The sequence below is a fragment of the Lissotriton helveticus genome, chromosome 11 (genome assembly GCF_964261635.1).
Source record: "Lissotriton helveticus chromosome 11, aLisHel1.1, whole genome shotgun sequence".
Classification (NCBI taxonomy): domain Eukaryota; kingdom Metazoa; phylum Chordata; class Amphibia; order Caudata; family Salamandridae; genus Lissotriton; species Lissotriton helveticus.
Window position 1 is genome coordinate 1,029,238,867 of NC_136072.1, and position 72,089 is coordinate 1,029,310,955.

A 72,089-nucleotide genomic window follows, 5' to 3' on the forward strand; every position below is an offset into this window, starting at 1 on the left:
TTGGGTGATAGCTGCTTATTGGGATTTTTTTTCTTGATTGCCCAAAAAGAGCAGTTTGTTTCTAAGCCCACCCACCTCTGCGTTCAGTGCAGCTCCAGGACTTTGTCACCACAGGATTCAGTGTTCTGTAATGCCGTACAAGGTAACACTGGAGAGTTTTATGAGCTTTTGAACAGATGATTACAATTTCTGTATTTCACCCTCTAGAAGGTAGTCTTTCACTTTTGGGAACAGTGATGACTTATACTTTCTCTTATGTGTCTTTCATTCCGGTCTGCTGAAGGGCTCTGATGGGAATACTGATCCCCATGGTAGAGGGATTTGGTTGTTGCCTAACTCTGAAAGTTCCTTTGAACCTCAGGGGTTGCCTTACCACTGGAAAAAAAAATGTACTTTTTTGCGATCCATGTATTGTTGTAGCAACACATAATTTGCATAGTGATATTTCATGCCAAGATCATGCAGAAGCAAGAATCTTAATTCCACCTGCTGTAACAGGCACCTATTCAACACATGCAGCAATCTAGTACAAACCACACAAAGCCCTGGACTGGACCAACCACTTCCCATCCCCTTGCTCAGCGCCCAACCAACAAACCAAGATCAACACAAAAGAGAAGACAAGACCAAACCTTTGGATCCTTCAAAAACTGCTCCATATACACCTTTTTTTTTTTTTTTTTTTAACATTTTTATTAGGTTGCATTACAGTACATCACTGGGTGTAACACCGCGCGCAGTTTTGTCACATCGGTATGAATCATATTCCTTGGAACATTACAGACCATATGTTAAGCCATTGTTTACAGCATTTACCACAATGTAGCATTTGTGTACCTTTCAAACATACCCTGTATCATTCCTACTGTCGTTTTGTTTTTAAGAGAAGAAAATAAGAAAGAAAAACATCCCTCGCTGTCCGTATCGAATTTTCATTCCACTCTCACAGGATACATCCAGGTACTCCTCCCAAAGAGTACTGCATCAACATGTAACCTGACGTTAGATTTTTAGAAAAAAAACAAATTTTAACAACTTCCCCGCCGGTTCCCTCCCCCCCCATAGGCTCAGCGAATAAGAAATTGTGCAATCTTATACATAGTCCAGGTCAGCATATTGTCTCTTCACCATATATAGACATTAGTATGATGGCTTCCAGCAACCACCCCTTTTTAGGTTTCGACTGCAAAAAGCTGCGCAAGCAGCTTTTGCGCAGGAGAAATCTTATGAGAACTGTAGTGTGGCTTTGGGTCGGCCCTCGTCATTCATTGGCTGGCTCCATAAATGGAGCCTAGCCATTGGACGAGGGGCCTGTCCATCAATGCCGGACCAGACACGGGGGCGTTCCCGAGATTCTTTGCCTTTTGCCGACGTCACGCGACGCCGGGAACGCCCCCGAGTCTCCTCCGGCCGGGCCGTGCTTGCTGCTGTCCTGCCTTGTGTCCCTCCTCCCGCCGTCCCCACGTTTCCCGCCTCCCTCCCGACGTCCGTGTCCTTTCCCGCCCCCCTCGTCCTCTCCCGCCCACAAGAAGTATGGCGGCCAGGCTCAGCCATCGGGACTCCATGGGAGGGGGAGAAGCCGCGCCTCCTCCCGGGCTCCTCCAGCAGCATTGGCGGCGGCTCGGGGTGCGTGCTTGAGTTGCTGCCAGCCGAGAGCGGAGGAGGGAAGCCCGACTCGCCCAGCATGAGCCACGAGCCCTGTGGGAGGCACTAGGACCCAGGGCCGCATGAAGGACAACAGGTAACCATTATTTTTCAGGACATTCCCCCGAGCCGCAGACGGCAACACACTGGGCCTTCGTGCTGTGACTCCCCCTCCTGGGACTTCCGAGGCAGAGAGATGCAGGTAAGTGTGAATCGATTCTTTTTATGTTTGGTGCATGCGTGTATATTTGAATTTTTGGGAAGGAGTGTTGTGAATGATGTGTGTGTGTGCACGTGTGTAAATGTATGGGTGTGAATGAGTGTATGTGTGCGTGTGTGTCCCGTCCACCCTCCTCTCTCCTAAAACCCTCCCTGGGGGGAGGGGGGACTCTGGTGTCAGCCCTTGAGGGGTCCAGACTGAAACAGCCAATCAGAGAGCGGGGGAGGGGGAGTGCTATCCCCCCCAGAGAGAGCAGCCCGCCCCCCGCAGATCCTCTCCAGACATGCCTGCCCCGGCCGGGTGGGGTCAGGAGGGTACAAGTCCGCCCCGTCCCAGGGGCAGCGCTGAAGCCTCGTGTGATCCTGGGCACATACCCCCCCCCCCCCCGCCTGGGGGTGTCAGTGCGGGGCTCGTGTGAGGCCCCGACCCCCCGGGGCGAGGCCACGCACAGAAAGATTCCCACAAACCCATTCCTTCCTCTCGCAGCCGGTGCCCCCTCCAGCAGTGCCAGGCGGCGCTGGGCACCACCGCTGCTGCCTCGACCCCTGGCAGGGCAAGCGGTGCCAGGCCCGCTTTGATTGGTTGGTAATCCGCCGGAAAGTCGCTTCCTTGAGAGCAGTGAGAAGTTATCAACGAGCCTCAAACTTGCCAAGTGATATGAAACCCACCGACAGGAAGCGCCGACACGGGAGCGCCTTGAAGTGTCATTGATTCACTGCTGCTCTCGCGGAGAAACGCAGATTTAAACCCCCTCAGAGCGTGGGTTTGGTGCAGGAGGTCCACGAAGGTCTCGCATGCCAGGGTTGAGCTTCAACCATGGCACATGTGTGTTTGGGCTCCACGCGGGGCACACTGGCCACAACCCGAGTGGAATAAACCGTGAGGCGGGGGCGTGATTTTGTAAAGAATAGCATTAGATATCCCCACGCATCCGGAGAGCGATGCTCGCTCCTTTGGCCGCAAAACTCTGGAACTCACTCCCTTTTCCCGTGAGAGTCACATCGAATGATCGGGAACCCAGATGCTTTCACCCGCAGACCAATAAGTGGCCACATAAACCACCCCTCTACACAGCCCACCAACCCGGCAGCCTCCACCAGCCCCCGGGTCTCCTTGCCATGCTGCCACCCCGAGCATCGCTGCGCCCCCGTCCCCCTCTAAGCTCGCAGGTGTCTCTGCCACCCCCAGGTGCCCCAATGCCCACGCCCCGAGGGCCCGAAGCGGCGGGGCACTCTGGGGCCCGGGCACAGGGTGCACTCACTGTCCTCACCGAGTCCCAGCCTTCACTCCGGCTGAAAGCCCCCCGAGCTGGCAGCGGGTCGTGCAGGCCGCGCCATGAACGTCCACCTGAGAAGCCCCCTTCCTTTGTAATTAGACTCCTTGCGGCCTTTTCTTCGGCTGCCGAACCGTGGGCCCCTTGACCTCGGACCCATACTCCGACTCCAGCATTGATGCTCTTTACGGGGGCACCCATATCGCACGCCAGGACCATACACCTTTTCTGCTAATTCGATGACATTCATAAATCTGCCCAGGATCACAAGATGTTGATCAGGCTAACAACACCCCAACCTTGTATGCGGACGTTTGGCCGGACAAACAGCACACCTGCCGTGTCTGTGTTGTCCTTATGCCTCTTGTGCGGCACGCGCTGATGCCCTTGCAACTTTGAGAGAGCGTCTCTGGCACTTAACAGTAGGAAACGGGAAGTATGGTACAGGACGTGGCGTTGTGGCCCGAGCTATCGCCGCGAGAGCCAGGATCGAATTAGAGGGGGAGGGGGAGGGGGAGGGGTGACCTTGTGTTATGTAACTTATGCTCTCCGATACCTGCGGGTCGAGCTCGCGCTATGTGCCTTCTCTGCTGCATGCCATCGCTGAACACTCGTTGCCCTCTCTGCCATTTCTGTTCACAAACTGCCCCCGTTCATACACTGCCTCTCTTCTGGGCCCCATCTGAAGACTTAATGCTGTCTCCACTCGCAACCACTTCTGCTCACACACTGCCCTCACAGCTCCCTGTCCCTTCTCCTCACACACTACCCCTTCTCCTGTGCTCCTTTTTGTCTCTGATCAATCACTGCCCTCGCAGCTTCTTGACCCTTTAGTTCACACACTGCCCTGCCCCTCGCTTCCTTAGCTCCAGGCTATATTTCAAAAACATTAAAACCAGCATGGCATTTAGATGTGGGAAAAGTATTTTCCATTCATAAATATCACACCATTATTAAGCTAGGGTGACAGATTTTCCAATGTTGTGAATATTAGTTATAGCCTAGGTTTGGATAATTTTAGCATGATCTACCTACCCCCCACAAATAGACGAATACTTGCAAACATGTAGGCTTGTATATTTTTAGATTTCTTCAGCATGTGGGCTTGCACACAGTGCATTAACACTGGGTTGCTCTAGTGAGAGATACAGGTGACTTTCTTGGGTGAATGGAAGACGCTTGTCTCTAACAGAGGCGTAGGTGAAGCGCTTTTCCCTGGGGAACCATATTCTTTCTATGGAAAAAGAACAATTGTTACATTTACAATTTCACATGATATTCTCTTGTTTTCCACCTCCTGGAAAGTCTGCACGAGTGAGTTGTGCAGGTTTGAGCTTTAAAGAAATCTATGATGGATTTCATGGAGCGATTTACGGAATTTGTGGTGGGAGAAATAATCCACTAATTTGCCATATGGGTGAAAGCTGACCATTTTTCAAATCACTGACATGCAAAGCAAAATTACGGTTTAAAAAATGCATAAATTGACTGCAAGTAAACCTTGAGAAGCAGGCAGAATTCAGGTGTTTTGGGCAGCTCATGTATTTTATTGTGGGTCTTCCTGGCAGCAGGATCATGGACTCACGCAAACAGCACATCTTTTACAAACTGCCCACAGAATAGGCACTTGTTTTCAGTCTCAGACCTTAATTTGTACCTATGGCAGGCATACAAATATCAGCACGGTGTGATCCGGAAAAAATGTCTGGCCTTAACCACTTTTCCTATTCTTTGTATAGTGTCAATAAATATTGCTGTGCTCCTGCCCTTGCTGTTCATGCTTTGCCTGTTACTGAAGCTCGTTGAAACATTTTCAGTATACTAAAGTCAAATGCCTGATGGGAATGAAATAATGTACTCCAGTGAAACTGATGGACAAGGTTTTAATTTAGTATTACATGTGGCTCAAGCAGTAACCAAATCTGCCGAGCTAGGCCCTGAATTCTGTCTTCAAGCCACTTCTGTCTCTGCCTCTGAAAGCTGCAGCATGGAGATGCATCCCTGACCTCTGCCTTACTTCCTGCCAAGCGAGCGGTGCCCGGCTCAGCCTGGTCTGCCTGCCAAAAACAGTATTTTACCTTCAAGTTATCAGCGTAGCCAGCTCAGCTCCTCAAACACATTCCAGTCTAGTGATTTAGGTAAACATATCCCCGACTACAGAGCAAAGAGCAAGTCTTCCTGTCTCCGTGCAAGTAATTTACGGTTCCCGTTACCAGAGTAGGCCCATGGCCCCGCACGTAGACACGCAGACACCTATGCACGCACTGACATTCAGTATAGAATAGCCTCTGCCCAAGAGACCTTTTACTCTAGAATAAACATCCTCTAAATACTAGATATCAGATATGTTATAAGGACAGGTCGATCTGACATGCCAGACTTCTGTCTCCTCTACTAGTGCTAAAAGTCAGACCCTTAGCTTCCTCCAGATGCACGTCAATCACACGTCATATTAGCTGCGCGCGCATTCAGGTCACAGGTTTCAGCTGACTCTGCAAGAATTCTTTATGCATCCACCCACTTATGACACTTTTCTGTGACGTTTCTAGTATACGCCTTCGAGCACACCCCTGTTCACGCCTTTTTGCTACGCACATGTGTTCTTACCATATACATTTCACTTGTCACGCCTACTGTATTCACTGCTACTGTGTCATTTTACTATATATGTCATGTACTGTTAATAAATCGTTGACATCTTTCCTGCCATCATTGCATACCCGAACCCTTGTATTGATGGAATAGATTTCCATGACTCGAGTCATCCTTTATGATTAAAGCCCGTATGACTCTGATGCCACGGACTCTGCCTCTCATTTGATTGAGCTATTTCTTTACTTGACCGAAATTATCTGGCAAACTCGTATACGGTAAAATATTTACCACAGTGTGTGTGGCCCTGGGTATGTGTGGCTCTGTGTGTGTGTGTGTGTGTGTGTGTGTGGCTGGCTCTGGGTGGGTGTGTGTGTGGTAGTAATTGCTGTCTGCTGAGCTCGTCAGTAGGGTACAATAGGTCTCACATTTGCGACAGATTAAGCTAATGGCAATGTAAATGACAATGCCACTAATTTATCTGTTTTCAAAACCAACACATAAACACATAAATACAAAATTTGTCATTTACAATGCCAATAGCTCTAACTTTTCCAAAGGCGAAACCATTGCATTGTAAATGCTTGTTCTCTTTTTTTATGTGTATTCCACAGAGCTCCAGCTGCCCCTTGTTTCCGCCATTCCAAGCTCCAGAAGATCACCCTCTAGGGACAATACTCTAGTATGTCTACCACACCAAGCTCCTCCAACAACAAATTCCATTCCATAGATGTAGGCATCTTACGCAGTCCACGCTGCTCCTCTTTTCAATTCCACACCTTCAACCCTGTCCCACCTCATCAGCTCATCATACCAATCTTTCAACACCGGTGGTCTAGCAGCTTTCCATTTCATTGTGATATTACATTTGGCCAGAATGAGCGCCAGGTTGTTAAATTTGGTGATCGGACTTCCTTTCTTCCCTTTGGGGCCCAGCCCCAGCAAACAGTATTCCAGACTGTCATTACCCCTCACCAGAGCTATATTTGCTAGGATCCCACAGACTGCCGCCCAGTAGTGTCATAGTTGTGGACAGTTCCACAGCATGTGTGTCAAATCCGCTGTTTGCAGGTGACAACGCGGGCACACATCCGATACATCTGGGAACATGGTTTTCAACTGGCACGGTGTCAGATAGGCCCGATGTAGGAGCATGAGTTGTATGAACTTGAATTTCGGGTTTCTCTATACCTTCCTGGGGTTTTCTAACACACTCCATTCCTTGTCCCTGAGCGCCCGGCCTATATCCGCTTATTTGCCTCGAAGAGTCTTCAGAGACACCGCTGCCACTGTACAGATGCCCTTGTATAACCATCTTGTAAGGTGTCGACCATTACCCATCAGTTGTTGCATTGTGATCAATGTGTGCGTGGCTGGTTCTATACACCCAGGTGCCCATTTAGTGCGGATGTAATGAGATAAACTTGCGTGTTGAAGGAACAGTGTGTCAGGTGCTCCGTGCTCCCGTACAAACGCATCATGTGGCATCAGGGAACTCTCCCTAAAGAAATCACCCACTGTTATACCCACGTCTTCCCATGCTCTTATTCTCCTCTTAGTAATCCTGCCCATTTGAGTGGGGATCCCCAGCAGAGGTATAGTGGGGGCGTATGGGGTCGCCGTCTTGGTTTATCTAAGGGAATGCCTCCAGTATAGTAACGCAATTTTTAAAAGGTGTGGTACCATCGGTGGGATTTTGCTATTAGGCAACATAAGTGTGTGTATTTCACCCCTTTGCCAATCTAAGTGTGTCATGTCTATTTCCTGCAAGTTTCACCCCACCAGCCAATATGCTAGCCATTGCAATTGACTCACATAACAGTAGGCTTTCAGGTACCCCCTTGTTTAGTATCTAAGTACCGTTTTGTAAGTCATATGCTCCGCCTGCCCTTACCCCAGATCAGTTCAATCATCATAGAGGAGAGCAATTTAAGTCTTAGATGGTACTATTATGGGTAAATTGGTGAAAAAATACAACAGTCTAGGGAGCACCACCATTTCAGCTATTGCCACTTTGCCTGCCACTGATATGGGCAAGGTGACCCAGAATTTTATTTGGGATCGGAGTGAGGTGATAGCACGATTCAGATTACCCTCTAGGAGGTCCGTTGTGTCCCTATATGTTTTGATTCCTAGGTATTTAAAAGTGCTAGATGCTGGTCTCCTCTGGACTCGAGGAAGGGCCTGGGGGGTTGTTCGGATGACAACTCCGCTGGGGAGGAACCAACGTTAAAAGACCTTATGGCGGCTATCACAGGGGTTCGGACGTCGCTGGGCCAGAAAATGGAGATTCTGGACACTGAACTGGACACCGTCTCGATTGAAATGGGGCTGATCAGGGCAGACCTCCCGAAAGCCAATGAGAATGTTAAATCATTGGAAGTGAAGACGACGAGTCTGACTGATGACGTCAACCGGCTGCAGCAGGAGGTGCGTGACCTAAAATCCTATAGGGAGTCCACGGATCGCCGGCTGGATGAATATGAAGGGCGGGCTCGGCGCAATAACGTCCGCATCCTGGGGGTTCCGGAGAAGGCGGAGGGGGAGGCAACTGACTTGTTTGTCGAGAACCTCATTCTGAATCGTCTCAAGCCTAAGGGCCTTAGTAAGCTGTTTACGGTGGAGCGCGCCCATAGGGTTTCAGGGGGCAAGTCGCGTGTCGGTGCAAATCCTAGACCGTTCATCGCTCGGGTCCTTAACTTTCAGGACCGAGATGCTATCCTGCAGGCGGCCCCTGCTGCCGACCCTCTGGAATTCGAAAATGCGTCACTTTAGTTTTTTCCGGACTTTACTCAGGCGGTGCAGAAACAGAGGCAGAGGTTCTTGTTGATCAAAAAGAGACTGAGAGACAGAGGCATGAGGTATGCCATGATGTTCCCAGCCCGCCTTCGAGTGGAACTTGATGGAAAGGCCTAAAATCCTATAGGGAGTCCACGGATCGCCGGCTGGATGAATATGAAGGGCGGGCTCGGCGCAATAACGTCCGCATCCTGGGGGTTCCGGAGAAGGCGGAGGGGGAGGCAACTGACTTGTTTGTCGAGAACCTCATTCTGAATCGTCTCAAGCCTAAGGGCCTTAGTAAGCTGTTTACGGTGGAGCGCGCCCATAGGGTTTCAGGGGGCAAGTCGCGTGTCGGTGCAAATCCTAGACCGTTCATCGCTCGGGTCCTTAACTTTCAGGACCGAGATGCTATCCTGCAGGCGGCCCCTGCTGCCGACCCTCTGGAATTCGAAAATGCGTCACTTTAGTTTTTTCCGGACTTTACTCAGGCGGTGCAGAAACAGAGGCAGAGGTTCTTGTTGATCAAAAAGAGACTGAGAGACAGAGGCATGAGGTATGCCATGATGTTCCCAGCCCGCCTTCGAGTGGAACTTGATGGAAAGGCCTGGTTCTTTGATAATCCTGATGTGGCTGGTGACTCGTTGGATAGTGTTCAGAGGCCGGTCCGGGAGTCCCGTGATCAGGGGGAAGCAGACGAACAATGACTTGATTTAATGTGAACATACAGGGGGTTGTAATAAGTTGTTCCGGGGGCCATTAGGTGGGGGCCGGAGATGGGGTTTCCTGTGGGTTTGAGTTCGTATTGTGGTTGTGACGCTTTATGATGCAGGATTATCCACATAGAGTTGGGGGGGGGGAGCGGCGGGCAGGCTCATTGGTCCTCCTCTGTTTTCTACCTTTAGATTTTGTAGGTTAGCTTGGGGTGACAGGCACACTGCTAGTTGGGGATGAGCGCAAGCTACAGGGAGGGGGGTTGGAGGGGGCTGTTTGGGGTTTGTTTTTGTATTATTGTATGTTGTTTTGTTTGGGGGTTTTTTTCCCACTGGGTGCCATCATGCTATTCTGTTCTTTTTCTGATTGGTGATGTCCTCTGTTAAATGGGTAGGTGGGATCTCCGCATTGGGTTGGAATGTGAATGGGCTGGGGGATAAGATTAAGAGGGGCGTGGTTTGTCAGCTGATTCGGAGGCACTCCCCGGATGTGGTGTTACTGCAGGAAACTCACCTCATGGGAAAGCGGTGCATGGCTCTCCACAGGGGGGGGGCTATAAATTGGTTGTGAAAAAAAAGGCAAAAAAAGTGCTAGATGCGATCTGGAACGACCAGTCCCCAAAACCCAGCGCACCAGTACGTGTTGCGTCCGTAAAATAATAGACATAGGATTTGTTTTCATTGATAGACAGCCGAGACAATGTTTGAAATGCGGCAAAAACCGAAGGCATAGGCTCACAATCATTATCCAAGTCCCTAAAATATAGTATTAAATCGTATGCGGATACAATATGCGTGGTGGGACCCAACACTATTCCCTTATGACCCGCAGTAGAGAGCACTTTCAGTAGTAGGGGTTCTAATGCCAGGATAAACAGCAGAGGAGACAGTGGGCATCCCTGTCTCGTACCCCTTGCAACCACATATTGCCTCGAGATGTGTCTACCCGTTCTCGCCTGGGCCGTAGGATTTTTATACAACTTTACCCATTTTATGTATTCTTCAGGTATACCATATTTAGACAGAGCATAGAACATGTATTCCCATTGCAGGGAATCAAAGGCCTGGCGTAGGTCCAGTGAAAAAGAACCGACTGCATCACCCAGCTGAAGAGTATGGGCCATTATCTGATGCAGCCGCCTGATATTAAGGGCCGTGTTCCTGCCTGGGACAAACCCACATTGGTCGTTGTCCCATTCAAGAAAACTCCACGACCATGCACTCCACACAATTCGTAACACCATCAGACCCCTGCCCTCTTCATGTATTTATTAAAGGCCTGGATCCTATCAGCTCTGCTCTCACCTTGATCCTGTACGACTGGATCAACCCAGCCACCTTATCAGGCGCCTGGAAACTCACCAGATCATGGACAGAAGAGGCATGATCCCCTTATCCTTCTGGACCTATCCGCCACCTTTATACAGTCTCCCACCCAATTCTTATTCAACGCCTACACGATGCATTCATTATCGGACTAGCGGTCTGCATGATCTGCTCTGTCCTCACAGGCCACACCCTGTCACCTTAGCTGCTGCCAAACTAATCTGTGCAGTACCAAAAGGATCCTTGCTGAGTCCCACGTTGTTCAGCTGCTACAAGCCCCCTCTTGCTAGCCCACAACACTCCCCCAAATCACACACCTCACCCTGCACCTCAAAACCTCGACTGATTCCTCATCCACAAATATACAAAGCCATGCACATCAGCCCCACCTACCTTAGCAATCACAATAACTTCCACATACCTACGTGGCACGCACAGATGGACTCCAACCTGCACACATCTCTGCACATGCAGCACCAGGTGAGGTGGCTGTGTCTTCTCCTACCTTGCTCCCACAGCCTGGAACAACCTACTCCTGCATATCAGAGCCACCTCCTAAGTTCTTGAATTTCACAAGAAACTGAAGACCCTGCTCTTCCCCTATTCTCTGCACTTGCGAGGCCAACGTCGCCATTGCTTTTCAGTGCCAGGATACCTGCCCAGATGAATTGTGTGCTCTACAAATACCCATAACATGCATTCTCTATGGCTGCCACTGGGATGAATGAGAGAGAGAGAATCTTCCAAGTGCAACGCAGTTTTATTTGGTGAGTTGAAACAAATGGGCTAAATATTGTGGTCAAAATGTAACTGCCAGTATATTACCTGAACAAAACGAGAAGTCAGCTAAACCTTCTCTTCATGATGAAAATGAGAAGCTTTTTATCTCGATTCGTCAACATATTGCATCTTGCCCATAGAACTGCATAAAATGTATTAAACAAGTTGCATATGCTTCTGTAACGTATTCAGATAATACGTATCTGCTGGAGCCAAAGGATCATAGGAGGACAACATATTGGATGGATTCCTTGCGTACCAAAAAAGGATGCAACCCTGGTAGCATTATGAGTTGCATTAGTATTTAAAAAGTCAGTTGGTTCACAGGTCGCCAGACTGTTTTGAGTTGCATTACATTAGCAAAGAGATATTGCTCCATCCTTTGATAAGATCCCTGTGCCTTACACAGAGCTATATATTGAGAAACTCTACAAGAAATGACAGTGGTAGGAGGCAATCCAGGAAGATGACGGGTATCAGAAGACATTGGGCAATTTCTTTAGCTGCTGGTAACTTGGGCACAGGAAAAAAAATAGCCCAATAGCCCTTCTTTAAAAGTGCCTATTGTAATCATTTTCTGAGGATATCCTTTAAGAGCGAGTGATTTGTTATATAATTTGTAGAAATCATACGCCAAGGGTCAAGAGCCACTAGTACCAGCTAGAAATATCCCAAAGTCTTATAATGTAATGGTTTATGTTGGGGCAAAAGTAGGTGGCAAGAACTTATTTCTTGAACATCAGATTTAAGAGTGGTCTTCCTTTCTGTGGGATGATGGAATCAATTGAATGCTGCTCATGGGAATATATTGTAGTGCTTTGAGTGCCAATGTTAACGACTTAAAGAAATATAGGATTTCAAGATTGTCTGATTTACCTATCCTGTCCATGTAACTCTGTAAAGCCATGCACCAATAGCAGGACCTAATGATGTTTACAACTAAGCGTTCTCTATTGTCTCCACACTTATTTTTACTTCCATTGGTTTTTCTTCCCAATAAGATACTGTACCTTCCTATTCTCCTGTTAAAATTCTGGAATTTGTGTACTTGTGCCGTGGTATCTATTCGCTGCGATAATTTCTGTTTTTGTTTTTTTACATGGTATTTATATTGTTTACTAAGCATTCTCTTCAGTGATACTGTAGTATTATGGGATCATTAGGACCTGGACTAACGATATACAGGAGGGACATCTTGGACCTCTTCCGCTTGCACTTTTAAGTTATGAGATGGCTATGTGATTAGTATAATTGGAATTGTATTTTACATAACTGTTTAGTGATGTCCAAATGTTCCACTGTCACCAATTTAGAACCTCCGCTTCTGGAAGAACCATTTATTTTTGCCATGCTTGTCTCGTTCCTCAAATTTCACTTTGGTTTCACGTCTGGCTTTTCGTTTTAGAGCAGGGTCTCTGAATACATCCTTTTTGATAATGGTTTTGTCAAGGGGAATATCAACAGAGTATCTGGTTGGCATCAAGTGGTTGTAGTTGCAAACCTTTACGAAGGCCTTAATTTTAGATCGCTTAGCAATCTTCTTCTTGCCCATCGTGGCTGTTACTTTACGTGGGTAACGATCAATGCCTGCCAGCAGGGCATGACTAAGTTCTGTCTTTTTTTTTATTTTTACATATTTTATTAATTTTCCCAACTGTAACATCATACATAATCAGGATGCATGCATATAATCAGTAGTCTCCATGCCCTTGCAGACCGCCAAGTACATGTGTGTCAGTTCGGTGTCACAAACAATGTATCAAGTATTTTTACATCAATCACAGTCATGCTAGCCAACGTAAGTAGTCTAAGTTGTGCTTTTAAAGTCTCAAGTGGGCTACCAAACATCCTTATATATTTGTATTGAGTGACTTGAGAGGGGAAGAAAATAACAGTAGAGCTTACCCCAAAAAAGACTCTTCTGCCCCTCCCCCCACCCCCCTTCCTACTTTCCCTGAACTCTGCTGTCCCTAATGCTTCCCCACGTTTAAATGTTGTGTCCCTATTATTTAGTCGGCCCTCTCTCGGCTTCCGCGTGTGCATATGCTATGCCTCTGTGGTTTGCCCACGCAGGCTCACAGGCGCGGGTACATTACTGTCACTGTGAGGGGGCGGGGATGGGATAAGGAAGGGGGGAGGAAAGTGCTGCAAATTACAGCGTGGGGGGGAGCACACCTAGTGTCCTTGTGCTACTGGGACCGGCGCTGGCGCACTGGATTTGAAGGCTTCCAAGATAGTATCCCTTCCATAGATATTACTTTTTTGCGCAACCCACGAGCTTCCTCTCATCGAATGGATGCACTTTCGACGCTGCCCCATCTCACCACCTCCCCATGCCAGCCATGCAACAACGGGGGTTTGGTCGACTTCCACCGCATGGTGATGGCGCGTTTAGCCAGGAGCAAGGTTAGGTACGTGAAACAAAGCTGTACCTTCAACGCCTTATTGTGCCGGGTCAGGCCCAACAGTCAATTGCCTGCTGTGCACGGCACAGGGGTGCCTGTTGCTGCAGCTGTAAGTCTCACCACTTCTATCCAATACCCCACTATCTCCGGGCACTGCCACAGCATGTGGAGCAAATCCGCCTCGTCCGCCTTGCACCTAGGGCAGTGGTGTTGTGTGGGAATATACTTTGCAGGCGGTTTGGCGTGAGGTATGCTCTGTGTATGACCATGTGTTGAATGACTGTAAGGTCTGTCTGATATGCCATCATCAATGTTCTTCACAATGACAGCTTTAAGTCCAGAGTATCGACCTGCCAGGACCTTCCCAGGTTTCATAAATGTACCCATTTTTGGTCTAGCTCGATGGCCGCCCTAAAAAGAAAATTTGAATTGTTACTAATTATAATTTCAGGAGTTGGCTACCAAAAAGATTGCAAAACTAAATTAAACATAGTTTTAACTCTGAGCAGGCTCATTCTTAATACAGCCAACTGTATCTTTTCTAATTGGCACAAAGATCAGTTGTTGGCTGAAAAACAATTTATTTCATTGAGCTAAAGGACTGTTTGGCTAAATCTCTTCTAATTCCTGTGGATCTATTTGTTCTTGAGACATCCTAGTTATGTCTAAAAAATAAAGAAAACTTAAACCATACGTTACAAAGAAAATTAGAGGCTGGACATAGGTGGTGACTGGGGAGAACTGCGAGATATATCATCCACTGAAACATTTTTCGGTCCAGAAATAGAAGTCATGGTGAAATCCTACTGTACAACGAAAAGTAGGCATCAGTTATTTTTAGCCATTTTATTAGCTCCCCATGTACTTGCACTTAAGTTATCACATAAAATGTTGCTCTTTACTAACACTTATCAGTTTGCGAAGTAATAATTGCCTGGTATGGTGCGGATAGGAGGGATTCAGTTAATTAACTGTAGCATAGAAGAGAATATAGAAGGAGCAAAACATAAACAATCCGGTCATGCACTACCTTTCTAGGGTAAGCATGAGTAGCATTACATCTTTTAGGACAGCCGTCCAGATTAGCCTTCTATCCTTCTCAGTAGTTGCTGCAAAGCTTTGCGAATTTCAGCACATTGCTATTCCCCTGCCCCTCCTCCCGAAGCATTATATCTCGTCTTCCCCATCTCTTTTGGGCCTGTCCTACACATTTTATTCATTTTTTGTGGTGGTCTAGAGTCGATAGATCTTTCCAGTTCCACTAAGTTTGAATCCCAGCTCTCTGGTTGGTTAGGTCTGTGTCTGCCCAGGCGTCGGTCTGAACTGTGCACACTCTGCGTCCATTCACTTGTGTACTTCTCTCTGCCATACCCTCTTCTGAAGCGGTTTTTGGCTTTGGCGACAGCTATGCATTGTTTTGGTAGGGGGGGATGCCCAAATAATAAAATTGGTGGTCATATTTCAGCTTTTTGGGTCTGGGCGGAAGGTCCAGTAGAGAGACAACCGGAACACAGTCATTTGGCTTGTCAGTCAACTTGGTGACAGTCTCTTCAACTTCCCCTCAGCAATATTGTATTATTGGCAGACCCAAACTAGATGGTGGACTCTGGTTGCACATCCGCCTGCTATTGCACGATTCCTTCTGTTCAGTTTCCTTGGAGTTCGATATGTGCAAAGAAACAAGTTAAATTGAATACATTTAAACCTCGGATTGCGGGAAAACCTTGCTATACAGCACTGGAATAGCTAATCTGTCCAATGACGAAAGCTAAATTGAATACATGTGAACCTTGATATACTGGAAACATTCACTATATACTCTTACCTGAGCCCAAATGGTGTCCGACCGCTTGGTCCCCACATCCTTGTCCCAATTAATGCTGACCTTTTCCATGTTTACGCTTGCTGTAGGGTTGCCATATTATCCTATAACTACAGTCAAGATTGAATGTACGATCCTAAATGTACAGCGCTCTGATACCCTCTTGGGTCAAGTTCGGGCTAGATAAAACTTTATAAATAAATAAATACCTGTTTGTAAGTTGTCGGTAGTTTGATTCCAAGTATTAGCAGCCATGTTCACTACTTTCCCAAATGCCAAAAACTGCTACATGACGTAATCTCATGTGATTTTTTTTATATTCTGTCCTCTCTGTATCTAGATAATAAATGCTGCTGAAATTACACACCTTAGCAATACATATCCTCAAACACTAATTGTAGTTGAAAAGCTGCGTTATTTCAACATACAGATGTCTTCGTAATGGAAATAAGGTTTTATTTTTCCTCTCAACAAACTGATGTGGTAAAGACAGTTTGATTGCAGCCTCAATTTTGTCCTTGAAAATTCCAAAGGTGATGTGAGATGTGATGTGACAGTGTGGAGGCACGAACGTTATAATGTAGGTGAATTTCAGATTTTTCATGTTTTACTTGATAATTGTGACCACCTTCCACCAAATTTTGTTCAAGGGTTTTTCTTCCAACATGGTTACCGATCTCTGTGGTTCTAGTTAATGTGAACTTTTTCCTGTAAGCTTGTGGATGTTTTAAAGATATACCTTACAAAATCACAGGAAGGAAGGAGCAAGCAGCACTGGGGGAAACCCTCAATGGAAGCACTTTGGAGTATTCGTGACTACCGGGGTTCCTGAGCCCTTCCTCCATGGGGCCCAGATGACCCACATTTAGGGTACCTAGGAATTGTGAGGGATGACAAAGGCCTGCCCTGATTTACAGTTACACTGACAGAAGTGTATGCCACGAAATTATCCCGTGTCCCGTCCTGACGACTACTACAGACTCTTTTGAACCAAGCGGCAAAAACATGATGACGGTTTGAGTGGTAATGGGGTATTGGTTCCCCTAGTCTCCACACTGGTTTGTAACACCAAGTGGTATCTCACTTAATTTAACCCCTACCGCGCTACCGCGTTTTCCCGCTGTGCGCTGAAAATAAAAAAAATGGCTTGTTTATGACAAAGCCAGCTCGTCATCCGCGTAGCGCAGGTAACGCCCATGACGAGCTGGCTTTGTCATCAGCACTGAAGGGGTTAAAAGGTAGTTTGCATCACATTGGTTTTTAGTGGTCATATCACAGGTTCAAGAGTTAGGTAGAAGTGCTTCCTTTACTATAAAGCGTAGGCCCACTCTTCATCAAAATGGGTATTTGAAGAGCAAGGGTAGTGCTATGATGAAGCAGAACACCTGATGGTGTATGAGGACATACCGTCACATTTTTGTGTGTCCAGAGACCGGCTTGGGGTGGACAAACACTTGAAAAAAAAAGAACAATTAAACAAATTCTATAGTGGCTTTACTTGTGTTTAACATTTGTAATTGGAGGCCAGCTCACCCTAGAGACACCATTGCCTTTGGTTCCCTACTGTGGAGAATTTCCAAGGTTTTTGTGGTTTGATACCTTACAAACTACCATTATTTCCCAGAATCCCTACCCGCTATACATTTAGAAACACATTGTTATTTGTCTCTGCACCTAGTGGCCATGGCTCGGAACCCTTGAGGCACAGTGGTCGGGATGCAGATTAGGGCTTGGGTGCAGGGTGTGACGTGTTTTTGACCTGGTTCCTTCACCTTGGTGCACACTGCCTCAGCTGGGCTATGACAAATAGGTACTGGGTGCAGAGCATCTCCGAAGACTGTGCCATTATCCATTTCCTTAGATTTCCTTTCACAAAAAACAGCGGTTTCAAAGAAAATAATTCACTTGTATGGGGTGTTTCACATAAAACTTCAGGAATTTTCTTTTTTACTTCTTGATTACAAGCAACGACAATCCTACAAATGAGTTCTGCTGTAGTAGAGCCTCCTTAGTTTAACATGTTTAAATATTCCCTGTTGGAAGATTAGCCATCTCCAGGATATAATTAAAAAATGATTTGTTCCTCCATTTTCTACCATAGTGAATGGCGATAAGCTCTGCCCTTAGAGGCCTTCTTCAGGTTCTTCTTCTGCCCGTCAAGAGAGGGTATCTCTTCACATCAGTTTTCATAAATGGCCTTTCCAGATCTATTTAGATTGAACTTGGTTACTGTCTAGTCCCTGAAGGAGTTTTCTGGTGATTTTTTCTGTTTTGAAACATTGCTATGCTTTGATTTTATTCTCTGAAGGAGTTCACTAAAATGTTTCCTTTTTTGGTCAGAGCCTCATTCTGGTTTGCTAAAGACATCTTTGGGACATTCAGAAAGCTGACCTAGGAATGCATTCCACCCGTTGCTTACCACTGGTTTTGTGACTTCTAACTTATATTTTCTGGCTTTCTATGTGCTGGCTTTATTTGCTTTAGGCTGTCCAGCTTGAGTTAATCCCTCTCCGTGCCCAAACCTTGTACGCTGCATTCTTCCACAAACTCTTTCTATAATCAGACCATTAAATCTTGTTCTTACCTTGCCACATTTGCTATGCGTACTAAGAAGAGATCAAATGTCAAGCTCTCGCTTCCAAGAAGCTTGTTGTTTACATTTGTTTCTATGACTTCAAAGTGAGAGAATTTTTTGTGACAATCCTGCTGAGTATCCATGTAAGAGGAGAAGGTATAGGATGTTTTTTTCTAGCATACAACACAGAGAAAATTTACTGTGTTGATGATGCCGAAAATATAAGAATTATTTCAAATTGAGCACTTTTTTTGTCATTCTGAATTGTGGTGGAAACAAAAATGTTGTACAATCAAAACTCATCCGTAAACTAGGTGATGACATTTTCACACGTTATCGTTTGTGTGCAGTAAACCGTATTTCGGTGCAAATGTAATGGTCATTACAGTGGGAAATGTGTTGTCTGTAACGGTAGTTAGTGTGCTACCACACCATGCATGTTCACCACTACGCTGCTCTACTCTATTCCCTTCCACTCTATGCCACGCCACTCCACTGGCCGACATGTCACTCCCCTCCACTCTAGGACACTTTTTGACATGCCACGTCACTCACTCTACGACACTCCACACTACACCCCTCCACTCTACCCTAAAATCCACCCCAATCTGCCCTACTCCATTGCCCCCCACCTCAACTTACCCACCCATCCCTAGTATGCCCCACCACAATCTACGCCACTTCAATCTAGCCCACTATAACCCAACCTACCCCACTCATTCTACCTGTCAACTCTACTACTATCCATTCTACCCCACTCAATCTAACCTAATCAACCCCACCCCACTCTTCCCCAATAAACCGCCCTCCACTCAAATCTACGCTACCCCACTCCAATCTATCCCACTCCATCCCAGTCTACCACACTCCACTTAAATCTACCCAACTATGCTCAAATCTACCCCAATCCACTCCAATCTACTCCACTCTACCCTAGTCCAATTTGTCCCACTCTATTCCAATCTTCCACACTCTACTGCAATGTAGCCAACCCCTCTCCACTCTAACCTACCCCAATAACCACAATCTACCCCACTCCAGTCTGCCACAATCTACCCCCTCCAATGTACCATAATCTAACCCACTCCAATCTAATCTACCCCACTCCACCATACTCCACTCCAGCCAAATGTACCCCATTCCACTTAGTCCTATTTTCCACGCTCCACTCAAATCTACCCCATTCAAATTTAACCACCTCCACTCCACCCCACTAAAAGCCTAACTCACTCCAATCTACCCCACCGCTATCTACTCTACTAGTCTACCCCACCCCAATATACCCCACTTTAATCTACCCCTAACACCTCCACTCTACCCCAATTTACCCCTAGTCACTTCAATCTACCCCACTCACATCTACCCCACTCCAATCTGCACCCACTCTAATACACCCAATCTACCCCACCCTAATCTACCCTACTTTTCTCCAAACTACCCCACTTCACTCTTCCCCAATCTGTCTCACTCCACTCCAGACTCGACTTGACTCCACCCTACCCCAATGTACCACACTCCATTCTACCCACTCCACCCCAATCTACCACACTCCATTCCACCCCAATCTACTACACTCCATTCCACTCTACCCCACACTACCCAGATCTACCACTCCATCCCAATATAACCCACTCCAGTTTACCCTACCCCATTCTACCCCACTCAAATCTACTTCACTCTTCCTCACCCTTACCAATCTACTCCACCCCAATCTACCTCACCCCAATCTACCACACACCACTCTACCACACACCACTCTACCACACACCACTCTATCCCACTCCATTGTAATCTATTCCACTCCTATATATCTCACTCAATCTACCTACCATAATCCACCTAATCTATCCCACTGCAATCTACCACAATCCACTTCACTCTTTCCCATTCTACTCCAGTCCGAGCTAACCCAAACCCATCTACCCCGCTCCACCTCACTCCAATCTACCCCACTCCTCTAATCTACCCCAACTCAATCTACCCCGCCCCAATATACCTAACTCCCCCAATCTACCCCACTCTTCTCTACCCCACTCCAAACTACCACAATCTACTGCCCCTACATTCTACCCTAATACAATCCACCTAATCTACCCCACTCCAATCTACCCCACACTTCCCCAATCTACCCGCACATCACTACTGTCTATTCCAATATGTCCCACTCCACTCTACCCCAATCTACCCTACTCCCCTCCAATCTACTCCACTCCACTCTATCCCAATGTACCCCACTCAAATCTATCCCTTCCCAGTCTATCCCATACCTTCCCAGTCTATCCCATACCTTCCCAGTCTATCCCACACCTTCCCAGTCTACCCTGCACCTCTCCCATCTACCCCGCACCACTCTACTTCAATCTACCCCAATCTGTGCCCACTCCATTCTACCCTACTATAATTCGCCCAATCTACCCCACTCCACTCTTAACGACTCCCCCCACTCCAATCCAGTGCTTAGTTTGGAGAGATAAATATGTGCAAGGGCTCTCGTCAAGAGGCCACAGCAGCTTGCACCTCACATTTCCCCTGCTGCCAATGATACGAACACCACCACCACCACTACTACCCATCACACTCCTACAAGTTTGACAATTCGGACTATTCCAGGCCCTCAAAACTATAAAATTGGCTTTGGCAGCAGGTAATAGTCATTTTTAGGTCTCGCCTGTCGATGCGCATGCGCATCGAGCTTGCGAGCCTATTGCGGCTTAAACAACTTTTAACTGAGAAGCAAGGAATCGTGGCGATTCCTTGCAGTGCCCGTGACTTTTAAGCTCAATGCGCATGTGCATTGAGCTTAAAAGCGCGTGCACAGCCGCAATCGCCGTCAGCCGCATTCCTCCGACACCTTTTGAAGTGAAGCTTAGCTTCACTTCAAAGGCCCGGCTTCTTAACACCCACATGCCGCTCTCCCCGCTCCGCCCCCTCCCCTGCCCGCCTTGTTACCCTTTGTCTCTTTTCTCACTCTTGGCCCTCTCTTGAACTCTCTCCCCACTTACAAACACCCCCTCAGTGTATTATGACACCCCCATCACTCACTTATTGCCCATGGCCTTTTCTCACTCATCACTCTGCTGGGCTGTCCCGGGGCCATCACCCTCTGACACAGACGCTCCTCAAGGGCCGGATTTCATATTTTTGATCACCACTCGCTTCTCCCACTTACTGTAAAACATAACGAAAAGCAGACCTGGGCCCACGCCTCCCCCCTCTCGGCTGAGTCTTGGCAGCGTGACATCACTGCCCCCCTCTTCCCCAGTGGGGCCTGCCTGACTCCAGCAGCGCCCCCCCGCCACGGCCGTGAGCCTGCCCCCTGAACACATTCCATCCTGACCCCAGCTGCGCCCAGAAATACCGCCCAATCATATGCGCTTTCATCTGAACCCTCACCCCCTGATCACATTCCTTCCTTTCCCGGCCATATCTCCTCCCCATGGGAATGACCCCTGCGCTCCTCGTGGCCACATTCCCGCCTCGAACCCCGGCTTCCTCCCCAGTTCAGACCGTGCGTCTTTTAAGCGCTGAGTGGAATATTTTATGAAATAGGAACGCTGTAGCCTGAACGTACCTAAGTTCCCCAGCTCCATAATAAAGCGTGTCCCTGTTACCAACCCGAGGGTGGCTGGTAGACCTGCATATTGTATGAAGCCCTTATTCCGACTTTACCTCTGCGTTTCATCCTGGGAGCCCGAGCTGTCAGAGTCCGCCTCGTTTTGACACTAAAACTGACGTCATTCATTCTGTTAAAAATGTATTCAGCTAAAGTTAACGCTCATTTGAAAGAAATCACAGAATGTGTGCCTGGCCCGTCCCTTAGGGTTTTCTTCTGTGTGTCTTTAGTAGTGATATGAAATAGCTTTTCATGGCATGTCATGTATAACGTCACTTGTTACGTAAACTGCGTCGTTAGCCCTTTGGAAACCCAGCCAGAAGAGTCTGGGGGCTTAGCACTAAGAGCCAAAGGCCATGCCGTCAAAAGATGTAAATCAGGCAACAAAAGTCATACAAAAATAAGATTAATACTTTAAAGTGAAAAATGTATTCTTCAATCTTTCTCAGTGTCTCCGTTAAGTGCCTACGACTGTATCACCGAATTAAAGGACATTTATTAAAAAGAATATTTTTTAAAACATTAAAGCACTGGCGTTGCCAATAGGTCTCGCAGTAGGAAAGTTAGAGCTATTGGTTTTGTAAATGACAAAGCCCTTTATGTTTTTAAAATGAAAACAAAAATAAAAGGCATTGTTATTTGCAATTGTAATAGCTCCAACTTTCCTACTGCGAGACCTATTGGCAACGCCAGTGCTTGTTAATATATAGTTAACTGTTGTGGTACCTCTGAATTAGCCAGACAGCGCCACCTTGTGGCAGACTGTCACAAGCGCTGGTGCTGACAATTAAGTGCCAGTGCTGAGCACCGGAAACCACGGCTCAGATTAAGCACTGCTCCAATATACCCCAGTCCACACTTTCCCAATCCACTCCAATCTACCGCAGTATGTCCCACTCCACCCCTATGTACCCTACTCCTTTCTACTCCCCTCCAATCTACCCCACTCCATCCCAATCTGCCCCACTTAAATCTACCACGCTAATCTACCCAGCTTCCCAACTTCAGTCTACCCCAACCTATCCCACCTCTCTAACCTTTAACCATGTTGAACAGCAGCCACACTTGTGTACAAAAAAACATAGCCAAAGTCAATAGCTCTCGCATAGGTAAGACCTTTTGGCTTTGCCGATGCTTGTTTATCTAATTCAATCGTCACATTTATATGCGTAGCACTACCAAAATATTAGGTCTTTTTTTTGCCAGTCTAAATAGGTCTCTTAAGAGGTATGATTTAAGTCCTGCTATAAGAGAGGACCAGGCGGAAAGTTACCTTACTTGCTCTGACACGTTCAGAACATGAATCCTACCACTTGAAAAGCCTTCTTTGTCCTAGATTTGAACTGAAAACGGGGAACAAGAAGCAGCCTTTTGCCCTGATAGTGCAAACCAGTAACCAGGGTATTTTGCATAATATGTGACCACCTTTTACAGACAGAATACAAGCCGGATGGCTGCATTCTGGGCCGTTTATAGCCAATAAATTGATATGTGGGAAAGCCTGCATACAGACAGTTGTAACAGTCGGGTGTCTTGTTGAATGATGCTTATGACGAATGCTTTCGGGGTTCCCGGTAGCACAGAGATTACGGGCTTCGGTTTGTTCTGCTAATACAAACAAATTCCACATCTTTCCCTATATATTTTTATTTCCTCGTATTGTAATCCAGAGTGAAGCTGAGATTTTTTTTTTAGCAAGTCCGAGGTATTATTAAGAAAAAAATGGTAGATTTAAGATTAGTGCGGTTTTGGCTCCAAACAGGAATAATGCTGGTTTTGAGCTATTCAGCTACGTACAGCTGTGTCCAGTTTTCAATTTCTAGCAGCTTTTGCAACTCAAAAGACTCGACTTTTACTAAGAAAATCTGTCTGCTTGTGTTTTAACTGCATAGGACTGGACTCACATTTACTTGTTCTCGAAAAGGTCAAGCATATATTAAAATAAGACAGGCATTTAACACAGCAATCAGGAGAGTGGGCAAGGACGTAAAAGAGCCCAATTTGAGCCAACAAATACATAAAAGGGCCTAGTTTGGGTCTGTGAGATCAATATAGTTTGAAAGGGAATCTAACTATTTGAGGGTGTAATGTACGCATGGGCAACTGTGGCAGCATACTCAACATGATTTGAGGGTCCTTGGTGTCAAATGCTGGCGATCCAGCTGTGCCAAGCCACCCCCTCATCTGTGAACTCCACCTCAGAAGCATATTAACTCACTTTATGTGGGATGCCCCAGCCTAACTGTAAAAACATTTCAGGAGTCTAGCCAAGATGTCTTTGTAGCTGCTGTGCTTCTAATCTCGCCATAATTTGGCAAACATTGGGAGATTGTCGATTGGTCTGCAATGTGGTGGTATGGTAAAAATTCTAGGCTGCTCTTTTTTCCCAAGAGTGATAATACCATTCCATAACTAGGCTAGTACGTGGCCCTTTGAAAACGAATAATTAACAATAAGGCCTAATGATAGAGGATACATTCTCTCATCACCCATCGAGGATCCACTGAAACATCCATAGATGTAAGACCTTTAATGTAAATAAATAAATAAATAAATAGTTGGCGGCAGGAGGGTGAAATCCTTAAGAGATCCGAAGGAAAAACAGAAGCAGCAACTGCTCGTTTGTTAGAAGAAATTAAGCCTAGCTTGCTGTGAGATTGTTAATTTTAGCACTAAGCACAGGCTAGAGGCCTCCAATGTAATCAAAGAAAAAAAATGACGAGGGTATAGTACTGAGTAGGCAAAGTGACGCAACAAGCTTGAATAATCCAGCCATTTGTTTGGACAGTAGCGTTACAGATCGCGTCATGCCAGCAAGTTTTAGGGAGCCAGAATTGCTTTTTATACACGTTGATTTCATGTGTATTTTTACACATTTCTCTGGGCACTTGTTCTCCCATTTTAACTTATTTTCTTCAATTTCTAGTTTTTTATTTGCTTCTGTGTTGAAAAACGACCAATGTCTCAATTTCTGTCTACTGTTTGTTTCTCCCTAGATTGTCTAAAGAGGAGAGCGCATACAAAATCTTCTTTTGTGAAAGACCCACTTCACACAACATCCAACTTTGCTTACCCTCGTTGACCTTATGTAGAAGAACATAAACCTACAACAGAGCATTTTTTCAGCACAGCACTGCTGACCTTCCTGTCCCTCGTGGCCAGCCTTGGCTGGCATCTTGGCTGCCCCATTATTTAGATCCTCCATTGAGATAGAGCATCGTTTTTCAGATCGTTGATGTATCTGCTGCAGAGGACTCGAGCTATGGGTGGATGACCTAGTCATTGAAACTAGAAAGGTCACTCAAGTCCCTTGGTTTAGTACTTTCTGATGGATACTTGTAACCAAAAACTCTTCACATTAGAATATCCACCAGGCACAAGGCCAGGTCCAGAGAATTTTCTAGCCGCTCACACGTGCTGCTAAATGCGACTCTACATTACCACCCTACGGACCAGAGTCGCATATAAGAGTCTCCCCTTCAGTAGATTTTCTATCCTTTCATGGCTCACATTTAAGCATGGATCTAGAACTCTGCTTCCATTTATTTTTTTTATACAACGTCCAAACTTTTCCCACAGTGTTCTATAGAATGATGACTCCTCCCCCCCCCCCCCAAAAAAAAAACAGACTCCAAGCCATACTGCAACTCCAGGAAGCAGATATCTGTCAGAGACCCACACAAGGTATGCATACAGTGCCTGGGCTCTAGATAAGACGAGTCGTGGCTCTCGGGTAGATCCCGCTGGAAGTTGCAGGCTTGGCCTCGCCCACAGGCCCGTTCCTAGGATTACTGGACTTCCGCTTAAAGTTCAAATTGATGCATAAAAAAGTGAAGCAGGGCTCAACCCCTGTCTGCCACTCTGACTTCAAGGAGAAAGTGCAAGGGCATCACCATCGAGGTTACCGGTCACTTGGTTGGGTCTTCAGTTGGTTTTGACACGCCCTGAGTTGTCCATGGCCTCTAAAGCAGATGGAGCCCTTCAAAGAGACTATGCTGCAGATTTTCTGTGCACTTTTGACTCCCTCATCCCTCTTGGTTCATGCAACACTAATGCCAGTACCAACCCCGCCAGTGTTGAGTGATGGTCCAGTTCCAAAACCCATATCGGATCTCACACACACATCAGCTCGAGTTCAACCAATGTCGTAGATTACAAAAGTGCAACATGTTGTTTTGTAACCGGATTCCAACCCTTTGCATCTACCCCATTGAAGCTATCAGTAGAAGCTCCATTATCTTTTTGACTAGGATTCTGATATTGTGCTAGAGCAAGGTACACCACAAGATATTAATTATGTTGATGATGGTAGGGAGGATGGCTTACTCTTTCCCAATTTCACAAATGTTGCCTTTATAGCGAGTTACCAAACACCAGTGGGCTTGAAACCTCTCCTGATATAGAGCTTGACTGTCTACCAATGGAAGAAAGTGCCTCATTTGCAATGGTGGTTCAGGGAGCAGCCAAGGCACTAGATTTACAACTGCCCACCATTGAGACCAAAACATATGTTTTGATGGAAATTCTACAGTCTGGGCTGGCAACTTCTGAGCCCTTGCTCCCTTTTAATGATGTCCTGACAGATACTCTGCTGGCTACTTTGTGAACACCACATTCTTGCCTGCCTCTGCGCAGGTGACAGGTCGTTATAGACCAGCGCCTGGAAGTCCAGACTTTTTCACCCTATTCCAGAAAGTCTTGCTGTAAAGACCTCAACCAGTAAGGTGAAGTCTAATTCATTCCTAACCAATCCTTTGGATAAGGAATCCAAAAGGATTGATGCCTTAGGCAAACATTTGTTTTGTTCTGTCAGTTTGGCACTGCAATCCGAAAACATACATGTGTCTGCTGAACAGAACAGACTGACTTTTGTGACATGGCCAGTGATATCTTGATGTCAGTCTCGCAGAATCTAGGGGCTTCTTTTCTTCAGACCATATATATGGCTGGCTGGATGTTGCCAAATATGTTGTATTTGCCAGATTGAATACCACAAACTGCAATTTCAAGGCAGTCATTACCAATGTTGCCCTTCAGAGACATGCCTGGATGCGGTCCAATGGATTCTCTGGCAATGTATAAGCTTTGCTATTAGACCTACCCATTGATAGGTCTCAACTCTTCGGAAAGAAAACATTCTACTTTGCCTCGCTTTAAGACAGTACAGCTATAGTGCCATTTTTGAGGCTGTTAACCCCTTCCAAACAATTTCTGCACCAGTGTTGGAAAAGCATAGGTGATTCTGGAGGGTTAACATATAAGCAGAGAAAGCCGTGCCTGCCAGATATGGCAGCACACAGCCCAGATGTTTTCAAGACTGTTGACAAATAACTAGCAGGCAAAATTAAGGGTAGAATGGGCACCCATCCTCCATTTCATGTTTTCCTGCTACAACGGCCACCAAATAGCTTCCGTTAGCCCTCAGCAGTGCATGCCCAACCAGTTGGCGGGGCGGAATTATCCTACACTTTCTTTCGGGGTGGGCGATCCATTGCATCCAACAGGTGAGTTTTGCAAATTGTTCAAACAGGCCAGGGCTTGCCTTTTTCTGGTTCCTTAGCCCGAACAGTGAACTCTACTCCGTTCATGGAGTTCTCCACACTCCATGCTCGCTCGTGCTTCCCAACGTAGAGTGCGAGCGAGGAAAATCCACCTCACGTCGAGATTCTTCCTCGCTCACTCTCCCCACTGTCAAGTTGGCGAGTGAGAAACATTTCTTAACTCTGGTATCTGATAGACGTCTAGCCACAGATTCCTTAACTTAGAATATCCCCAGGCGTCAGACTGGTCCGGAAAATGTTGCACAACAGCACCACTGCACGCCGGGGAGCAGTGCTGTACGGCTCCGCCCTGATGTCGTCCATGGACGTGACGTCAGCTGAGCCATATATGCCCCGCCCGCCACCTTTTCCGGGTCACAATGAGGATCCGGGAAACCAGCAGGTCGTGGCCTAAATTTGGGCCTTCTCGACACCGTTGGTGTCGTACTGGAACAGTGTGCAATGCCCTCCGGGTTCAGAGCCTGTGAGGCCTGTGCACGTCATATGTCTGGCACTGACCCGCACCTTATTTGCATGTGGTGCCTTGGTGTGCACCACGATTCCAAGCAATGCGTCAATTGTCAACAGATGAAGCCGAAGTCCCTTCGGGAACGCCTTATGAAGCTGTTGGCCGTGCGACTGTCCAGGCCAGTTTCTTCTCGTCGCCGCTCTCCCTCTCCAGAGGGGACTCGCTCCAGAAGCCGCTCCCACGACCGGCGCCCTAAAAAAGGTAAGCAGGGCCACAAGCGTCCACTGAGGTCCACCTCTCGTAGGCGTGTCACTGGTACTCAATCCTCTCGTACCTGGTCAGCTACGGGCACCCGGAGGTTACCTCCTCCTTATCCTCCTTTCCCAGGAGTTGGAGCGACGCGCCCCCAAATGGAGTCCTACACCCAGGCTATTCAGGCCTACTTCGAGTCCCCCGCTCTCCCTGGCGTCCCTTCGGGCCCCACAGAAGCAGAGGGTACTCAGGCTGGGCCCTAGTCGGCGGATCCATCCCCGGCCAGGTTTCTGTGCACCGACTCCGACGACGTTGAGCCATGGCCCAGACTGTCCTGGTCGCTCCAGCACACTCCGCCAGTCAGCGCAAAGTCCTGCGGAAACGGCGTCGGTGATGCTAGCGATGCCAGCGATGCCGGGTTCGATGCCTGTCAGTCCGCGCACAGCCCTGTGCGGCTTCCTGCACGGGCGACGGCGTCGGCGATGCTGGTGATGCTGGCGGCGTTTTCGACGCCAGGCTCTCACCGCCAGTCGACGCATAGCCCTGTGTGGCTTCCTGCATGGACTGCGAGGGCGACGATGCCGAGCTTGGATTCAGGCTCCAAGTCGGACCCAACGCTGGGCTCATCATCCAAGGCCACGCCCAGCTCACTTCCTCCGACGCCGGTTGGCGTCGAGGGTGCATCCATCGTGGAGGTCATCGACGTTGCGTCGACTCTGACACGGCTCCCACGGACGCCACTGTCGACACATCCATTGCCACCGGTGCCCATCCTTTCATCAACGCCAGTGCCTATGCCTGGGGTTGCTCCGGATTCCTCGTTTCTGTCCCCTCAGCGTGGTCGAGCGACACAAGTATCCCCTACAGCCTTTTCGGATGCTGTTGTTTCCTCTGGTCTGGAGCCACTGGTGCAGGTTCCTAGTGTGGCATGGCCTTTGGGTCGTTCCCCAGCCCCGCTATTTATGGCGACTGGGAGAATTAGCCTCCAACCGTCTCCTACAGACAGCCTCTTGTCCCCTTCTAGAGTGATTACCGAGTTGGGGGTCGTCTACGTGCGGACCATCACCAGGGCAGCTGCTATCCTTGGCTTTCAGCCTCCGGTGGTACCCCTCAGTTCCGATCCCTTAACGAATCTGCTTCATCTCGAGCCCATTACAGTGGAACCCTTGCTACCCCTTGGGGATGCTTTATCGGAAGTCCTGCGTGGCACAAGGACACGGCCCTCTTCCGGAGCCCCTGTTGATCGGACCATTGCAGGTAGGCCCCATCCTGCCCCAGGGGATCCACTCTGTTCCTCCATCCTGCTGCTCAGGGCCTGGTAATTCAGGCGGCTTTGGGTTTACAAAACTCCTTCTCTTTGCCTTTGTTTCCTCCCACCGGGGAATCCCGGTGGCTGGATGCAGGTGGCAGACAGCTTTTTGCTTCTTCTAGCGCGGCCATCCGTGCTTTAAACACTACATGCATGTTTGCACATGTGTCCTCCACACTCTGGGGCTCCGTGGCTACCTTGCTTCCTTCTCTTCCGGAGGAATTGCGATCGCAGTTACTCCGTCTTGTACCTTCACGGTAAGGAAATGGCTCATTTTACTATACGCTCCTCCCTGGATGCCATGTACCCTGTGGGCCGTGCTCTTGCAAGGTCGGCGGCTTTGCGCCGTCATGCCTGGATGCTTGACAGCCGCTTCCCTGATAACGCCTTAACTGCTTCGAACGTTCCGCACCAGTGCGGAACGTTCCAATAAACGGGCGGGGCCGCGTTGGCCAACCGACGTGCGCAGCACCAACGAGGTAGTGCTTGCGACGGCCGTTGGCCGACACCCGCAGCGAACTGGATAATATCCGGGAGAGCTTCCAGGACATGCCATTTGACCCAATAGACCTTTTTGGGTCCCCTGCTGACTGCGGTCTCCCGGTTTCTGTCAGGGCTACCGTAATTATGCCACGCCACTGGCTGGCTGACTTTTTCTTCTTGGTTGCGGTCTTCCTTTATGGCAAGTTTTTTTTATCAGAGGCAGGTTGGTGCCTCTATATTGTCGGTATAGCCGTACGGCTGGGTTATTTTTGTCTTCAAGTCCTCTGACTGTCTGTTTTGCCAAGAGGACCCCCCATCCTTGCCAGGGGTTAACCCTTGCCCTATGTGGGGTATTGGCTGGTAGCAGATTTCTGCCTTTGCCTTTGTACGCTCAGGTGGAGTTTTCATTGTAGGTATCCCTCTGAGGCTTAGGTGCCTCCTTTTACTGCGTTCCGCAGGGTCGCATCACCCTATTGTCTGTAATGCTTAGACCCCGGGTCTAGGTCTGTTTTCTTTTGTTGCCAGCCCCACCTGGGTTGTTATCCCCAGTAGGGAGTTGCCGTGGACCTCTCTGTTGTGGGTTGTTATGGCACTTGGCTTGTTCCCCAGCAGTTTTCTCCACATCCCGCTGCTTTTGCGCAGGGTTTTCTACGTTCCATTGGCATTCTTAAATGTGGCGGACTCATGGAGCCGGTTCTCCTTGTACTCCGCTCTTCCTGGCGTCTAGGACCCGTGAGTTGGTCCTAAGTACTCCCTTGTTAGGCTCGTCTTTTCTTCTACATTGTCCTGTGAGAGGACTGCTCTCCCTTCCAGACTGACGACAGACGCTGCTTAGAGCCTGGTCTAGTTCCACTTTCTGTATAAGCTGCAGGTACTTTTCAGCGAACCAGAGTGCCTGGGTGTGGACGGGTTTCAGCATCTTCTTGAGGCTATGTGCCAAGTCATTCCTCATGGCTTGTGCGACCCGTTGCTTCTTGCTTTTGAGCGCATCTCGGCTGTTGCTGTCTTGCTTCCTGGTGTTACTGCTGGCCGCGAATGAGCGTCTTTCAGGCTGTGTATGGGCAGTCTTTCAATGTTCTCCACATCTCTGTCTGGTAAGGGTCTCCGCAGTGCTCTTCCTCTTTGGTACACGTGGGGGTGCTACACATTCTCTCCACCATACCACTTATCCGGTCCTTTGGGTTGGTTTTGGCGACTGCCGCATCCTGTGGTTCCTTCACGCCTAAGGTTCAGTTCTACTCCCTGTGAGGTGATGCACTTTCTTTTCATGTCAGTTTCTTACTAGGTGTGTTTTTCTGCCATGTCGTCCTGTGCTGAGCAGGGTTCAGTGCCCTTCTGCCTTCGTATCTTTACGGGAGCAGGTTTCACAATGTTTTACGTGGTTTGAGTGATTTAGCTGGGCTAGCCCTGGCTTCTTGTCCACACCTTGAATCCTGTGGATCCTTCATGCCTCTTTCGAGGTTCTGCATTTTTTTCACTCAGGTGCAAGCGTTCTGGCTTGGTATTTTTCTTCTTCATCCCCTTTGCATGTGGGAGTTTTTGTGTTATTCTGGATGGGCTGTGGTGCCCTAGCCTTCCCTTGATTCCTGCTCTCTTCAGGGCACAGGGGTATGGTGGATGGCTGCACTGTCATTTTGTCCCCAATGTGTGTCGTCCTTGGTAGACGACACTCCTTTAGCCATGTTATTGACTACTAGGTTCTTCTGGACCTTGGTGGGGTTTAGTCACAGTCCTGCCTCTTCTATGGGTATGGCTTTGGTATCTATTCTAAGTTAAGGAATCTGTGGCTAGACTTCTCTATCAGATGAACAAGTTACTTACCTTCCGTAACAATGTATCTGGACATAGTCTAGCCACAGAATCCTTCAGGCCCGCCGGTTCTCCCCGTCCTGCGACAACCTTTTCAGGTTGGGCTTCTTGCCTTCGCCTCCCTTTGGGTGGCTTTATTCCTCTGCAGAGGGACGTTTCCTCTTCATTCCAACTAACGAGGCTATATTCTGTTTCGTGGCTTTGTTCTGCCCATTCTTGTGATTGGACGGTATGCTCATATGACATGTGTCCTTTACAATCCTTACCCTGGGTTGTCCGATGTGAGTCTCCTTCTCCCTTCTGTCTTCTTCAACCGCTTGAGGTCTCTTGCCTTCCCTGTACTCTAGTGGTTGCAGTCTATGACAAGGCTGCCTTCGGCAGATCCATTATTTGGATTTGATGCCTTCTTTTAGGTGACGCTTTATAGTAGTTTGTCCTTGCTCCTGGATTTTGGACCGGTTGTCCTTCACTGTCATTTCTTAAGGGTGCAGCCTTGCTGCCGGCTGCTGTGATGGTTCACCGAGGAGCTAGGGCTCAATGGGTGGGTCTTGTGCCTCTGGTGGTGCAGGCTCACGCAGGCCAAGGGTTCTATTCTCCCTATGTTCTGCATCTTCTTCTGCCTCCGGGGGAGGTTGGGACTTTACACTTGCGGGGGTTCCTCCCAGAGTGGTACTCTGTACTTTCCCTCCCTCAGTTTACAGTGCTTGGCACTGTCCTTCTATGGCAGAGTTCTTCAATCTGTGGGGCGCCCCCCCCCTGGGGGGGCACGACACCGTCTCAGGGGGGGGCGCGCACTCCACACTAAAATCTCACCTTTGTCCTCTACTGATTCGAACAAACGGCAGAGTGGAGCTGCAGGAGCCCTAAGAAGGGGTGAAAGCCATCAAAGCCTCATTAACAAGAAAAAGGTCTTTTAAAGACCTGTGAAATACTCGGGTGGGCTGTGTGCGGGAAGCTGTCTCTGCACAGAAGACAGACACAACCTGGATAGTTTTCGTTCGGTTTGATTGGGTTTTGAACAAAGACACATTTTGAACTTGCTAATATACTCTGTAACAAGGCTTTCTCATTGATGGAGGCACAGCGCCTTAATGCTGACCTAGTGCACGCTGCACTGCAAGCGAACACCCTAGACTCGGCGCAGACCCCAACTGCATTATCATTAGAAACGTCACAGTAGGACTGTTAATGGTGATGTGTCCATATAGCGCTTGCTGTCACAATCGCGCAGCTCCTCGGTGCTGATGTAAATATTAAAGGTTTATGGCACTCAAATGCACATGTTTCGTACAACAACCCGTAAAGATGAAATGCTGAGTAGGGCCTGCTGGGATTCAGCAAGTGAATCCGCCCTCTGAGCAGTTGTGCTAGCCAGCATAAACAAAGAAAGCAAATATAAACAGCTCCATAAACTTACATTTCCTGACTGTCTAGTGCTTCCGTTTATGAGTAGAGCCACAAAGTGGGCCCTGTAAATGCTGCACCAGTCAGCTCCGCGGATTTGACGGTGGGGTGACCCCGTGGTGGTCAGTATGAGAGGGAGATTCAAGCAGGCGATGGCTGGCTCTCTCCCTGGGGGACTGAGCTGGCCCTGCAGGGAGCTGGACACAGAAGCAGCTTCTCCAGGATAGAGAACAGGGAGCTTCCTAGGGGTGCAGAATCGGGAAACAATAGCCCTGCCCAGGTAAGTGGCAGTGCGGTTCAGGTTAGGTGGTGAATGTTTGTTTTTGTTTATTGTGTCTGTCTTTTGCCTGTATATGTGCATGTAGACATTTACGGAAGAGGTCAGCCACCAGGCTCCTACTCTGTCCACTTTTCTGTTTCCAGCCGCACTATAGGCTGCAATGGGTCAGCTGCTCAGTCTCTGTTGTTGCACCATATAAGGAGGCGTAACTAAATATATTAAGCAGTCATACCCAGCCTAGGGGCCAACTCTGTTGTCAATCATGACTTATTAACCGAAAAACAGTCATATTTATAAAGTGAGAGTGTGCGAGGCAAGCGAAGAGTGACAGGTAGATTCCCAGAAAGGAAACCAGAGCCCACCCCTCTTCTTAGCACCTAAACATGTATAATGTTGGGCTCAGAAGAACACACATCTAGATTTAGACCGTCTTGCAGTAAAATATGCACTTCTCTTACACTTACCCTCAGGGCGTCAATGTGATCTTTATTTTGTGTCCACACTAGGCTACAGGAAGCATCACTTTGTGATAACAGGCCTTTTTTAAAAACAGGAGAAGAGAATACCATTCGAATGCACATACCTGAAGACTCCTGGGTAGCCCATTATAGCAAAATCTTTAATCCAAATGAGCTACCCCTGACTGCTACCACGGGAGAAGGAAATTTAAATATGGTGTCAGCGAAATTACTTAGTGACTCATTAACGCTTTCAGAGGTAAAGACAGCCCTGGCTAAGGGGGCTGCTTTAAAGGCCCCAGGTCCTGATGCGGTACCCTTGGATCTATTTAAACATAATCTGGAGGTTTGGTCCCCACTACTCCTGAATGTTTTCAAGGCAATAACGCTGGGGCCCATTCCGATTTCTTGGAAAGAGGCAGTGGTGGTACCCATTTTTAAGAAGGGTGATAAGTCTGACCCATGTTGTTACAGGCCAATATCACTAATAGATGCCTCTTGTAAGTTAATGGGTAGGGTGATATTGGCTCGCTTGGAAACATGGGCGGAGTCAGTGGGGGTTATTGTGGACTCCCAATATGGATTTAGAAGAGGGAAAGGAACCACTGAGCAGTGCCTAAATTTAGCATTAATTATGGGCAAGTACATGGGTGCCAGGAATAGTTCCATTCACCTGGCATTCATGGACTTGTCCAGTGCATTTGACACTGTATGCAGGGGTAAGCTATGGCGGATGATGGAGTCTATGGGGTTTGAGGAGCCTTTGGTTACCTTACTTCGAAGGCTCCATGCCGCCACAGTAGTGAGAATTAGATATGGCCCGGGTGGGGAGAAGACTAGACCCATATTATCTACTGAAGGTGTCCGTCAGGGATGTATTTTAGCTCCTTTCTTATTTCTGGTTTATACTAATGGATTAGAAATTTTTTTGTTAGAATCTGGTGCTGACTTTCCACAGATCAATGGTAAAAGAATTCCAATGTTGTCATATGCAGACGATACTGTTCTTATGACCCTTACATCCAATAGCATGCAGATTTGCTTGAATGCTTTTGATCTATTTATGGGAAATTTAGATCTTAGGGTCAATTTCACTAAATCATTTACCATGACTTGCGGTCCGAAAAGCGTACAAATCCGCAGGTATATGGTGAAGGATTCAATTATAGTGAATGTTGATAACTTTAATTACTTGGGTAACCTTTTTAATAAAAAGTTGAACTGGGAACCTTTGATGTTAGCTCGGGCCCAAAAAGTTACTCAATCAATTGAAGCTCTTTTTCGTTTTGCCAGCAAATTAGGACAACGGCGAATAGCAGAAATAATATCCTTGTATAAAGCTAAGTGTGTTTCTGTTATTACTTATGGTGCTGGAGTTTGGGGGGTCACAAAATTGTGAAAAGTTGCAGATTATGGAGAACAAATTTATAAAACGTCTCCTATCTGTTCCATTGGGTACGTCGAACAGTTTTTGTCATGGGGTGGTTGGTATGGAGTGTGTGAGTGATACCATACATTTAGCTCCATTACTTCTTTGGTCTAAAGTTTGGCAATCTGAGGAATTGAAACTAACAAAAAATATCCTAAAAGATTGCCTCAAACTCGACCTTTATAAAAAGATTCCATGGCTTCGATATGTTAGGGATACCCTTTATAAGATTGGGTTAGGTGATATGTTCGAAAACCCTGACATGATCAGTAAGGATGCAAAGCTAACTATTAAAAGTGCTTATGGTTCTAATTTGGGTACCTTAAGGAACAGTGAACATACACTGTGTGTCAGGGGCAAATTGTTGCGACCTTTCTATCTTTCATATATCACCAATACGCAATGGCGTTTTTACTTGACAAGGTTCCGCATTAGCACTTTACACTTCCTTTTTGCATTTCCAAAGCAAGGGGGGTGGTGCGAGAAACTACCATTTTGCCCCTGTAATGATAAGGTTTCGCAAAATACTCTGCACCTTATTCTTTTTTGTGCTCTGTATAAGGTCCCAAGAAACACTTTTATTAGACCATTACTATTATCCTTCGGTTCACGTTATTATAAAGAAGGTTATGAATATCTACTATCTCTGTCAACCCCTAACATCTGTAATGCCGTACTTAATTTCATTAGATCAGCTCTTGTTATTAGAAATCGATACTAAAACATGCTGTGGGTTGAAAATCCCATAAAATGTATCTATGTTGGTCTAATGATAAATTTGTTTCAGTTTTTTATGCTAAGATTCTAATATTGAAAACCAGAAATATGTAAAATGTATTGTGGCTTTTTTAATAATTTGTGTCTTTTTTTATCTTGATGTATACTTGTATGATTCCCTTCTGGAACCGAAATAAAGTTATTTGAATTGAATTGATAACAAGCATTGGCAGTGTCGCTAGGTCTGACTTATAACTGAAAGTGCCTGTTCACTCACTTATGAGTTTTGGCACTCAATAATTCAACATTCATGCACCCTGTCATGCATACTAATCTGATTCATCCTTGCACTGACTCATTCTTGCATTTGTCCACTTACCCACAATAATTGAGACAAAGCATATGGAAGATAAACATCAAACTAAAAGTAGAAAAAAACATGTTCGCTATATTGGAGTTAAAAAAATCAATGTTATGACATGCACAATGTAATGTAATGTAAAAATTATTTGTAAAGCGCAACTAACACCTAGCGGTTTCTTGGCGCTCGAGCATGGGAAGACCGACATTCCGCAGGGCGAAGAGCGTTAATTGTAAGCATTACAAAACAAATGGGTTTTAAGAAGGGACCTGAAACGGGTATAGGGAGTGGCAAGTCTTATACCTAAAGGGAGTGTATTCCAGAGGAAAGGGGCAAGGAATGAGAATCTCAATCCTCCCTGTTTCTTACGTTTGAAAACCGGGACCTTGAGTAAGGCCAGATGGGAGGAACGGAGATTGCGGGAGGGGACATATGGGTGCAGTAGTGAAGAAATAAAAAACGGGCCCATACCGGCCAGGGACTTAAAAATAATACAACTTAATTTGAATTTACAGCGCTCAGAGACAGGGAGCCAGTGAAGGGATTTTAACAAAGGACGGACGTGTTGGTGCTTAGGCTGATGGTAGATATGACGTGCGGCCTGATTCTGGACGAGTTGCAGCCTCTTCAGTTGGTAGGCCGGAATACCAACATAGAGGGAGTTGGCGTAGTCTATCCTAGAGATGACTAAAGCCAGCAGGACCAAGGTAAGGGCCTCCGTGGTCAGGAAGCGGGCAATCTTACCAATTTTCCTTAGCTGAAAAAAACAGGAGGAGACTACCGCATTGATCTGGGGCTTCATCGTAAGATCATTACTGATGATAACCCCCAGGCTTTTTGCTGAGTCGACTGGGCTGGGGGGGAGACCCAACCTCGCGGGCCAAAAGATGGATTTCCATGGGTTGGCAGCCCCCCCGACAAGAACCACCTCTGTCTTGTCGGGGTTAAGTTTGAGGTGGGTTGCCCCCATCCAGTCACTGATGTGACAGAGAGTAGACTGAAAATTGTCGATGGACTGGTCCGAGGAGTTGATATCGAAGACCAGCTGGATGTCATCTGCGTAATTGAACGCGGTGACATTGCTACCTCGCAGGGATCGAATAAGGGGGGTGAGGTATAAATTAAAAAGGAGAGGGGATAAGGAGGAACCCTGCGGGACACCACATGTCAGCCCGACCCTGTCAGCAGAAAACTGAGAGAGCCGGACCGCCTGGTGGCGGTTGCTCAGAAAGGAACTGACCCAGTCAAGGGCGGTACTCCGGATGCCAGCCTCCCTGACACGGCCAACCAGAATATCATGGTCGACCGTGTCAAAGGCGGCCGACAAATCCAGGAGCACCAGAACCTGACTGATGTTAGAGTCCGCCCCTCTCCGCTGTTCCTCCATAACTGAAAGTATAACAGACTCCGTAGAGTGAGCGGGTCTAAAACCGGCCTGTTGGGAGTCAAGGAATTGTGAGTGTTCAATGAATGAGCTCAAGGTGTTAGTAACATGAGACTCAAGAACTTTGCTGAGGTAGGGCAACAGGGGAAATAGGACGAAAATTACTCATGACCTTGGGGTCTGCCGTAGCTTTTTTAAGAATGTGCACAACCTCGGCAACTTTAAATGAGCTAGGGACCAGGCCAGAAGAAAAAGAGTTATTCAGTAGCGCCGGGGGGGGGGGATAGGACACGCTGTGAAAGCCTCACGGAGGATCAGGGGAGGGCAACAACCAGTGGGGGATCCAGAGGCAACCTAATTTAAAAGAGCTAGGAACACCATCTCCGAGATTGGAGGAACCTGAGTCAGCCGCTGAGGGTTGGGAAAGGGCAGGGAGGAATCAGGCCTAGGGGAGTGGGACGGGGCCAAGGATGAGATGCTATTTTTAATATTAGCAATTTCATCCACAAAAAACTGATTAAGGGAGTCATGAAGTGCGCGGGAAGGGAGAGGTTTGATAGTAACCCTGTCTGGGTGTGACAGCTCCTCCACAATGGAGAAGATATCTTTGGTTTTGGTGGCGGAGTCGACAATTTTTTTAGAAAAATAGGAGGTCTTTGCTTGTAAGACCACTGATTTATACTCTTTAAGCAGGGTTGTAAACCGCAACTTCGTGTCGGGAGCATAGCCGCGTCGCCAACGGCGCTCAGCCTGCCTAAGTCCGAGCTTTAGGGCTTTAAGATCCTCAGTGAACCACCTTTGGGCGTCATGAAGGCGCTTAAGTTTGATCTGTCTAAGGGGGGCAACAATGTCACTGGCTGATTCAAGCCAACATGCTAGGGCAGAAGCTTGGGTGTCAATAGAGCCAAAATTAGGGGGGGTAGAGGTTCTGAGTAGGGTGACAAATTTGCTGAGATCGGCCCTGTTCCAATTCCGGGCCGAGAGGTTACCCTCCAGAGCTCTACTGGGGCAGGAGGTAACCGTGAGAGAAAAGGAGATTATAAAGTGGTCTGACCATAGGCAGAGTGAAATGAGGGAAACAGAGATGTCCAGGTTGGAGGTCCAGACCTGGTCCAGAATATGACCTTTGATGTGAGTCGCTGAATTTATATGTTGGAGGCAATTCATACCAGATAAGAGATCAGAAAATGTAACAGAGCAGGCACTCTCCTTCTCATCGGAGGGCCAGTAGTTAAAATCTCCTAAGACTAACATTTTTGAATTGTTGATAACTAATTGGGAGAGCATGTCACCGAACATCGTAGGGAAATTTAAAAATTGCCACTGAGTAAATATCGTACTGGCCGGCCATCTTCACATGCTAAATTGTGTAGTTTGTCACTGCTGTACTGCTCCAAGATGGCCAACATTATGCTTCTAAACATGGTACACATCTTGGATCAAGAAAGCAATGATACACTCTGGATAACACCATTCCAAGATGGCCACACATTTTAGAAATATAGGATGCACAAGATGCAGCACACTTCAAATTAAGTGAGTGGCAAGCGAACATCGCATTAGGACTTTCTGGGGAGCTGCAGAATGATCTAAAAAGGAAGAAGGAATTATATGTTTGCCAGAAAGGTGCTATAGAGAGATGAGGTGCATTGTTGGTGAGTGGTAGTGAGGGAATTCATGGAGGAGGAAACACTCATTGTTTTGAACATTATTTGCCGGATATGGCTCGGGATATGTGGGTGGCGGTCGATTATGTAGTGTACCAGATTCCAGAAATTTTTGTCAGGTGGTGGGGGGGCCTGACATTTAAAAAAATTCAGCTGGGGGGGCTCAACCTTCAAAAGTTTGAAGACCTCTGTTCTATGGTGATGTTTATTACCTTGTTTTTTTCTTTTTCTGCACACTGACGCGGAAAAGTTTTCTGACAAACGGATGTCGGCGGGGCATATATGGCTTCACTGACATCACGTTCATGGACAACGTCGGGGCGGAGCCATACGGCGCCGCCCCCGGCACGCAGAGGTGCTGCTGCGCAAAATTTTCCAGACCAGTCTGACGCCTGGGGATATTCTCAGTTAAGCAATCTGCGGCTAGACTATGTGTCTACCAGATACATCGTTACCGAAGGTATCGTGTTCGTTCGGATTTCTCAATACGGGTGGTCACGACCCCCCCGCGTTGAGAAACCTTCTGTTCGTGTTGAGAAAGTTGCTGCTGGAGTACAAAATCTACTCAAGTGGCAGAAAAGCGGCAGCGCCCTCTTGTTCAGTGCATAGTGCTGTTTATGTTGATTTTCCAGCGCAGGACAAACACCCGGTGCTAAAAATCAACGCAAACAGGCATGATGAAGCGCACTCCGCCGCCTGCAGAACTGTGCGGCAGAGTTTTTTTGATCACTTTGTGGAGTTTTACTTAGCGGAAATCCTCGAACTTCGACCAAGCTTACTGTTCCCCACCCCATATTCCTCTTACACTAGAATGAATAATGCATCTTTCTACAGGAGGTACATCTGTTGCTTTCAAGGGGTGCCATTGAGAGGGTACTGGGTAACGAGAAAGTTGGGGGTTGTTATTCCTGCTATTTTCCCACATAGAAAAAGGAAGGTGGCATGAAGTTTATCATGGACTTCAGACCCCTGAATGCCTTGCTGTAATTCAAAATGCTCACATTGGCCCATGAATGATGTAATATGTGACATCATCAGCAGTGGATTGCGGGCGCGCGAGTTATAGTTAGTACAACTAACTATAACGGGGGAATTTCAATGGTTTTGTACGAGGGAAATGTCCAATTAACTATAACACCCCTCAAACCTATGGCTTTTTCAGTGCATTTCTATGGTTTATTTAAATACTAAGTCCTAACTATAACATGTCTGAAACCTATGTTTGTTTCAGTGCATTTCAAAGGTTTTTTTAAATGCTAATTCCTAACTATAACATGTCTGAAACCTATGGTTTTTTCAGTGAATTTCAAAGGCTTTATAATGACATTTTTTAAATGTATTTGTTCTTATATTTATTTTTTTTGAAACTGATTTACTACATTTTTTTAAAACTATTTTTAGATATTTTATTTTTTAAATTACATTATACATTACATTACAAAATATACTTGGAATTAATCTTTAGTTTAAATACTTTGCAAATAGGCAATAGACTTTTAAGTACAGTAGTTACAGTTGTAATGCGCCACACAATTTCAGACACAATGCAACATTGAGCTCAATGTGAATTTCTAGTTAAATGCAATTAGTTACTTTTTGGATTGCTTTTCTAACCACAAGACTAGATCCTAGATTCAGTCCTGGGATATCTCCTGTAAACAGTTGAGTAAAAACGTTTTGGTTACAGTAGTGATTTTTAAGGAATATTATTGTATTTTAAAAGTTGACAGAAACTTTTTCACATAGAATCACCAATGTTATCCTATGGGAGGAAATTAACTTATCAGGTAAGTAGTGTTAACGTTACTTTTTCTTACTCAGTGGTGGATCCTGGACCCAGCACGGGTGCATCTCCTGTAAACAGTCGAAAGAATGTGTTTAAGGCATACAGGCAATTTTTAAGGAATATTTTTAGTTTGTGAAAATAGACAGAAACTTTTCTGGTGAAAACCACACAAGGATTCCTATGGAAGGAAATACAAGTTAGTGGTAATTATGGTTAGAATTACTTTTCAGGATCACTACTGGGCTCAAAGAAGCAGCACTGAGGTCACTCCTGATAACAGGTGAGTAAATCGGAATTCGTAGTTCTTCTGATTTTATAGGAATTTTTGTATGTTTCAAAAATCAAAAAAATTTTCTGGTGAAAACCACACAATGGATTCCTGTGGAAGGAAATACAAGTTACTGGTAAGTTTGCTTAAAATTACTTTTCAGGGATCGTGCTGGGCTAAAAGATGCAGCACTGGCTTCTCTCCTGATAACAGGTGAGTAAATCGGAATTCGTAGTTCGGATGATTTTAGAGGGATATTTGTACGTTTGAAAAATCGACACTTTCTGCTGAAAACCACACAATGGATTCCTATGGAAGGAAATATAAGTTACTGGTAAGTACGCTTAGAATTACTTTTCAGGGTCAGTGGAGGGCTAAAAGATGCAGCATTGAATTCTCTCCTGATAACAGGTGAGTAAACCAGGATTCATAGTTCGATTGATTTTAGAGGAATATTTTTACAATGGTGAAGGAAGGGGCCGGGGCCTGCGGTGACATGTGTGCAAACACACCCCGTGGTGCGTTTTAAGTTGGGGGATTAAGTCCCCTTAAATCCTGAGGTCCCCTGGCGGCCAACTAGCCCACCAGGTACCTCTATTATGCGCCAGGGAGCTGCGTTGCAGAGAGGTGTTCTGAGGCCACGCCCCTTTTTACACCTCTCTGCAACGCAGCTCTGTGGCGCTTACAGGAAGTCCCTGATAGGCTAGTTGGCCGCCAGGGGACCTCAGGATTCAAGGGGACTTAATCCCCCAACTTGAAACGCGCCACGGGCGCGTTTGCACAGTGGTGAACGTAGGGGGCAGGGCCTGAGGTGATATGTGTGCAAACACGTCCTGTGGAGCGTTTTAAGTTGGGGAATTAATTCATCTTCAATCCTGAGGTCCCCTGGGGGTCAACTAGCTCACCAGGTACCTCCAGTATGTGCCAGGGAGCTGCGTTGCAGAGTGGTGTTCAGAGGCCACGCCCCTTTTTACAACACTCTGCAACACAGCTCCTTGGCGCTTAGTGGAGGTACCTGGTGGGCTAGTTGGCCCCTAGGGGACATCTGGATTGAAGAGGAATTAATTCCCCAACTTAAAACGCACCACAGGGCGTGTTTGCACACACATCACCTCAGACCCCGTTCCCTACCTTACCCACTGTGCAAACGCGCCCCGTGGCGCGTTTTAAGTTGGGGTATTAAGTCCCCTTGAATCCTGAGGTCCCCTGGCAGCCAACTAGCCCACCAGGTACCTCCAGTAAGCACCACAGAGCTGTGTTACAGAGAGGTATAAAAAGGGGCGCGGCCTCAGAACACCTCTCCGCAACACAGTCCCCTGGAGCATACTGGAGGTTCCTGGTGGGCTAGTTGGCCCCCCGGGACCCCCAGTATTCAAGGGGAGTTTGTTCCCTCTCTGCAAACGCGCCAGGGGGGCGCGTTTGCAGAGTGGTGCAAGGAGAGGACGAGGCCTAGGGACGATCGCGTTTTAATATTCTTTTTTTTTTTTTTTTTTACTTTTTTCGTCCCTGGGGGTCCTTGTGGGACCCTTGAGCAGGCCTAGGGGGTCAGTGTGTGTCTACCCTGCCCCCTTTTCACGTTTTGCTGTTTGTTTTGGGTTTTTTGTGCCTCGTCTATACTGCAATATCCTGGAGGGTCTGTAAGCTAATGCTGTGATTGCAGGACCAGCTGTCACTCGGCAATGCCCAATAAAGGAAAGAATCCTTTGCCCGAGGCATTGGAAATACTTTGCATCCATCTTATTTGTAAACGTGTTAAACCTATAAGGGAGTACACTATAATTTGCATAAGACTAAGAGTGTGTTTGCTATATTAGACTGCATAGGGCAATTGGACGCCTACAAGTATTGAATCAATATATGTAATTCTGTCTTCTTTTATTATTTACCACTACATCATGCACTTGTTTTATTACTTTTGTATTTTTTTTTCTAGAACCAAGGACGATCTCAGCGGACAATAATACCAGTGTACAACACATGCACTGGTTCTTATCTCAATTATTATTTTTGCACACATGTGGCCATAATCTGTAATGAAAACAGTTGTCTTATAATAGCATTTTAGAACCTGTGCAAACAACACTTGTTTGTTTAAAAAAACTTTAGTGATGTCTTTTATACATAATAGGTGCTTGTGCATGTTTAGTCACAAAACTGTCACTAGGTATCATGATTTTTGGTGCCTAGATCCTGCTGTGTAGTGCCCCTACCACATGTGCGTTACCTTAGTGGAGAAGTGTGGCTCACTGGTTAGAGGAGGCAGACCTGGAAGCAGAGGTCAGCCCGGGACCAGGGTTCAATTCCCGGCTCGGCGGGGTCTCGAGTCCTAAAGTGTCTCGAGTCCTAAAGTGTCCATGGACTCGACAATTCTCGCTCCAGTGCCTACTCGATTCACGGGTTCACACTCTGCGACTCTGGGCAATAGCTTGCTTAATCTCCACAACGGCCCCTCGCGGCGGGATGCCTGGCTTTCACCTTGCGGATACCCTGCCGGGGTTATCTCACAGGGGAATACCAGGACGGGTTCCCTAAGCAAGCGCTTAGAAACCGCTCGGTGATTTGCGCTATATAAATTCCTGTACATTTACATTTACATTTATGGTTGTGGGTTTTTCTTCTCATGCAGCCAGGCTTGGGAGGTTACACTTTTTCCTTTCAGTAAGGTAAAAAAAAAAAAAACTTTTGCATTTGTCTTCCCTTGTGATTACATGTATTCAGCAACTTTTAATGTTGACAAATGTATACATTGATGCAAATCCGATGACGTTCCCAATATTTAGCTCAATATCTCTTAGGACTGTAGGGCCATCCTCTACAGAGTGCACAATGCCTATTTCATGTGGTATTAATATTTAAGAAATGCTTTAAGCCTCTCTCAAAGTTTGCATAAAATTCCCATTACCACTCCTTCCCAGTCCTGTTATTCAGATGACGTCTAGTATTGGTTAAGAACGGAGTCCGTCTCTGTTCCGGGAGCCCTATGTCCCAACCACTGAGCTTCGTTCCAAATGCTGCACAAGAGAGCATGTATGCTACACGCGTGTACTTCACTGAACATTGTGCATGAATGGAAGCTTTAGTACAAAGGCACCACAAGGAAGGACCAAAGTCTCCTCACACCCATCTCTCATACTTTAGAAATAACTATTACTAACAATGTGTGGTAACCTACATATGCTTTCCTTGTACATGAAATGTTAATGTAGAATCTTGTATATGTCATATTAGAATGTACATAGTGTCATAGTGTGATGTCAGAATTTCTAGATGTCTTTAGAAGTAAACTTGGACAGTCAGTTCCAGGTTGACCTGCTGGTGGTTGGATGAGATTCTTTCTACAATAAAACTTACAAGAAATTGTTCCTGCTTTTCAATTCATTATTGGACCTGCTTCACTGGCGTAGTCGGCAGAGAAAGAAGTAAAGAATCTCAACAAAGGAAGATTGGTGAGGAGCATAATATTTTCTTTCTTAAAATTGGCATTTGCTACTTGGAGTCTCTAATAATAAGGGAAAGAGATCAACAGATAACCTTTCTTGGATGTGGATAGATCTCTTCGAAAACGCCTAAGGATTGGGAGCCTTTCGCCGCATTTTACTTAAGCTACATATTATAAATGTGTGCTTGGTAATTACTCGATGCGGGCTCATCCTGAATATTTACATTGCCAATAGAATTAATTTTGTGCTCCGATATTCTTACCTTATCTCCTATGTCAGCAGTAACTAACTTTAAACAAGCATCTATTTTGAACTGTGAAAGGTGACTTTTTCTATTTTAAACCTTTTATGTGCTTGTAGTGTTTGTATGCATAACAAAGAAGAAATACATATGTCTGCAAAAACATCGTTTTTATAACATGTCAAAAGATGGAAGAATATTTTCATAACGGAACTCTTGAAAGTCTGTTTGTGCCCTTTCGGAAGTTGTGCATCTTTTAAAAACTCATCGCGAGTAAGCATCTTTCAAAAACTCTCCGCGTGTAAACTTTTACTGGCGTCACGAAGAGAGAATGCTTCATGTGGAGTACTTCTTGGAACGCGATCAGACTGAACAAAGAAGGCTCTGTAGTTTAATGACGCAATACGCTATCACGTCGCAACGGGTAGTTCTTGGATTGCGATCCTCTGTAGTCCTGGAGTGTAGACTGAACATAAACGGCTCCGTAGCTTGATGAAGTATTACGCTACCATGTCGCAATACAACAGTCATTTTGGATGCTTCGGGGATAGTCTTTATCGGACTTCGTGAGTTTTCACCGGATTTGGTTCAATAACATTTCAGCGATTTTTTTTTTTCTTCTTCATTATTTTTGAAGATCGAACTGAACATCGTTTTAGTGAACATCCATTTTAAAAACATTTTTTTTTCTTCCCACATTCGAGACTTAAGGTATTGTGACGTTCAAGTTATAAAAGAAGGTTATGCAACAGCGCCATCTAAAGGATCTTGGTGGGAATTACTCACACGTGTGATGTGAGTTTTGTTTAAGACATCTCATGGTCCATATTATTACATTTCTGCGCTTTTATTATTTTCATCTTTAAAGCATTTAGCATCTAGTAGAACATTTTATTGATGATTTATTTGGTGTAGTACACTTGTATTTTAATTCAATATGTAGTGGTGCAAGATATATACTAATTTATCCAGTGACTAATTTTAGAATAAGGAATAAGGAAAAATGAAAAATGTTACTGCTGCACCCGTCTTAAGTGACCCTGGTGATCCTCCAATTCCATGGAAGAAGTGGAAAGTAGTAATCGAAAGGTATGCGAGGGTTTGTGGTCCCTCGCTCAGTGCTGAAAGGAAATCATCTTTACTGTTACATTGTTTGGGGTCAGAAAGCCAAGATGTCTTCGACCACTTACCTGAATTGTCTGGAGAAGAAGCAAATGGTCTCAATGACTACGAAATGTGCATAAAAAAGTTAGATGAGCATTTCTTACCGAAAGTAAGCACAATTCTGGAGCGATATCAACTTGCAAAGAGAATGCAAGGTGCTGAGGAAACAGTAGAAGAATACATTACATATTTAAGGAAGATTGCATCTTCTTGCAAATTTGGTAACCTCACTGACGAAAGAATTCGTGACCAATTTATGTTTGGGTGTAGTATGGAAAAGGTCCGAAGGAATTGTGGTTACGGGATGAGCCAACTTTAGATGAAGTACTGGGGGTTGCTAAAAGGATAGAACATTCGTTGAAATGTGTTACGGTATTGAAGAAAGATTCTGATAAAATTTGCAAGGTCCACGAGAATAAAATAAAGAGCAGAACTGACCTTCTCTTTAAGGAAAAACAAAAAGGTACAGCGGTGCATAATGAAAGCCTTAAATAAAAATGGGTAAATGTTAAGTGTTTCAGGTGTGGCAAAAACGGTACACTTGGCAAATAGGAAGTGTCCAGCCTTACATCAGACGTATGGTAAATGCAAAAGTAAACCAACACGCAAGGTAAAGGCGGTTGAGGTATTTGACAATAAATGTGAGAGTCTGAAGTTGATGATTGAGTGCGGACAGATTTGTGTACAAATAGTGAATGGGGATAAAAAGAGTAGTAGTCCCTGTGATTACATCTTAGTTGAAGGAGCTAGCACAATAGTTTTGTTTGACTTTGGTGCTAAAATAACTAATATCTCGGGTGAATTTTACTTAAAAAATTTGAAAGGAAGAGTAAATCAGTTGAAACCAGACATTAAGCCTTTGGCTTATGGTGGGGAACCCATTAAGCTACATGGGTACTTCATAGGTCTCATAGAGTTCAGAGAAAGATTTGTTTCGGGTAAGATCTTTGTTACAAAGAAAGTTGGATCCATCAGGGTGATCTTGGAGTATATCTGGATCTCAATGCTGACCCTCGCATTCAGTTGAGAGAGCTTGTAAATTCTGTAGTAGTTGGAAAATCAGATTCTAGCTTTGTTACTGAATTAAAGAAAAGCTATCCCAAAGTTTTTAGGAATAAATTAGGTTGTCTTAAAGGGTACCAACATAAGATTGTACTCAAGGAAGATTCCATACCTGTCACTTGCAAAGTAAGGAGTGTACCCATTGCGGTAAGAGATGACATGAGAAAAGAGTTGGAAAAATTGAAAGATGGGGGTATAATTGAGGATGTAGAGGGGACCGAATGGTTGGCTCCGGTTGTAGCAGCTAGAAAATCGAATTGAGATTTAAGATTACGCATCGACCTGCGCCAATTGAGTAAATGTGTTGTAGTCGATAAGTATCCTTTATGCAATATAATTGAGCTATTAATGCTGTTAGGTAGTGCTAAGATCTTTAGCACTATAGATCTCACCTCAGCATATCACTAAATTGAACTTGAAGATTCATGTAAGGACTTCACCTCTCTTATAACTCCTTTTGGTACTTATAGATTTAAGCGCATGCCTTTTGGTTTGGTGTCAGCCTCTTCCGTTTTCCAGAGAGTTATGGAAAGAGTTTTACATGGTCTTCAAGGTACTTAGGTCTATCATGATGACATTTTGATATATGGTGATGATGAAACTCAACATGATGGAAGACTTCGAGAAGCTTTGGAAAGATTGTCCGAGCATAACTTGACTATTAAAGCTGAACAGTGTAGATTTAGGAAAAATTCCATAAATTACTTAGGCCATAATATTACCAGTGGAGGTGTGAAACCTAAGCCTGAATTGGTTAACACCATTCAAGAGATGAGTTCGCCTTCGTGCAAGAGTGATCTCATGAATTTCTTGGGTGTTGTCGAGTATTATTCGAAGTTTGTGAGGAATTTTGCTGATTGCGCTGTCAACATGAGGCACTTGTTAAAGAAGGGGGTTGATTTTGTGTGGTCTGAGGAGTGTGAGGATGAATTTCTGAAAATTAAACAAAAACTGAAATCTGCTCCCTCTCTCAGTAGTTTTAACCCGGAACTTAAACCAGTACACATCACTGATGCAAGTGAAAAATGCTTGGGTGCGGTTTTGCAACAGATGGGTCCTAATGGAATGCAAACAATTGTTTTTATCTCACACTCTTAGGGATCCTGAGACAAGATACTCAGTAGTTGAGAGGGAATCCTTGGCAGTGTTCTGGGCAGTGAAAAATGTAAAAGAAATTCTTTTGGGGTGTTGAGTTCGAGGTACGAACTGATCACAAACCTTTAATTGAAATATTTAGCAAAAAAGGACTCGATCTAATCTCTAGTAGAATAACAAAATGGGTGATTGGTTTACAAGATTATAATTTTGTGATTCGTTATATTCCAGGGTTGGAGAACAAAGTTGCCGATCTCTTGGCTCGTTTAACCCCTAAGTCTGAGGTATTGGATGAAGAAGTAGAAGAGAGTGATGAGTGGGTTTGTGCAATTGAAAATAGTGTAATTTCGGGGCTGTGTGTGTACCTTTGCGCTGCTGCCCGTACCGCCTTGTTGCTGGGGGGTGCAGGTTCGCGCTGTCGTGGGTTTTTATGGCATTATGTACCCCTTGTTGCTGGGGGTGCAGGTTCGCGTTGCCTGGCTGGCTTGGGGCCGTGTGCGTACCTTTGCGCTGCTGCCCGGACTGCCTTAGGTGCCTGCCCCGTTCCTCACGGCCCAGAGCCAGCCAAGCAACGCGAACCTGCACCCCCAGCAACAAGTGGCACAGCAAAAGGAACGGGGCGGGCACCTAAGGCAGACCGGGCAACAGCTGGCAGCGGGGGAGGCACCGGGCGGGCACCTAAGGCAGCCCGTGGAACAGCTGGCATCCAAAGTCCGTGAGGAGTGGGGCAGGCACCTAAGGCAGTCCGGGCAGCAGCAGCAAGTGGTACACAAGGCCATAAAACCCCACGACCACCAGTAAGGCAGCAAGCCAAAGGTTGGCAGGAGTCATAGACGCTGACACATAAGGAGCGAGCACTCAAGAAGAGCTAGCGCCAAGACCTTCCGCAACATCCTCAACATCTCCTCAACGCAAGACACAAAGGAATCAATGAGCAGCGGCCTGAACAGCCGCGAACGAGACAAAGCACACGCTGGCAGGGCCTAAAGCAAAGACCAGAACAAGGCACATCAGAGAGCCAAGCAGATATAGATTGCAAGGCATTCACACACCTGCGCCAAAGGCAACAAACGTACCAAAGGTGGTCCAAGCAGGAGGGCGGCTAGGCAGCATCCTATCAAGAAGGGGCATCGGAACAATGCCAGGCACCGAGGGGAAGATGGTGGGCGAGCAAAAAAGCCCAAAATAGACAATCAAGGATCCCCATCGAAAACAAGGGGCGAAACAGTCACGCTAGAGACCATTTTAAGGAGAGTAAATGAAGGCAATGAAGTGGGGAGAGAGACGAAGCTCAAGGTGGAGAACATGCAACTTGAGATGGCGGCTATAAGAGCGGACCTTCACAGAACAAACACAAGAATGGAAGCAGCAGAAGGCCGAATAAGCTCAGTGGAAGACGAAACAAGTAAGAACACCAAGGCCATATCAGAACTGCGAACAGCCACAAAAGCCATACAAAAGCAGCTAGCGTAGAAGGACGTCAGGGCAAGAAGAGGCAACGTAAGGATCCTGGGCGTACCGGAAGGGGCAGAAGACAAGGCAGGTTCGTGTGCAGCCATGCTAGAGGAAATGATCCCCCAACTCACAGGCATCGCTTTCGAGAGAGGTTTCGAGGTGCAAAAGGCCTACAGAGTACCATCAGGAAAACCACCTACAGGCAAAGGGCCGAGAGCAATAATATGCAACCCACTGAGACTAAGCCAAACAGAAGCCATCTTTGCCTATGCCAGGAAAAACCAGAATCTGACGTGGGCTGGAAGCAAGATAGTGCTGACCCAGGACTACTCGAAGACAACGGTAGAGTTAAGAAAAGGATTCTTGGCCCTCAGAGAAACCCTGCGTAAAAGAGGCGCCACCTTCAGCTTCGTCAGTCCTACCAGGTTCAAGGTAACAGACAAATGGAAAAGAATGTTTTTTGAATGCCCAGGAGATCTAAGGCGCTACCTGCAAGGACCGCCGGTGGAAGAGATGGAGGAAAACAAAAGCCCCGGAGCAGCGAAAAGAAGTGCCTCACCAGACGTGAGCGAACAATCGGAGTAAGACGCACTACGAACTCCAGCTAACGAAACACAAGACATCATATCTACCTCACTACACAGAGACAAGCAAGCCTCAACAGCAGACAGACTTTTTTTCTCTCCAGCCTCAAGGCAACACCGAAGAAAGGGAACAAACTCTACCTCAGGGACGATGCGGGCAGAGGAACTTTGTTGTCGCACACCCACTCAGCAAGTAAGGGAGGGAGGGTGGTGGGAAGGGGTTGGGGATAGGGAGGGGGGCAGGGGGAACGGGGGGGGCGGGGAGTATATACATGGGCTTACTTACTATCATCTTCTCTTCCACTACTGTTTCTCTCTCTATACACTCATATCTAGAAGGAGCAAGCGCAGGCGTAGAGACATGGATCCACACACAACCCTGAGACCAGAAGCATACAGAGAAGGGCCACTTGTGCCACGAAATACAAAGCAGCATAAATGATAGACAGCAACCAGAGCAGCATCGCAGCTGACATCAAGATAGTGTCCCTAAACGTCAAGGGTCTCAACAGCCCGGTGAAAAGGCGGAAGGTGCTCGAACACCTTAAGAAACTAGTGACATATATGTGCTCCAAGAAACGAGACTAGAAGAAGCAGACATTAGACGCTTAAATGCCAACTGGATAGGTGAGGTGGTGGGGTCACCAGCTCAGAATAAGAAAAACGGGGTAGTAACAATAATCAGCAAAAGCTCAGCATCAGCTTGCAGTGGTAGACTCTCAAGCTGACACCCAAGGAAGAACACTTGTGACCACTCTTAGAAGAGCGGGAGAGACATATCACGTGGCAAACATATATGGTCCCAACAGCGAGGACAAACCATTCTGGGAGGGGGTAGGAGCACAACTACACACCCTGCCGCTGGATGACCTGCTGCCACCTGCAGCCAAAGGCTGCAGGTGGCGCAGAACTCTGCGGCTCGCGCCATCTACGTCCTTCCTAGGCGGGTAAGAACATCGGGGGTGCTACAGTCACTCCACTGGCTCCCTATCCGAAAGCGGATAATGTTCAAAACGCTGACGTTGGTGCATAAGGCACTTTCTGGCTCCGGTGCTAAGTATCTGCAGCGCAGACTGGCCTTCTACCGTCCGGCCCGCTCCTTGCGGTCGGAATCTTTGTTCCTTGCCGTGGGGCCCCGTGTGAGGAAGGCTCGCATCGGGGGTCGTTCTTTCAGCTTTAAGGCCCCCCAGTTGTTGAACTCTTTGCCCCTTGCTCTACGCAGCATTCCGAGCCTGCTCCTGTTCAGGAAAAACCTGAAGACCTGGCTTTTTAATCTTTAGGCTATTTTTCTTTTCACCTCATTTTTTGTTTTTCTTTTTGTCTGTTCTCTGTTATGTTTTTTTAACTGCTCAGCCGCCCTCTGAAAGCGCCGGGACACTCTTGTTGAGTAGCCGTGCGCTATATAAATAAAATCATAACATAACATCGTTGCAGGAGATATGAAGCAAGTTCTTGATCCAGCGATTGACAAGCACCCTTGCAGACCACGCCAATCAACAAACAACACCAACATCCTGAAGAATCTATGCTCCAAACTGAGACTGAGAGACCCTTGGCGCCTAAGCAACCCAGATGCCAGGGAATACACATTCTACTCCAACCCACACAACTCTTACAGCCGAATAGACTATATACTAATGTCAGGAACACACACCCACCTCATAGACCACACGGAGATAGGACCTAGAACAGTATCAGATCACGCGCACATAAGCCTAACCCTGTCAGGCAAGCACAACGAAAAGCCAACCCGTAGATGGCGGTTCGATGACAGCCTACTCCAACACACCTCTGCGAAAGCAGAGATAGAGGGGGCGATTAAAGAATACTTGCTAATGAATGATACACCAGAGATGAGCAGGGAAATGCTATGGGACGCACTAAAAGCCACTATCCGGGGAACAGTCATGACAGTTAAGGGCAGGATGAACAAAGAAAGGAACAAGAGAATTGCAGATCTAGAGAAAGAGATTAAAAAGCTGGAGAACAGCCACATAGCCAGAATGGAAGATGACAACACACTCACGAATCTGACCAAACGGAAGTACGAACTTAATAGAATACTGAGTGAGAGGGCAGGGACCTGGATTAATAAATACAAATCGATTAACCTCTGCACTGCAAACAAAGCGGGCAAAAACCTAGCATCCTATCTAAGGGGGAAACAAAAACAGCACACGAAAGGGGCCATCAAAGACAAATACAGCAAGTCCCAGACCGCCAACAAGGATATCCTAGAGGTCTTCAGAGACTTCTATGAGGGCCTGTACACCAAGGATGATACGCTAAAGCAGGACGGGGGTGAAGAGCTGCTAGGAAGCATCACCACTCCCACACTATCAGACCGAGAACGTGACATCCTAGAGCTGACCATAACGGAAGATGAGATAGGGAAAGCCACAGCAAGCCTCAAAGACAATAAGGCACCGGGGCCAGATGGCTTTACAGCTGGCTTCTACAAGCAGTACCTTCACACTCTAAAACCCACAATGAAACAGGTATTCGAGGAGTGTGTCCACACGGGACGCATGACACCCTCAATGGCTGAGGCAAACATAATTGTCATACCAAAGGAAGGGAAGGATACAATCGAGGCGAGGAATTTTAGACCGATTTCCCTAATAAATGTAGACTGCAAGATATACGTGAAAATTCTTGCTAATAGACTCAACGCATACCTACCCAAGCTCATACACAACTCCCAGGTTGGCTACCTCAAAAACCGTATGTCCCACGATAACACGAGACTGCTATGCCATATAATTAACCACTCCTCCCGAAGCAGCAATGCAGCAGTCATGATAGCCCTGGACGCTGAGAAAGCCTTCGACAGGGTCTCATGGCCATTTTTAGATCAATGCATGGGGAAATTCGGGCTAGGGCCTAACTACAGGAGAATGGTGATGGCTCTATACAGTAGCCCAAAAGCGCGGGTGGTAGTCAACGGAGGCACATCGAACATACTCAACCTGGGCAGGGGAACGAGACAAGGCTGCCCACTCTCACCAGCCCTTTTCCTATTAGCCATAGAACCACTCCTGACGATGATCAGAATGAACGAGGACATAGTGGGGATACCAATAGGGGGGGAAACCTTCAAGCTAGCGGAATACGCGGACGACATACTGATAATCACAGAAGACCCAGAAAGATCCATTAAAGCACTGACTGACACCATCGAAAAATACGCCCAGGTCTCGGGGTACAAACTTAACAAAGATAAATCAGAGTGTAAACCCTTAAACATCCACACAACAAGAACGGTACTAGGGACGTCAGGCCTATCATGGCAGCAGAAGAACATAAAATACTTAGGCATCCTCTTTGAAAGGGACCTAAGAACGACACTAGACCACAATGAACAAGCAACAATCCAGAAGATTAAGGATAAAGTAGATGGGTGGTCCCCCAAATTCACAACATGGTGGGGAAGGGTAGAAGCCATAAAAATGATGCTCACACCGATGGTCAACTATATGCAAACCATGCTACCACTGACCAACACAGAAGACTTCCACAAGAGAGTAGACAAGATACTGAACAACTTCCTGTGGAGAGAGAAGCAGCCCAGAATAAGCCTACACAAGCTTAGACTCTCAAAAGATCAAGGCGGTCTGAACATAACAAATTTCAAGAGATTCCAGGTAGCGTGTATAGCCAGACAGGGGCTACACTGGCTGGACCCAAGACAGGAATACACCCCAGCTTGGCTAACACTCGAGCGAGGGCTACTAAAAGGCATGAACCCCATTACCCTCCTCACCGCCACCCGACACCCAGCAGTCAAGGACAACCCCGTCCTGAGAAACACGAAAACAGCTCTCCTGAAGGTAGACAAACTACTGACAACAAGTATCAAGGGAGGTCAATTTGAATCCATCTGGCACAACCCCACCTTAAGATACAGGGATAAGGTTCTAGACATGCACGAATGGTACGGACATGGTATCTCCATTGCCCAAGACCTTCAAAAACAGGGCGCGGACATAACCTTTGATACCCTAAAAGATGCACACAACCTACAAAGCATAGAACTCTACAACTTCCTGAAAATCAAAGTAGCAATAAGGAAGGCAAACCTAAACAGCCGGACACCATCGCTAATACAACTCGCAGCCAGTCTCAACACACTAGGACACCAAGTAGCACACCTATACAAAGCCCTCCGCCCCAAAAACACTAAACTCAACGATAAGACCACAAATTTCTGGGGAGCTTTAGCAGGGAAGGAACTAAGTGAGGACGAGAGAGCAGAGTTATGGAGATCTACCTCTAGGAAAAAGATAACGGCAACGCTAAACCAGACCAAATTTTGGCTAGTGCACAAAGCATACTGGACACCGGCCCGCCTGGCCTCCTTGGGAATCCGAGAGAGTGATGCGTGCTGGAATTGTGACAAAGGGAGGGGAGACTTAGAACACCTTCTGCTCAGTTGCCCTAAGATTAGGGATTTCTGGGGAAAATTGGAACACTCCTCAATGAGATCACAGGAGTAGCCATACAAATAGACTTCCCAAGTCTAGTCCTAGGCTTTGCATCCCCTTCCATCACAACGACAGAGGATCGTGACCTCGTTGACCTATTGTTGACGGCCGCAGTCAAAATAGTCCTAAGCAATTGGAAGGACACGTCGAAAGCTGCGCCCCAGGCATGGCTCAACTGGGTCACGTTCCTAAGGGGGGCAGATAACATCACGGCGAAACACTCGCCGAAAACTCACAGGCAGTCAAACATGTGGGGACCCCTAGACCTCTACCTATCATCGCATAAACCCCCATAAGCGCAGAACCCAGACAACCACGAGAGGCACACTCTGCGGATCCACGCGCTGACAAAAAGGAACCAGTTTGCAAGGCTCTTCACCTCTTTCATTTCCGACTTCTGTCCTTCTCTGTCCCCTCTATGGTCCGGGGCGTGGGACAGGAAACCAACCTAGCATTGAGAAGGGGGGCAGCAAGACACAACGACAAGCATGACTTGGAAATCTGACATCCGAACTATTCGAACTCGACCTATCGAACTATCGAACTACCGCAAGACACGGAAGACCAGCGGCCAAAGGCCAAACACCACCCCCGGGCGCCCCCTTTTTTTCCTTTTTTCTTTCCTTTTCCTTTTTCTCTTCTTTCTTTTTTCTTCTTCCACTCATGTATATTCCATGCTCCATGTAAATATATATTTTTTATACACAATAAAAAAAATACAGAAATTAAAAAAAAGAAAATAGTGTAATTTCTGAGGAAATATGGTGTGATGAGGTGCGTCGTGATGACATTTTGAATGAAGTAGTGAAATTGATCAATAAAGGTTGGATGAGTAACAAAGAAGGATCAGATGGCTGCAATAAATTTTGGCTGTTGCGAAATGACCTCTCCATCGACAAAGGGTTGTTATTTCGTGGTACACGGGTCATTCCTCCCACTACACTTAGGAAGGAGCTCATTGATATGGTGCATTCTACTCATGATGGCTTATCAAAATGTAAAGAGAGATTACGTATGACATATTGGTGGCCAGGAATGGATAATCAAGTTGAACGTGTGGTACGTGATTGTGATGCGTGTTCATTGAGTGATAAATCAAAATGTCCTCGTGTTCAACCCATGGTGTTGAGGAGACGACCCTCTGGGCCCTGACAGGATGTTGCCTTGGATATTTTAGGCCCTATTACTAGCAATGGTACACAAACCTATGTGTTAACTGTTATAGACATGTTCTCACGGTGGCCGGAAGTGTCTTTTTTTATTATCAAGCATTGATTCTAAGCATGTTATTAAATGCTTAAAAGATTTATTCTCAAGAGAAGTGTTTCCTGGTTCATTGCTAACAGACAACGGAGTTCAGCTTGTTTCAGAGGAGATGAAAAAGTTTTTCTTCTAAAGGGATCATTCACAAAACTTGTTCTCTTTATCATCCAGAGGGAAATGACATGATTGAGAGATTCAATTGAGTGATTGAAGACACTATATCTATTGCGAAGTCTGCTTCTCTTGACTGGAAATCTGAAGTCTTGAGGAAGGTTGAGGAGTATAGGTTGTTTCCACATTCCACAACAGGGAAAACACCATTTTTATTGTTTAGAGGAAGAGTTCCTAACACTAATGTAGAACCAGGATGGATAAACAAGTACGAAATAAGTAGAGGGAAAGAAAACAAATGTGATGGTGTTGAAATCATAGGGAAGGAAGAAGAGAAAGCTAGAGCAAGAAAGTGTGAAAACAACCAAGGTAATGGTTGGAGGTCTGGTTATGAAAAAACGTCCTGGTCTAATGGGTAGTGCTAATTTGAAATTTATGAAACCTATTAAAGTTATAAAAGTCTTTAGAAATGCTATTAAAACTCAGGATTACCGCATCTGGAACTTGAATAGAGTGGTTGTTAAAGGCAAGTTGGATCACAGCTCGAGGGGTCATGTGGATGCAAATCATTCACAATTTGGCAATAAAGATGGAATTCGATCTAATGATGGTGTGAAAAATGGAACACGGAGTTCATCCAGAGTTGTTAAACGACCACTGTATCTCTCAGACTATGAATTATTTGGATTTATTTATAGTAGTAAAATATTTAGTTCAAGTAAAGAGGGGAGGTGTGTGGTAACCTACAGATGCTTTCCTTGTACATGAAATGTTAATGTAGAATCTTTTATATGTCATATTAGAATGTACATAGTGTCATAGTGTGCTGTCAGAATTTCTAGATGTCTTTAGAAATAAACTTGGACAGTCAGTTCCAGGTTGACCTGCTGGTGGTTGGATGAGATTCTTTCTACAATAAAATTTACAAGAAATTGTTTCTGCTTTTCAATTCATCATTGGACCTGCTTCACAATGCAATGCTGAATCAGTGCCAGCTCAGGGGTGTTGGGGGCTTTCTGCCGACATATTCTGGGGCCTCTATTTGAAATATTTAATAAATGGCAGATGTTTCACATACCGATAACTCAATAGCTCTGGATATCTGGAAGAAAATATTCACGGGTGGACAGGTACGCAGGCAACAGACATAGAAGATGGACTGGCATGAGCCGCGGCAAGACTCCAGGTGCAAAGAAGCGCTCACTCTGACTCTGGGTGCCAAGAAGCGCTCAATCTGACTCTGGGTGCCAAGAAGCGCTCAATCTGACTCTGGGTGCCAAGAAGCGCTCAATCTGACTCCGGGTGCCAAGAAGCGCTCACTCTGACTCCGGGTGCCAAGAAGCGCTCACTCTGACTACAGGTGCCAAGAAGCGCTCACTCTGACTCCAGGTGCCAAGAAGCACTCACTCTGACTCCGGGTGCCAAGAAGCCCTCACTCTGACTCCAGGTGCCAAAAATAGCTCACTCTGACTCCAGAGCCAAGAAGCGCTCACCTTGACTCCGGGTGCCAAGAAGCGCTCACCTTGACTCCGGGTGCCAAGAAGCGCTCACCTTGACTCCGGGTGCCAAGAAGCGCTCACCTTGACTCCGGGTGCCAAGAAGCACTCACTCTGACTCTGGGTGCCAAGAAGCGCTCACTTTGACTCTGGGTGCCAAGAAGCGCTCACTCTGACTCCAGGGCCAAGAAGCACTCACTTTGACTCCGGGTGCCAAGGAGCGCTCACTCTGACTCTGAGTGCCAAGAAGTGCTCACTCTGACTCTAGGTGCCAAGAAGCGCTCACTCTGACTCTGGGTGCCAAGTATCACTCACTCTGACTCTGGGTGCCAAGAAGCACCCACTCTGACTCCGGTTGCCAAGAAGCGCTCACTCTGACTCCGGGTGGCAAGAAGTGCTCACTCTGACTCCGGGGACCAAGAAGCGCTCGCTCTGACTCCAGGGCCAAGAAGCGCTCACTCTGACTCCGGGGACCAAGAAGCGCTCACTCTGACTCCAGGACCAAGAAGCGCTCACCTTGACTCCTGGTGCCAAGAAGCGCTCACCTTGACTCCTGGTGCCAAGAAGCGCTCACCTTGGCTCCGGGTGCCATGAAGCGCTCACCTTGACTCCGGGTGCCAAGAAGCACTCCCTCTGACTCTGGGTGCCAAGAAGCACACCCTCTGACTCTGGGTGCCAAGAAGCCCTCACTCCATCTCTGGGTGCCAAGAAGCCCTCACTCCATCTCTGGGTGCCAAGAAGCCCTCACTCCATCTCTGGGTGCCAAGAAGCCCTCACTCCGACTCTGGGTGCCAAGAAGCGCTCACTCCGACCCTGGGTGCCAAGAAGCGCTCACTCCGACCCTGGGTGCCAAGAAGCGCTCACTCTGACTCCGGGTGCCAAGAAGCGCTCACTCTGACTCCGGGTGCCAAGAAGCGCTCACTCTGACTCTGGGTGCCAAGAAGCCCTCACTCCATTTCTGGGTGCCAAGAAGCCCTCACTCCGACTCTGGGTGCCAAGAAGCGCTCACTCCGACCCTGGGTGACAAGAAGCACTCAATCTGACCCTGCGTGCCAATAAGCGCTCACTCTGACTCCGGGTGCCAAGAAGCGCTCACTCTGACTCCGGGTGCCAAGAAGCGCTCAGTCTGACTTCGGGTGCCAAGAAGTGCTCAATCTGAATGTGGGTGCCAAGAAGTGCTCACTCTGACTCTGGGTGCCAAGAAGCGCTCACTCTGACTCTGGTGCCAAGAAGCGCTCACTCTGACTCCAGGGTCAAGAAGCTCTCACTCTGACTCTGGGTGGCAAGAAGCTCGCACTCTGACTCTGGGTGCCAAGAAGCGCTCACTCTGACTCTGGGTGCCAAGAAGCGCTCACTCTGACTCCGGGTGCCAAGAAGTGCTCAATCTGAATGTGGGTGCCAAGAAGTGCTCACTCTGACTCTGGGTGCCAAGAAGCGCTCACTCTGACTCTGGTGCCAAGAAGCGCTCACTCTGACTTTAGCTGCCAAGAAGCGCTCACTCTGACTTTAGCTGCCAAGAAGCGCTCACTCGGACTCCGGGTGCCAAGAAGCGCTCACTCTGACTCCGGGTGCCAAGAAGCGCTCACTCTGACTCCGGGTGCCAAGAAGCGCTCACTCTGACTCCGGGTGCCAAGAAGCGCTCACTCTGACTCCGGGTGCCAAGAAGCACTCACTCTGACTCCGGGTGCCAAGAAGCGCTCACTCTGACTCTGGGTGGCAAGAAGCTCTCACTCTGACTCTGGGTGCCAAGAAGCGCTCACTCTGACTCTGGGAGCCAAGAAGCGCTCACTCTGACTCTGGGTGCCAAGAAGCGCTCACTCTGACTCTGGGAGCCAAGAAGTGCTCACTCTGACTCCAGGGTCAAGAAGCTCTCACTCTGACTCTGGGTGGCAAGAAGCTCTCACTCTGACTCTGGGTGCCAAGAAGCGCTCACTCTGACTCTGGGAGCCAAGAAGCGCTCACTCTGACTCTGGGTGCCAAGAAGTGCTCACTCTGACTCTGGGTGCCAAGAAGCGCTCACTCTGACTCTGGTGCCAAGAAGCGCTCACTCTGACTTTAGCTGCCAAGAAGCGCTCACTCTGACTTTAGCTGCCAAGAAGCGCTCACTCGGACTCCAGGTGCCAATAAGCGCTCACTCTGACTCCGGGTGCCAATAAGCGCTCACTCTGACTCCGGGTGCCAAGAAGCGCTCACTCTGACTCCGGGTGCCAAGAAGCACTCACTCTGACTCCGGGTGCCAAGAAGCGCTCACTCTGGCTCCAGGGCCAAGAAGCGCTCACCTTGACTCCGGTTGCCAAGAAGCGCTCACTCTGACTCCGGGGACCAAGAAGCGCTCACTCTGACTCCGGGGACCAAGAAGCGCTCACTCTGACTCCAGGGCCAAGAAGCGCACACCTTGACTCTGGGTGCCAAGAAGCATTCCATCTGACTCTGGGTGCCAAGAAGCATTCCATCTGACTCTGGGTGCCAAGAAGCCCTCCCTCTGACCCTGGGTGCCAAGAAGTGCTGACTCTGGGTGTCAAGAAGCACTCACTCTGACTCCGGGTGCCAAGAAGCTCTTACTCTGGGTGCCAAGAAGCGCTCACTCTGACCATGGGTGCCAAGAAGCGCTGACTCTGACTCCGGGTGTCAAGAAGCACTCACTCTGACTCCGGGTGCCAAGAAGCGCTCACTCTGACTCCAGGGCCAAGAAGCACTCACTCTGACTCCAGGGCCAAGAAGCACTCACTCTGACTCCACTGGCGAGATGAGTTGTATCCATAATATGGTGCCTTGCTTTCAAGTGCAGCCACCGCTTGCCTAGGCCTGATTGGAGGGAAACCTGCCTGTCTGTGCTCCCCGTGACGTGTGCTTGTCAGCTCATCTGCTGGCTACCCTAAGTTCTAAACTCTCTCTCCTGCCTCTCTCAGAGATCCCTCCAGGGACAACTAGAAGCACATTGTTTCCTTCAAATCTGTACCCCGACTAACCAAAGCACCGCGTAAAGCCAGTCAGTGGTAATATTTAAACGTATGGTTCGAAAGCTTGGGAAATACCTCCAGGCTGCTCTTCCTAATTTCCAGCTTGGAGTGGACAACCACGTTTGGCGCCATCCGCAAGAGGTTGTGCATGGACGGCTAGGCCATGTCTGGTTCATAAATTAGCAATGGGTTTATCTTGATTAAGGTGGAGGCAGGCAAATCCTATAGAAAAAAAATGAAAATTTCGGAAATATAAATATTTTTGGGGGTTGGGTGGGTCACATTAATTTTATGGTGAAAACCCAAGACGTCTGCTGAAACAGCAGTGAAAATATATGGTAATAATTGTACATATAATACCAAAAATAATAAAACCATATGAAAGTGAACTCACTATATTTACGTTTTTCAGAATCCCTTAATCTTTATGATATGATACAAAATCATGGAAATACGAAGGGTGTGTGTTGTATCTGCACAACATTCTTATAACACTGTCTTTGTACTGTTCATGCTCAGCCAGTTCACTGCCAGCATTCCTATGCCCTGTCCTCTGTTGCTGTGGTTTGCATCCTCCCTCACCTTGCATCAGCCCCCTCAAAAGGAGCCAACGAATGACTGATGCCACAATCACTGTTTAAAAAGCAAGCAGACGTCATCAAGCAAAGCCACATTCTAGAGTGCCTTTTGTTCACCGCAATGCAGGACTGGGCAATGAGAAATATACCTCTTTCTCTATTCTTGATACACTGCATGCCCCCCTCAAGGACACAAAACTGCTTACCATATCCATATTCAGTCATATGGATCAGCAGTGGGCCTGCACTGAGGAACTGCGGCAAAATGGCTTCCATATACCTACTTACAAGGAAGAGACCTATTGGTCAATCCAGCCTGCCACTCAACTGAGCTGCCATTTTAATGCATAAGCCCAAGAGTGCTGTAGGTTTATAGCCTGGGCAATGGGATGTTGGACAACCATCTCTGCAAACTCAACGAGAAATTCTACAAAGGACTAGATAAAAAGGAAAATCCACGGATCAAGAAATGTGCTGACTTTCTGCAAACCCTTTTGATCGCTATCCGCGGCCCATCACGGCGATGACCGTGTGAACCCACTTCACATGTGATAAAGTGTCACAGATCAATAAGAAAACAAAAATGCAACTTAAAAATTCAAAATCAATATGGACTAACAGCCTCATCGGTATCCAAAACACACACACACTACTGTCACAAGGAACCTGACAGCCAGAGAAGAACAGGTTAATAGCCTATGGTGGTAACTGCTGCTGTGGCCTTCATTCCTTTGTGTCTCACATTCCTTCTTTCTTTCTAATACATTAGTACCCCCGAAGAAGCATTAGCTTATGTGTCCAGCCTACCATGTGGCAGCAGCTGCAGCGTCCTTGCCTCTTTTGCCCCAGTAACCCCCTTCCCCCTTCCAACCTACCACCGCCCTTCTGAGTCCTTTGAAGCCGTCCACATTAACCGAGAGAAAACCTGCATTAAATGGTGCACATGTACACAAATATACAGAAAATTGCTTTTTTTTAAACAAAAAAAATACACAGTGACTTCATATGGATAAATTCTTAATTATGAGACAGGCCAAATTAATTAAATATTTATATTTTGTATTAGTCTGTCACAAAGTAGTTCAGTGCCCTGTGCCGAAATGTTGTTGGTAATTTGCAAGCAATACGAACATTTCCGAGTGTGCACCTAGGCTTGCCTTGCAGACCTGTAGCAGCAGATAAACCGCCAGCTGCCATTGGCGCCTTGATGGAGTAAAAGCGATTTAAGTTGACATGTGTTAACGGTGTAAGCGCATTTGTGTAGACAGAGTATCCTCGCGTGTCTGACAGACGGGCTTACCCCTTTGTGTTCTCAAAGAGGATTTGCTTCTTCCCTGTGGGGACCCCTGTGTCGTCGTTTTGGGATCCGAGCTCACCCGCCTTCCAGGCTTCATTTCTCTCATCCGTGCGTTGATGTTCCAAACCCAGCCAAGATAACCTTTCACTGAGAGTAGTTTTTATGATTTGTCTTTTAGCATTAGCACAAGTCCTGTCACATACCTCTTGACAAATGATTGATTTTTGTTACCGTTGTCTCTTGCCATCGGGCTCCTGTGTTTTTGCAGCAATTACTAGGGCTATTCACGCTTTATATGTTAACCTGTTATTTTAAAAGGGGCACAATTCGTTATTTAAATTGGTTGTATAATTTTTCAAACCTGTTTTGTCATGTTTTAATGCAAAACGATGTTGGAAAGCCGCCGGGGCCTCCTCAATCTAAAAAAAAAAAAATTACAATGGCTAAAAGCAAAAAAGATTGTTTTGTTCTTAAAAAGCACACGTTGCAAAAGTAGTCTCTGGTGCTGACGGGTACTACTTTGTGTGTCGATGTGCTCCTGTTAAGAGCGCGCAGAATGCCTCATGCACAGTGAAGTTAGCCAATCCCTGAAGGGTAATGATTCGCTGTACCATGCTACAGTGGGCGGAGGAAAAGGGTGAATGCCACATCAGACTAAGGGGAAAAGACAGAAAAAAAAGTAAGTGAATATATATATATATATATATATATATATATATATTTGCTCACTTATATACACACACACACACACACATACAACGTGATCAAGGCAACGGCTGCATTCAGAAGGAAGCAAAGGATGGGTGCCGTTCGGTATTCTGGATAAAAAAAAAAATATATATATATATATTTTTTTTATTTTTTTTCACTGAAAAAACATGGGTTTCAGGGATGTTATAGTTGGTTGGACATTTCACTCACACCATAGAAATTCCCCCGTTCTAGTTCGTTCAGCAAACTAAAACTTGCGCGCCCGCAATGCACTGCTGGTGACGTCACATATTACATCACTTATGACATGGTCAGTGACATCACTCATGAAACCTATGTTTTTTTCAGTGAATTTCTAAGGTTTTTTAAATGCTAATTTCGAACTATAACGTGCCTGAAACCTATGGTTTTTTCAGTGAATTTCTAAGGTTTTTTAAATGCTAATTTCTAACTATCACGTGCCTGAAACCTATAGTTTTTTCAGTGCATATATATATATATATTTATTATATGATGTATACATGTGAAAATGTCTCGGTCTGCCTGTTTGCCTCGGTGGCACGGAAAAAATGGGTGGAACTGACGTCAGCACGCCGACGAGGTCCTCTTATGGCTCCGATGATGCATACAGTGTTGCGAGCGGAGCCGTGCTATTAAGACGTCCTCGTCGACGTGGGAGAGCTAGGAAAGAATTTCCGTGGAATGCTGGTGCAGGGGATATTCACCTAAGTGTTCAGGCTAGTCCTTTGGGAGCAACTGTTTATGTTGCCACTCCAGAAACCGAAACCAGTGATCCGAGGGCAGAGGACCTGCAGATGGCACACGAGGTGGGGTGCCCACTCGTGTGCACCGGCGGGGCAGTGAAGTGACAAGCACCACAACCCACAAAAAAGGTAGCAAAGGCACTGAATAACACAGGATCGTCTCTTTGTATCTGGCAGGAACAACAAAGTTAAAATGCCCTAGTACCAAAATGTAGAATTAGTGCTACAACTGTCTTCAAGAGGTCCTGCAATGCCGCTTCTGCCTCCATTACCCTGGAGGCGGCACATGGGTCACGCGGTACGGTCATACTGCGGTGGGACACACACTCGTTTACCTCTCATGGCACTGCTCCACACTTCAGGGAGGACGCGTTCCATTAGCTATGTTTTCTGATGACTTGTCGCGCCGGCCCCGTCCAACAGAACTCCTTTAGATCCAAACATTCTTCCACTCTCTCACCGGAAGTGAAACCAGGCACGCGGAGACTTTCACAATACAAAAGCCGGGAATGCACTTTTCGGTAAAAAAAACACATTCCTTCCTCCTAATTAATCAAATAAACGTCTCACTGAAGAACAGGGGCCAGCTTCGATCGGTAAACAGTCGTTACAATGACTTTTTTACTTCGCAATACCATTACAACGCATGCGTTGTACATAGCAAAGTCATTACTACGCATTTTTTTAGAACGCATGGTCATTTACCACGCATGCCTTTATAACAATTTTGTTGTACAGGTATGTATGGTAAATGACCATGCGTTCTAAAAAACATGTAGATGATCCACGTCGTTGTTAGGAAACCGAGGCTGTCCCGTTTCCTCACATCGACGTGCACCGCCCCTCAGACGACGTGAAGCAGGAACCACGAGGAGAGAGGAACCACGAGGAGTGAGAGGTAAGGGGGATTGGGCATGAGGTGGGGGTTTAGAGTAGTGCAGTGGTGTTTGGGTAGTGTAGGGGGTCGTGCTGGGGGTAGTGTTTTAGGGTTTAGGGTAGTGCAGTGGTGTTTGTGTAGTATAGGAGGTCGTGCTGTGGGTAGTGTTTTAGGGTTTAGAGTAGTGCAGTGGTCTATGGGTAGTGTTTTAGGGTTCAGGGTAGTGCAGGGGTATTTGAGTAGTGTAGGAGGTCGTGTTGGGGGTAGTGTTTTGTGGTTTAGGGTAGTGCAGTGGTGTTTGGGTAGTGCAAAGGGGTCGTGCTGGGGGTATATTTACGGTTTAGGGTAGTGCTGTGGTGTTTGGGTAGTGTAGGAAGTCATGGTGGGGGTAGTGTATTAGGGTTTAGGGGAGTGCAGTGGTCTTTGTGTAGTGTAGGGGGTTGTGCTGGGGGTAGTGTTTTATGGTTTATGGTAGTGCAGTGGTGTTTGGGTAGTGTAGGGGGTAGTGCTGGGGTAGTGTAGGGTTTAGGGTAGTGCAGTGGTGTTTGTGTAGTGTAGGGGTAGTGTTTTAGGGTTTATGGTAGTGCAGTGGTGTTTGGGCAGTGTAGGGGGTAGTGCTGTGGTAGTGTTTTAGGGTTTAGGATAATGCAGTGGTGTTTGTGTATTGTTGGGGTAGTGCTGGGGTAGTGTTTTAGGGGTTAGGGTCGTGCAGGGGTGTTTGGGTAGTGTATTGGTTCATGCTGGGGTAGTGTTTTAGGGTTTAGGGTATGGCAGTGGTGTTTGGGTAGTGTAGGGGTCGTGCTGGGGTAGATTGAAGGTTTAGGGTAGTGCAGTGGCTTTTGTGTTGTGAGGGGGTCGTGCTGGGGGTAGTGTTTTAGGGTTTAGAATAGTGGAGTGGTGTTTGTATAGTGTAGGGGGTTTAGGGTAGTGCAGTGGTGTTTGTGTTGTGTAGGGGGTCATGCTGGGGATAGTGTCTTAGGGTTTAGGGTAGTGCAGTGGTGTTTGTAGTGTAGGGAGTAGTGTTTTAGGGTTTAGGGTAGTGCAGTGGTGTTTGTGTAGTGTGAGGGGTCATGTTGTGGGTATTGTTTTAGCGTTTAAGGTAGTGCAGTGGTATTTGTGTAGTGTAGTGGCGTGTTTTAGGGTATAGGGTAGTACAGTGGTGTTTGGGTAGTTTAGGGGGTCATGCTGGGGTTAGTGTTTTAGGGTTTAGGGTAGTGCAGTGGTGTTTGGGTAATGTAGGGGGTCGTGCTGGGGGTAGTGTTTTAGGGTCTAGGGTAGTGCAGTGGTGTTTGTGTAGTGTGGGGTGTCATGCTGGGGGTAGATTTAGGGTTTAGTGTAGTGCAGTGGTGTTTGGGTAGCGTAGGGAGTCGTGCTGGGGTAGTGTTTTAGTGTTTAGGGTATTCCAGTGGTGTCTGTGTAGTGTAGCGAGTCGTGCTGGGGGTAATGTTTTAGGGTTTAGGGTAGTGCAGTGGTTTTTGTGTAGTGAAGAGGGTCGTGCTGGGGGTAGTGTTTTAGGGTTTAGGGTAGGGCAATAGTGTAGGGAGTCATGCTGGGGTAGTGTTTTAGGGTTTAGGGTAGTGCAGTGGCGTTTGGGTAGTGTAGGGGTTGTGCTGGGGGTAGATTTAAGGTTTAGGGTAGTGCTGTGGTGTTTGGGTAGTGTGGGGAGCTATGGTGGGGGTAGTAATTTAGGGTAGTGCAGTGGTGTTTGTGTAGTGTAGGGGGTTGTGCTGGGGTAGTGTTGTAGGGTTTAGGGTAGTGCAGTTGTGTTTAGATAGTGAAAGGGGTCATGCTGGGGGTAGTATTTTAGGGTTTAGGGTAGTGCAGTGGTGTTTGGGTAGTGTTTTAGGGTTTAGGGCAGTGCTCCCAACCAGCCACAATATTCGTGGACAAAGGCGATCCTCACTCTTTTGAAAGCTCTGCCAATTTAATAATTTGGGTCAGGGGCCCTACCACGTCCAAGACCTATCAATTCCTTTCTTGGCATCCCTCATATACTTGGAGAAAAAGGTACAAAGTTTCTCATCAATTTCAGGCGTGTGTGCCACCTTCCCCTTCAGTGAGGGCCTGGGGCATTCTCCCCTCATCCTATTCCTGACCTCCCTTTCAAGGGGTTGATGGATTTTCCCCACCACATACTCTGCCACTTTGGCATCAGGAGTCCACTGCGCCGACCTAGAATGGTAAATATGGGTAGGCTTGAACATGTCCGAGTAGACCCCGTCCCCAACCGGGGACTGAGAGGAGTGGGACTCTGGATGCCAGGGACGCCCCGAGTCATTATCTTCATCAGAGGAGAAATCGTCCTCCGATACACCCTCTCCCTTTAAGGCAAACCCGCCGTCTGGGTCTACAATAGTGGTGACAGCGTCACAATTTTCTCCGGGCTACTCCTCCTCCCGGCAAGGTGCATGTTTTAACGTTCACGCACTCTTGAGGAAGGTCTCCGTAAATGTATCAAATCCTTCCAAGTGCCCCGTGGTATGCTTAATGGCCCTTTTATTCCTCATCTGGTAGCTACTGGGACCCGCCACCACCAGATCTGGGTCACTGAACACCCGAGGGATGCTTTTTGCCAGCTTATCAACCTGATCCCTAAGAGGAGCCAGCGCTCTAGAAATATCCAGAGAGGGGGCTTGTTCCACTGCTGGAGGGGAAAAGTTGGAAGGCCATACCTCCTCTACTTCCTGGTAGGAGGAGTAGAAATGGTCTTTTGGAGAAGACATGATAACAGCTGGGCTTTCCCCGAAGCTGTTATAAGAATAGACTGAGGCGCAATACCAATTACCACCACCAGGTGGCAGTGTGGGGGAAATCACCACGTAGCGGTGTCAAAATTAGGCGAGGGTTGGTTGGGAATCAAGCGGACACTAAAGGAGTGACCGGATTCCCAAACGCGCGTAAGGACCAGGGGGAAGCGCTCGACGGAGTTGCCTCGCTCGGACCAGACGTGCCTGACGGAATCTCATCGCGCGCAGAGCTCACAGCAGGAAAAACTGCAAGGGGGAGAACACGCTCCGGCAAGAGCCTGCTGCGAAGGAAATATGAAACCATACCAAGGCAATAATGCTAATAATGTGCACAAGAAACCGCTATACAAACAGCAACAACGTCAGATTAAGGCAAGAATGTAAGGATTGCACTTCATAATCCTCGCCTCCGTCCTGCCATAGAATTCATTAAACTTTATTCGATCTGATTTAGAAAATAGATCATAAAAGTGTATGTGAAAACAGTAAATCCTCTTTCCTAATACAATACAGTGAGAATTAATTAAAACCAGTAGGTAAAAACAGGTGTTCCAAAGCCCGGTTCAGAGCAACTTCAGGTTAACAGAATCGTAATGTTCAATGTTTCGCAGGATCAATCTCATGTACTTCTTGCAAAATACGCAATAAGGGGTCCAAGTAAGATGTAAAGCTCCAATACCTGAGCAGTCTGCACTATATAAAACTGCGGAAAAACTAAAAATAAAAAGTGTTTTACACACTTCTGTCATTGGGCTGAAATAACTTTTTCAATGCGGCAAGCCAACTTCTGAAAAAAAACATACACTGTGTCAAGAGAATGTTTCCCTCAAAGACAGGCTTCATGCATTGCCATGAATGTCGCAAGAAGATTTCAGGCAAGGACCCATACAATGTCTCCTCTGGTGCCACCATTAAGTATAATGGGGTGACCCTGTAACCCTAAGAACCTGGGCGGGTAGTTAAACAAACAATAATGGTTCTGTCGGAAGAAAATACCATTCAATAAGGTATTACAATTTGTGACTTCAATGATATGTCCCTGCAGGTGTACATACGTAGTAGCACAAAACAAAGTACACTGACCCAACTTGTGGAGAAAGTAAATCTTTAGTAATACACTTTCTCAATATTTTGACTTATTTCAAGAATTTAGTTATGCTGTCCAAACGACAAATGAACATATATAAAACAATACAACGTGGTTTGTGAAGAACTAATGCAGATTAAAAACATACATACATAAATACATGAGGATTCAATTACTCAAGATTGTCAACTGTGAACACAATAGTCATTAGGCAAAATTATTTCTTTTGTTCCTATCAGACTTTGTACAGTTAGATCTCTAACAAGGTGCGTCGACGTTTCGACCCTAGTAGTGATGCGCTGACTACGTGCATCGGGGGCGGGTCTTCATCAGGACTGGGACAAGGGTGGACAGCCTACGGGTAAGAATAACAGGATGTCAGGGCTTTCCCAGGGTCAGTGGTAATACAGTTTGGTGTATAGGCCACCTGGCATAGTGCTCACCTTGTTTATATTTCTTGGAAAGAATATTCTTCAGGTGTCTGTCAGCCGACTAGACACACTGGATGCTGTTGGTTCGCTGGTCCTAAGAAATAATATATATTGAACCTTAGTATCTATATGGTAGGTATTATCTGGTAGTGATGTCATAGTTTGTGTTATTCACATACCTTGAGAGATTCTTCAAGGCACTAGGTAGATATTTACTGGTTACTGGTCACGGGACGTCTCAGCTATTGCCTGGAATGACAATATGCTTGGTTTCAGGATATATGGATTTAAAAAACCAATGCTGGCAAGTTTTTTACAAGGGGGCGGCGCTATTAATCACCCGTGTGGATTGTGACATGAGGCCAACTTTAATTATGAGATTGACCACGTTTGTATGGATAGTCCGTGCACAGTGACTATATAGTCTTGTAATGATAACTGGAGGTAGCACTTAAACTACTGCCTAGATCCTGATATTTAGATCGTCAGGGGGGTGTATATCTATAAGTGTATCAGTGCCATTTTAATCCTTAGGTTATTGAAGGTTTGCATTCGTTGAGTGTACCAAGTGACGCGGTGGGGATCTTGACTAAGTCAAGGTTCTTTTCGCTAGTGGCATGAGATTATTTACGAGCCACACGAGAAACAAAAGTGAAAACAGTGAAACTATCGCATTCGAGGCATAGGTTACTGTGCCGATAGCGTGGTGATGTTAAAATGAATGCTGTGAAGACCATCATTCTTAAAGTTAAAGTAAAAATGCACCAACGTGATGTCCCCGATTTGGATTTAGGCGAAGCGGAATTGAAAGGAGACGGTCGAGTTTTGTTTAGTGCTCAAATAAGTGAGAGTCATGGGATATTTCAAGACATTTAGAAATGTAGCATGCACCCCGCAACTTCAACTGAATGGGAGGGGGGGGCACCACTTAATACCTGTAATTTTTGCAGTCACTTTGAAGGTTCCTCCTCGTGATCTTATTAAACTGACAGCTCGACTAAATCCAAATCGGGGATAATTGTGTAATTACTTCAGTCTATTGGGCCCTTTAAATAGTTCAAGTTTAATATACTCCTCTGTTGTCTGCTCCCCTGCCCATCTCCCCAGTCATCTCTCAGGTATCAGAACATCAGGCCATCTCTCTTGTCCACTGTTGTTTAATCTTTGGTCACCAAGGGTGTGATTGAGGTGGTACCAGAGGCGGAGAAGGGCACAGACTGTTGCTCCCCAAGAAGGACGAGGGATTGGGGCTATCTTATACCTCACACTTCGGAGTCAAAATCATGTTGTTCGCTCCAGTTGTGCAGGCATTGGATGCCAGAGAATGTAGGGTGTCTCTAGACTTGAAGGACACATACTTTCATGCTCTGATTCTGCAACCCCACCTTCATTATCTGCTGTCTGTTCAAGGTCAGGATGGAGCATCATCAATTCAACATTCTGCCATTCAGCCTTACATTTGCCATGGGTATTCAACAAGGTGATGTCAGCAGATACAGCTCATATTTTCAGGCTGGGAATACATATATCTCCATACCGTGATGACCAGCTTCTGAAGGCACTATCTTCATAACTAGTATTGGAACACCTACAGGTGAGGATTTCCTTGCTGTTGTCTCTGGATGTTTCCATTTATGAATCTAATTCCCACCTTCAGCCTGTGCAGCAGATTCCTTTCCTAGAGGCCATTTTGGACATGGTGGGATAGAGGCCCTGGTCTCTCCTGTAGCAAATCCTGGCAATTCAGGCTATGATCCAGATGTTTTGCGTACAAGCCCTTGTTTGTTCTGAGGCGGACTGGTCTCATGCCTTATGCTCCTTGGCAAAAATGGGATATGCAGTGGACTCACCACAGGGTTACCAGTCAGATTATGTTAATTTCTCATACAATGCAGTCCAGGGCCTTCAGTAGTGGATGGCAGATGCCAACCTGACATGTTGCAAACCTTTTTCTTCTCCCCTCTGGCTGGTCTCTCACGGAATTTCTCTGATGATCAGTCACCTGATTGGGTCTCTTAACATCAGAGTAAATTAACTCTGCCAGTGTCCTCTTACTGACCACAAGGTGTTCCTGGATCTAGAGATGGGGCAGCGCATCTTTGCCCAGTGGAATGTGCAAGTGGTAGATCCGTTTGCTACTTCCAAGAATGTGTTTTGCCAGCTCTTCTGCGCATTGGAGTTTCCTCTTCAAGGTTCTCTATGAGACGTGTTCACCTTCAGTGCAACTCCAGCCTCCTGTATGCATTCCTGCTGCTGCCACTGATTCTACAAGTCCTGACAGGTCAGAATGGACCTTGTAGAGCTCATCTGATAGCCTCGGATTGTGCCCACAGGATCTGGTGTTTCAACTTGCTGAACCTGAGCCCTCCACTTCATCTGCCTTTTCAGGACGATCGGCTGTCCCAGCAAAAGGCCACCTCTGCATTCTACCCATGCCAGCTGAGGGTTTGTGATGTGGCAGAGGAGGTTGTGGAAGGGGTCTTGACAACTCACTGCCCTTCCAACCAGTCCACTTATGCAGAATATTGGGCTTGGTCTGTAGCCTGGTCCGAGGACGCTATTTTAACCCTCTATGGGCTAAATTGTCTGCTATATTCATTTTTGTTTTTTCTTTGGTGCAGTAAGGCCTTGCACCCTTAATTATGTTGTAGTACAATCTGTATTTGACTTTTATTTTTTATGTGCACATCCTTACAGCTCATGCACAGTGGCTACTTGAGGTTGCTGACTCTTAAAATGGCCTTCTTTATCACAAATACTTATGTACGTCAGTGAGCTACATACATTGTGCAGCTTTAATATAGCATATACTTTCTGGAGAAATTGTTGTTCACACCCTGGATTCCATTTTCCCGATAGACTGCCCTTCATCGAAGAATGATACT